We start from the raw sequence: 72,089 nt of genomic DNA, 5'->3' as shown, positions 1-72,089 counted from the left end.
TGGCAGGATAGCGGCACTCAACAGATTCATATCCAAATCCTTAGAAAAGTGTAAAGAATTTTACGATATCATGAGGAAAAACAAAAGGTTCGAGTGGACCAGTAAGCACGAGGAAGCTTTAGCATTCTTAAAAGCTTATCTTTCTACTGCTCCTCTACTAGTAAAACCCGAGGAAGGTGAATCTCTATCTCTATATCTAGCTGTATCAAATAATGCTATAAGTGCAGTTTGGCTAACGATCTCAAAGGTCAACAACATCCCATATATTATGTAAGTAAAAGTCTTTTGGATGCTGAAACCAGGTATTCTTATCTTGAAAAATTAATTTTAGCACTTATTATGGCATCTACTAAACTTAGACACTATTTCGAAACTCACCCTATATGTGTTAAAACTAATTATCCTATTAAGTCTGTTTTGAGAAAACCAGAAATGTCAAGTAGAATGGCAAAATGGGCAGTAAAGCTAAGTGCATATGATATAACATATGAACCTAGGACTGCCATCAAATCCCAGGCATTAGCAGACTTTGTGGCTGATTTCACCAGTGAACTTAAAGAAAAAGCAGACTTGGAAGTCCAACAACATGAAGAAACCAAAGATAAATGGACTCTATACACTGATGGTGCTTCAAATGTTAGAGGAACAGGTCTCAGGATTCTGCTGAAATCGCTACAGGGGGACATTATACCTCAATCCATATCCTGCGGATTTCAAGCCACAAATAATGAGGCAGAATATGAAGCTTTGATAGCAGGATTACAACTAGCAATCGACATGAAAATCAGGTTTATTCAAGTACATGTTGATTCATTATTATTAACTAATCATTTTAATGGTTCATACACTGTTAGAGGAGAAAGACTAACGAAATATCTAGAGCTAGTAAAAAAACTAGCAAAGTGTTTCGAAATGTTGATATTTCACAGGTACCTAGAGAAGAGAATGTTGAAGCAGATGCCCTAGCATATTTAGCTTCATCCTTCAGGATACCGGAAGGTGTCAAGATCCCTATCATACATATCCTGAGCCTAGCAATAGAAGAACAAGGTGTCAATGAAATATCGGAAGATGGTAGAGATATGGGAGTCACGAATCCTGAGGATAATGAAGATTCTTGGATTATCCCGATCAGGAGATATATTCAGGATGGAATTATCCCCAAGGATGAAAACCCAAGAGCTTTTCGCACAAAGGTAATCCCATATACTATAATGAATGATATATTATACAAAAAATCTCTTGCAGGACCATATCTTAGGTGCTTGGAGAAGGCAGAAGCTCAAGAAGTTTTTCAGGATATCCATGATGGAGATTGTGGGAATCACACTGGGGGCAGAGCACTATTCTCCAAGATTCTGAGGACGGGGTATTTCAGGCCAACGATGAAGAGGGATGCTATGGATTATTCTCAGAAATGTGATGCATGCCAGAGACACAACAACATTTTGCACCAGCCAGCAGAACCATTATATCCTATTATATCCCCTTGGCCTTTCATGAAGTGGGGAATGGATATTATGGGGAAACTACCAAGAGCCCCAGGAGGAAAAGTCTTTATGTTGGCTATGACGGATTATTTCTTGAAGTGAATCTAAGCGGAAGCCTTTGTTCAATTCAGAGAGAAAGAAGTTATCTCAATCATCAAGCGCAATATCCTGACAAGATTTGGGATTCCGGCAGAGATAGTGTGTGACAATGGCTCGCAATTCATCGGCAAGAGAACAACTAACCTCTGTGCCAGTTAGGGAATCAAGATAATCATATCAACACCTGTCCACCCTCAGGCTAATGGACAGGCTGAATCAAGCAACAAAATCATTATCAATAACCTGAAGAAAAAGTTGGGGTCTAAGAAAGGAAAGTGGGCCGAGGAACTACCTTTTGTTCTTTGGGCAGATAGGACCACTTCAAAGAATGCTACTGGTCAGACTCCTTTCTCATTAGTATTTGGAGCTGAAGTAGTTATCCCCACATAGATGGTTATCCCGACAGCCAGAGTCAGTCATCAAAATCCTGAAGATAATACTCGAAGTCTACTTGAAGATCTAGATGTGGTGAAGAACTCTAGGATTTGGCAAAGATCAGAATGGCTTCTTATCAACAGAAGATAGCAAAGTCCTACAACAAGAATATCAGAGTTCGAAGGTTTCAAGAAGGGGATTTGGTTCTCCGAAAAGCTTTTCAAAATACTACCAATCCTACAGATGGTAAGCTCGCACCAAAGTGGGAAGGTCCTTACTTGATCGATTCGGAAGCAGGAAAGGGGGCATACAAATTGTCTACTTTGGCTGGTGACTTACTACCAAGGGCTTGGAATGCTATACACCTCAAAAAATATTTCATGTAAGACTTCTATCCCGAGGATAACTGTTATACCAAACAGTCAAGGTATGTACTTGAACTTATACTTTTATTCATTTTTAATATTATTATTCTTCAAACAAGGAACTGACTTAAGCATCGGAGGGGTGTTAGCAAGGCTAACACCCACCCCTCACTTAGAGTTAACTGTTTTGTAGATATGAGAAAATGAAGTTAACTTGGGCCTTCGTCGCCAGTTTCTAAAGGCCTCGTTGCCAACTTATTCTTAAGGTATAAGGGGTTTTCATCTCTTCTAACGATTGAGGGATTTTCATCTCTTCTTAAGGCGCCCGTAGCGCACGTTTATTCAACCTTAGTTTGAGAGGCGGGGCCAGTACATGAAATATAGTGACTTGTTACCTCGTTATCCTCGGCTATTGGTTTGAATCTCGAGGTTTAAGGGATTTTCATCTCTTCTTAAAGTCGCCTGTAGCGCATGATTTATTCGGCCTTAGTTAGAGAGGCGGGGCCAGCACATGAAATATAGTGACTTGTTACCTCATTATCCTCGGCTATTGGTTTGAATCTCAAGTTTATGGTAGACATACCATAATCTAAGGTTTAGGAGATTTTCATCACTTCTAAAAGGCCTCGTCGCCAGTTCATTCCTAAGTTATAAGAGATTTTCATCTCTTATAAAAGGCATTGTCGCAAGTTTGTTTCTGATGGTTTAAGAGATTTTTCATCTCTTCTAAAGGGCCTTGTCGCCATAATTTCTAAAATTATTTTCAGGATAATGCTGATATTACAATTTCATCGCTATATCCCCAGGATTAGAGGAGCATCCTAAACAATGGTCTTGTTGCAAAAATAAGATGGTCTAGACATTATCCAGGTTAATTGATATGCGGTTCTGGTATGATTTACTATTTGTGAATATTCTATCTTTTGTATTAATTACAAGATAAAGTTTATGACTTGGTATTGGTTTATTGGCTAAAACTTTAGTTATTACTAAGAAATTTTTTAACAAACTTAAACCTTTCTCTAATAACGGAAACAGGGATTTCGAAGGACTAATCTATTCTCGTAATAATGTCAACTTTAGTCGGTGCTATATCATAAAATTTTAGTGGTACACGGAAAACAGTTTATCATTAGAAAATTTAACAGCTGAAATTGGTAAAAACAGCTGTCAAATTTTGGGGACAATTGTTAGGGCCCAAATTTTATAGTCGGATCTGTGGTCAGATCAGGATCCTAAATATGCTCAGGATCCCGAATATGTTCAGGATTCTCAGATAAGATTAATATCCTGAGTATTATTGCTAATAAATATATATTTCTCTCTTGGTGCTAATTTATAATTGCAGATATTAATTGTTGATTTACTCCATGCGAAATACACGGTTGGTGGTTACATAAAACGTGCGGAATGAGTTATAACCGCTAGCATTAAGGGCCAAGTAATGGTTAATGATTAACCATTGACTATTATCCTGAAATCTCGCACTTATAGTTAATATTAGCATGTGTGGGACCATGTTTGGTGAGTAACTCCCAAAAGAATCAGTCAAAGATGTGAGAGACCAAGTCCAACATATAACTTCGCATTTAAAGCCATTAAACCACGTAATTAAAGCATGAAACGTTTTTCATTAAAGACAAGGGCGGATTTCTCGGGATAACAGTTGTAATCTTTTCTTATAAGTACGAGCTGATAATATCATTAGAGCACACACATTCACTTACTTAGCTACTATCATATTCCGTAACACTTAGCATTCGATCACTTATCAGCTCCACCACTTGTAATCACCCATTTTCGTTATTAATAAAGTCGACGGTGATAGTTTTCACCGTCCGGGGGTTTTTTGTGCCGGAGATTACCATAATCATATACGAATCCGACCAAAAATTACGTTCTTAATCTTTGACCGAAGTAATTCGACCAAAGATTACGTTGTTAATTCTTGACCGACGTAAGATTATTGTGATCAAGGGTTTTTTCCCTCGTAATCATATCATTGTGTTCGATCTTATTATCAACAAGCACTTCACCTCACGCACTAATTTGATCAAAAGTTGCTTTGCCAATTTTTGACCGAAACAGCCCTAATCATGGAAATTATGCTAACTTGGCCAACGTCTTTGTCCCCTTCAATTCGAATCGTTCGTTTATCGGGGGCTTGAAGTTCAACTGTTTTGCTATTGCAGATGATACAAGCATAGTTATCGGATAACCAATCCATACCAAGTACAATATCAAAACCAACAAGTGCCATTGGTAAAAGTTGAATAGGCAGAATATAACCAGCTAAGTGAATTTTTCCATTTTCAAGGGTTTCGGAGATCTTAACGATTTCGCTACTAGCAGTCTCGACGCTTAAAGTTTTATTAAACTTTGTTAAAAGTTCGTTTAATAGACTACAAAAGCTATAATCTATAAAACTTAGATTGGCACCCGAATCGAATTAAACTCTAGCATAGGTGTCGTTGACTAGAAATGTACCGGTAATGGTTTCCGGCATGTCAGCGGCCTTCTTTGTGTCGAGTACGAAGACTCTCGCGTTTCCCTTCTTGTTTTGGCCACTTCCACCCGCACCACCAGTCGCGGGTTTGTTCTTTGGGCACTCGAAACTAAGATGACCCATCTCCTTGCAATTGTAGCATGTCATCTTTTTCTTCCAACAGTCAGATGCAGCATGGCCCGTACGATTGCATGACTCACACACTTTTGGAGGCGGGGCGAAGTTGCATCGACCCTTGTGATACCTTCTACATGTCTTGCATGGCGTAGCGTTTGAATTGAATCGATTTTGGTGTTGGTTTATGCCTTTGCCCTTGTAGTTGGCGTTTCCTCCAGTCCTCCCTTGTGCAGTTGTTTTTGTAGCCTTCTTATCTTCTTCCTTATTGCGGACCATGCTACCCATTAGATAACAGGCTAACTCCATTGCAGAGTCGGCGGTTTGTGGTAAGTGTGAGCTCACCATGTCGTGGATTTCCCGCAGTAGTCCCCAAATATATCGGGTAACTTTGCTGGATTCAGGACTCACCAGCTGAGGAACCAGACGAAAGTATTCGTGAAACTTGGTGTTGTATTCACGAAGATTTGTCCCTACGACCTTAAGATTGAGAAATTTCGTTTGGATTTGGTCAGTTTCATGCACGGGACAGAACTTTCCCATCAGTATCGCCTTGAACTCATCCCAAGTCAGGTTATACATCACTTCTCTCCCCTTACTCATGATCATTGTATTCCACCACTCGAGCGCTTCGCCTTTAAACATGAGTGCGGAATATTGGATTTTCTCCTCATCGGAACACTTACTTGTAATCACAATTGTCTCCATTTCCTCAAGCCATCTTACGGTTGTGATGACTCCTTTATCACCATGGAACTCCTTCGGTCCATAATATTTGAAATCCTTGAACGAACATCCACCGATCTTGATTTTCTTAAATTTTTGTCCAACACTTCCATCCGCATTAGATTCATGAACGCTTTCTTCGATACGAGATGGGTTCAGACGGGACTTAACAGACTTTCGAGATGGATTAACGGATTGAGAATGTTTGGATTGCCTACATTGAGATCTAGCTTCAGATTCTTCCCTAACCGCTTTCTTAATTATCATTTGAATTTGGCTCATATATTTATCAGGGATAGGTTCTTCTTGTTCTTTCTCGGGGCCTTTCCCCTTTTCTTTTATTTCCTTTTCTTTTCGTACATTTTTGTTGTTATTACTTTGTTCAGACATTTTTCTTTTCAATATGTCTTTAACTGAAATTTAAAAAAATTTCTTACATTAAACATATATCTTATTTCACACATATATATATATCACAAAAGGATATATATATATATATATATATATATATATATATATATATATATATATTTATGTTGCATTACATGCACACACACACACACATATATATATATATCGCTTGATATATATATATTGATCAGCCTATCCTTATTTCAAGAACGTCTTAACGTTCTTGTTACATATGTATTTCACATAACATACAAGACTACATTACACATAACTTCACATTACATTCTTCTCCACCATCTTCATTCTTTAAAGAACTTCCTCACTACTTTTGTTAACTTGTTGCATTTATGAAGGAGTGTCTTTCCTATTTTCTTCTTCTTTTCTCCTTCAATGCCCATCTTCTTCCTCCAATCACCTGTTTCGTGCAAAGCGCGGTCCAAGTGTTCTTCATACAACTGTGGAACTTTGTTGGGGTATCCATATTGTGGAGGTGGGTCGCGGTAACCCAATGTCATCATCTCATAGTGATTCCTTGGTTCTGGATACGGAACGTAAGTCATGTCGGATGAAAGGTAGAAGAAAGCTTTAGCAGTTTGGTTTTGTTCTCGGATCTCATCAGCTTTTTCTTATTCTGTTGGGATCACGCCTTGGAACAGTGGAAAACTTGATGAAGCTTGGTTCTTGAGTTTCTCGAGATATTGGACATATGGATCAACAGAACCGTAGCTTGGGTTTTGGGAAGTGAGTGATCCATCCATTGATGTTGATATCTCATTGGGATTATTGGGATGTTCTTCTTCCGGTTCAGACTCTTCCTCAGGATTTTTCTCTTCTTCGGGCTCTTCCTCTTCCTCCTCGGGTTCTTCTTCTTCCATATGCTGAGTGGTTTCATTGTTTATCGGGGGCATCTGAAAACTTTCATAGGGCATCATTACCCACATTCTAGGTTTGCGGGATGACCCTTCATCATTGTTGGGTTGAGAGTTGACTTCATTAAAAGTGGAGCTTCCGGTATGCCATCGTCGTTGATGTTGGACTCGGTCTGCCCAAGAGACATATTAAATTGATGTGGCTAGTACGTTATGAACCAAGTCGGGTCATACCCAATAACAAGCTAGACAAACACCGATAATATTCGTTCATATATGATGTGATCATAACAAATGAATATTAACACTTGAGTTATTTGGAAAGGGGTTTCTAAATAAAATGTACTTGTATAATAAACAAATCATATGGATGATTTATGTTTTATGAAAGAACATTACATAGTGTTATTTAAGTTGGTTAAATAACAATATGTGAATAATAATAACCAAGCATGTCTCTTAAGATATAATAGGTTTTATAAGTTATAAGTTATAAACTTATAAAAGTATATATGTATGGATATATATATATATATATATATATATATATATATATATGTTTAAAGTTTTATAAAAGAAAAAGATAATAACTCTTTCAAATGTAATATTATTATATGTTTGAGTGGAGACATGCAAGGTGAGTGGAGACATGGAATGGTTATTATTGGTGGAGAGAAAGATGCCTTTAAATAAAACCAAGTCTTTCTCTTTCATTCTTTCATAACACACATAATTTCCAAGTAAACTTTTCTCTCTTCCTCTCTTGGGTATTTTCATCCAACATAAGAAAAGAAGAAGAAAATTTCAAGTGCAAATCCTAGCTAGAAGTGGTGTGTTGTTGAAGCTTGGGGTATGCTAGCTTGAGGAGCTTCCATATTCAAGTTCTTACCTTTCAATCATCATCTCTTTCACCCGGTTTTGTCATATTGAAAGGTAGTAGTAACATGCATGGACTTATAGTGACATGCATGTATTTGATAGTGTGTAATACGTATTTGGATCCGGGTTTGGGTTTTGCATGTTTAAAATTGGTTTTATACATATCATATTAACAAGATTTAAAACTTTTATATCCGCTGCGTTTTTGGTAAAATAGGGATTTTATCACTTTGATAATCTTGTTAAAACCCAACAATGGCATCAAGAGCCGCTTATACGAATGCATGCTTCATTAGACCCAAAATTTTTCGGGTTTATGGTGGGTGTCACCATTTGGCCGAAACTTTTTGGGGTTTTGGTTACCCCATGGTTTTTCAAGGTTATACTTTACATGCATGTGGTAATCTTGAAAAACCAAGTCATTTGGATGATTGTTTAGTTTGTTTGGACAAAACCGGAAACTTTCGGTTTGCTTAAGCTTTGGCCGAAAGTTTTGAGGCAAAAAGGGGAACCATTTTGGTCTTGTATTATTGCATATTTGGATGTGTAATAGATGTTCATAACCTAGCCATGGCCTTGTGTTTGGTTGAATGATTGTGTTGGTTGTTTGTTCATTCGATTTGGTTGTAATATTTATTTGGGTTTGTAATCTATTTATTCATTCATATGGCTTGTAATAATAAGTAGATTAGATGTATTTCTTTTACTAGAAAAATGTATTAGGATATATTTTGTAAAAGAAGATGCATGGATGGAAGCCCAAATAAAATGATGAAGACCACAACACCGGGAGTAAACACTTGGAGCATATGGATGCGGAATCAAGTGGGAGTTCACCGACACAAGTGCATGTTCTTTTGGGTCCCTTAGGAGAGACTTTTTGACACACTTGTCTTCGGTCAACAAGTGTGGTCAATATTAAGAGGCTATGGTTATGAACTTGTGGTTGTGTATATTTTGTGCTTGCATGGTTGATTTACTTATTATTTGCAATATGGTTTGCTTAACAACTTAAAATCAACTAGCATAAAATTGGTTCCTTAGAAATCGTTAGGTAATAAAAATTGGTTTTATTAATAACTAATGATTTCATAATAAAAATGGATTTTATTAATTGGAACTTTGAAAATGGGTTTTTCAACTAAGTACCATACATTTGAATGCATGCAAATGAAAGGTACAATAAATAGTTTTCCAATCTAGAATTTAGAAAACTAAAATCCCTTTTTAAAAACAAGTTAATCACCATCCTTTTATACGACACTTAAGTCACTTGTAGACTTGAAAGTGAGTTAGGATCACCTAAGCACTTTTAAGAAAACTTGTGATCTTAAGGTGATTTTACAAGTACTTTTGGCATTAGGATCACCTAACCACTTGTATGAGTAAACTCACACGTGTGTATAAGTAGGACGACTTGATTTGAAACCATGACTATAGGATCACCTTAACATGGCGTTCAAAGGTGTTGATGGGATTTAACATACCAACTAAACATATGATGTTTAACCGATCCCATAAAACTAGAAGTTGCAAAGGGTTGCAATTGTCAAACGTTGACTACCTTGTTAATTCGAATAGTAGGATAAAGGTCACCTAACTATTATTTGAATGAAACGTTGGGTTCTAGATTTTTATCAATAATTGTCTTGGAGACATTTAAAAGGTATTAAAGATTAAAATTTTACTAATATCGAAAATACTAATTTGAACTTTGTTAAAATTCTTTTAGATGGCCGCAAACAACGCACCGAACGCAATTATCCCACACGTGCATAATCTATCACTAAGATCCATTCTGGATAAGGATCGTCTAAACTTTAACAACTTCATGGATTGGTATCGAAACTTGAGAATTGTTCTCAAGCAAGAAAAGAAGTCTTATATTTTAGACGATCCTATTCTCGATGAACCCGATGTCAATAACTTGGATGCCTATGCGGATTGGTTAAAATACACCGAGGATTCGGTGCAAGTTTCTTGCCTCATGTTGGGAACAATGATTCCCGAGATCCAAAAGGATTTCGAGAATCATGGGGCGTATGACATGATAACCAAACTTAAGGAAATGTTCCTTACTCAAGCTCGGGTTGAGCGATTCGAAACGGTTCGAGTGCTTCATGCATGTCGTATGGAAGAAACCCAATCTGTTTCATCTTATGTACTTAAGATGAAGAGCCACATTGATCGGCTTGAACGGCTTAAATGTCCCGTCTCAAAAGAGTTAGCCACGGATTTAATCCTAAATGGCTTAACTAAAAGGTTTGAGACATTCGTCATGAACTACAACATGAATGGATGGGACAAAAGTATTGGTGAGCTTCACGCAATGCTTAAGACAGCCGAGGCCGGCATGGGTAAAAAGGTTTTACCCGTTCTTGCGATCAATGAGGGTGGCTCAAAGAAAAGGCATCACCCGGAACCAAAAGCAAAGGTTGCCGTTGGTAAGGGGCAAGTCAAGAAGGGGTTCAAGGGAAAGGCAAAGGCGGAGCCAAAGCCAAAGAAGCTAAAGGTTAGCGCTGAGGATCCGTGCTTTGGTTGTGGTGAGATAGGTCATTGGATGAGAAACTGTCCGACCTATCTCAAGGAGTTGAAAGCTAAGAGGGATGCGGGGCAAACCTCAGGTACAACTTTCATGATTCACATTAATCTTAATATTATTTCTTCTAACACATGGGTATTGGATACCGGATGTGAAACTCACATATGCAATTCATTGCAGGGGTTCAAAAGAAGAAATGAGGTGAAGAAAGGAGATATAAGTCTCTTCATGGGCAATGGAGCAAAGGTTGACGTCCAAGCCCGAGGAGATTATGTTTTAAAGCTTCCAAATGGTTTGGAAATTGTTTTGAAAAACATTTTATATTCCCCTAGTTTGACTAGGAATATTATCTCTGTTTCTGTATTAAGACAATCTGGTTATGACTTTAAGTTTGTTGATAATGGTATTTATGTTTTCATGGATAATGTCTTTTATTTTAAAGCGATGCCGTTTTATGGCATTTATGAATTAATTCATGATGACTCATACATTGATAACTCGTTGTACCAAGCTAACACCAAAAGACTCAAAATGGATTTGAGTAATACTTTTCTTTGGCATTGTCGTCTTGGTCACATAAACAAGAATCGTATTCATACACTTCGAAAGAATGGTCTTTTGAAATCAAATGTTGATTCATTTGATGAATGTGAATCATGTTTATTGGGAAAAATGACCAAAGAACCCTTTAATGGAACAAATGAAAGGGCGAAAGACTTATTAGGTATCATACATTCGGATGTATGTGGACCTTTTAGGACAATGACAAGAAATGGTGAAAGATACTTCATTACCTTTACCGACGATTATAGTCGCTATGGGTATGTGTTCTTGTTAAAACACAAAAATGAGGCCTTTGAAATGTTCAAAGTCTTCCAAAATGAAGTACAAAATCAACTCAACAAAACAATCAAAGTACTACGTTCCGATAGAGGAGGTGAATACCTCAATGATACGTTCCGATAGAGTTGTGGGATTGTCTCACAACTTACTCCACCTGGAACACCACAACATAATGGTGTGTCCGAAAGGAGGAATCGAACTTTATTGGACATGGTTCGATCCATGATGGCTAGATGCTCATTACCTCTATCATTTTGGGGTTTCGCTGTGATCTCTGCTGCCCGTATTTTAAATATGGCACCAACCAAGAAAGTGGATAGGACACGTTTTGAAATATGGCATGGAAAGGCTCCAAAATTTTCATATTTAAAGGTATGGGGTTGTGAGGCTTATGTTAAGATCTACACCCCTGACAAACTTGAATGTCGATCCACTAAGTGTATATTTGTAGGATATCCCACGGATTCGATGGGATATTATTTCTACAATCCAAGCGAGCATAAAGTGTTTACAGCTCGAAAGGCTAAGTTCTTGGAAAGAAGATTCCTTATGGAAGGAACTGATAGAACTGTAGAACTCGAAGAGGATCGAGAACTACAAGCCGATACACGTTTGGTTGACAATAGCAATCAACAAGAGGTTGTTGAGGATGATCAAATGGTTGATCAAAACACACAAAACATTCACAAATCTGGTAGAGTTAGCACCCCACCTGAGAGATATGGATTTTTCATGGATGGATGCTACGTGGTTGATTCGGTTGAACCCACCACACAGCGAGATGCAATGTCGCAATCTGATTGTGACAAATGGCTAGAAGCCATGAATGTTGAGATGCAATCCATGCATGACAATCAAGTATGGGACTTGGTTGCTCCACCTCTAAATTCCAAGCTGGTTGGAAGTAAATGGGTTTTCAAGAAGAAAACTGATATGCATGGAAACTTGGATACTTATAAAGCTAGACTTGTAGCAAAGGGTTTCACTCAAACTCAAGGGGTTGATTATCATGAAACTTTCTCGCCCGTGGCGATGCTAAAGTCTATAAGGATATTGTTTGCCATAGCCGCATATTATGACTATGAGATATGGAAAATGGATGTCAAAACTGCTTTTCTAAATGGGCATCTTAATGAAGATGTTTATATGGTTCAGCCTGAAGGTTTTGTCGATCCACAACATCCTAACAAAGTATGCAAGTTGAAGAAATCAATCTATGGATGGAAACAAGCATCCAGAAGTTGGAATCACCGTTTTGATGATGAAGTTAAGAAATTTGGATTCATCAAAAACGCTGATGAAGCTTGTGTGTATAAGAAAGCTAGTGGGAGCATCATAACCTTTCTGGTATTGTATGTCGATGACATATTACTGTTTGGAAATGACATTCCAACCTTGGAAGGTGTGAAAGCCTGGCTTGGAAGCTGTTTTTCCATAAAGGATCTTGGTGAAGCCGCCTATATTCTGGGAATAAGAATCTATAGGGATAGATCAAGGCGGTTGATAGGTTTGAATCAAAGTGCATACATTGACAAGATCTTGAAAAGGTTCAAGATGGAAAACTCTAAGAAAGGTTTGGTACCTATTCAAAGAGGAACGATGTTGAGTGCTTCTCAATGTACAAGCTCAAAGGATGAGCAAGACAAAATGAGTGGTATCCCATATGCATCTGCTATAGGATCCATCATGTATGCCATGATTTGCACTAGACCGGATGTGTCATGCGCCTTGAGCATGACAAGTCGATACCAACAAAATCCGGGAACTAGCCATTGGATGGCTGTTAAGAGCATATTGAAATACCTTAGAAGGACTAAGGATATGTTTCTAATATATGGCTCTGGTGAGGAGGAACTCGTTGTAAAGGGTTACACTGATGCGAGTTTCCAAACTGATCGAGATGATTCTCGATCACAATCAGGATACGTTTTCGTTCTCAATGGTGGTGCTGTCTCATGGAAGAGTGCAAAACAAGACGTGGTAGCTTTATCCACCACTGAATCTGAATACATCGCCGCCTCCCTGGCAGCTCAAGAAGCTGCATGGATTAGAAAGTTCATTGCCGATCTAGGAGTGGTTCGTACCATTCAGGACCCTCTAGAGATCTTTTGTGACAACGAGGGTGCGATTGCTCAAATCAAGGAACCCGGCGCACATCAAAAAACTAGGCACATTGAGCGGAGATTCAACTACATAAGGGATGAAGTTGAAAAGGGAAAGATATGTATTCGTAAAGTTCACACTGATCAAAACATTGCGGACCCATTCACGTAACTCCTTGAAAGGCCGAAGCATGAGAGTCATACTTGCGCCTTAGGACTTCGATATTCTAGGGATTGGATTTGATCAAAATTTGTATTTGAATACTGGAACAATTTTATTTTAACTTAATCATATGGTTTTGGTTATGGTCATGTTCTTGAGTTATGTTCCATTTTAGTATGTTTAAATCCGTGAATAATTTGAATTATTCTAAACGTCCGTAGTCGTTCATATTTGTGGGAACAAATGTGAAAGTAAGACTATTATGAACTTGGATTGGTAGATATTCATGAGGTATGAATATAGCAAAGGGTTGCTGCCAAGGTTCATAGATATTTATGGGATAAATATTGGACTGACCCGCTCTCAATTTTACTGCATGGAATCCTTGGAATTTGTGATCATTAGTAAATTTGAGTAAAGGCGAACTTCATAGTATCCTCCGACCTGAGATACATATTGGGTCTTGATATTCATCGACTATTATGCTTTGACTTAGTTCTTCGCTGCTCTGAAATATGTCAGTACATAAGGCTAAGCTCAAGTATAGTACAAGGTGATAGTGAGAGACGTATGTAGTCAATATGGGATTTGTCCCTCTTATTCGTTGAGAGTTAAATGTCTAAGGCCTGACAAGTTAAATCAACAGAGAATGATCACTCTGTGTCTCTGGATTTAACATGACATTTGTGGCAAAAGGATAAATGATAGTTTCACCTAAATCATTTTCAAGTATGGGACTTGAAAGGGATGATGTTATTGAATAGCACTTCGTCATACGTATTAGGGGTAGTAAACCGTAGTTAGGCTGTATTTGCTACTTGCATCAATCTTCTATGTATCTTGTGCAAGTGGGAGATTGTTGGACTCGGTCTGCCCAAGAGACATATTAAATTGATGTGGCTAGTACGTTATGATCCAAGTCGGGTCATACCTAATAACAAGCTAGACAAACACCGATAATATTCGTTCATATATGATGTGATCATAACAAATGAATATTAACACTTGAGTTATTTGGAAAGGGGTTTCTAAATAAAATGTACTTGTGTAATAAAAAAATCATATGGATGATTTATGTTTTATGAAAGAACATTACATAGTGTTATTTAAGCTGGTTAAATAACAATATGTGAATAATAATAACCAAGCATGTCTCTTAACATATAATAGGTTTTATAAGTTATAAGTTATAAACTTATAAAAGTATATATGTATGGATATATATATATATATATGTTTAAAGTTTAATAAAAGAAAAAGATAATAACTCTTTCAAATGTAATATTATTATATGTTTGAGTGGAGACATGCAAGGTGAGTGGAGACATGCAATGGTTATTATTGGTGGAGAGAAAGATGCCTTTAAATAAAACCAAGTCTTTCTCTTTCATTCTTTCATAACACACATAATTTCCAAGTAAACTTTTCTCTCTTCCTCTCTTGGGTATTTTCATCCAACATAAGAAAAGAAGAAGAAAATTTCAAGTGCAAATCCTAGCTAGAAGTGGTGTGTTGTTGAAGCTTGGGGTATGCTAGCTTGAGGAGCTTCCATATTCAAGTTCTTACCTTTCAATCATCATCTCTTTCACCCGGTTTTGTCATATTGAAAGGTAGTAGTAACATGCATGGACTTATAGTGACATGCATGTATTTGATAGTGTGTAATACGTATTTGGATCCGGGTTTGGGTTTTGCATGTTTAAAATTGGTTTTATACATATCATATTAACAAGATTTAAAACTTTTATATCCGCTGCGTTTTTGGTAAAATAGGGATTTTATCACTTTGATAATCTTGTTAAAACCCAACAGTTGATCGGAGTGGCATTTCATCCAGTCGGAGGATGGGGATCTTGGTTCTTCTTTGATGGGTATGTTGGAAAGGAATGCATAGGATGGATGAGGATTAGCTGGTAGGTATCCAATTGGGTAGTGCTGCGGTATCTCCGAATTTTGGTATATGGGGATCTCCGTTGGGTGGTACGTTGGTACTTCAAAGGGTTGGTACATGGGTATTGTTGGTGGATCATAGCTTGAATGCCTTGGCGGCTCAATTCTTTGTTTCGGTGGACTATTAGGAACGTCTATTGGATAGTGTTTACTTCCGGGGTAGTATACGGGTTTGGTTAAGTCATGTTCTACATCTTGGTAAAAATACACTTCATAGTATCCTTCACTCATATTATCCTCGGGGTAAGGTTCGGTGATTCCGGCTTCTTTAGCCTTGCGCACATAATTCTCTATATAAGCTTTGAATGACATTTAACATTGTGGCTGGTTTAGAATGTGGAGAGGGAAAGAAAGGTTACCAGCCTATCTTTATCCCTAAAACAAATAAACAATTATTTCATATACTTGGATCGAAGCTTGGGTATTGTTTTATGATACCTAATTCGCTAAGAATGATGGCTATGATACCAACACTTGTCACACCCCAAACCACGGCCTAGGCGTGTGACACATATGTTGGTACCACATTTGTAAATAAATCAGAGTTGCATTCAATTAGCGGAAGTTTTATAAATATGTGGATTTAATTATAAATATTTACATACAAACGACGGGATATAAAAGTTTCCCGTTTTAATGTTTAGAAGATTACTTGTTTTATAGTTACAAAACCACCATTAATATTTTAAGTTTATACAAAACAAATTCGAGCTAAAAAAAATACGTCAGCAACGAATGTAAATAAAATACGTCAGCAACGAATGCCGGTGAATACGCTGACGCTAAATTATTTTCTTTTACTTTATTACCCCTCGAGATTACGCCTGCCTCGGCCCATCGTGGCTTAGGAATAATAAAATTAAATAACACAATTATAAATTCGAGCCTCTACACTAGGTCACCTCAGCAAACACCGCAACGTTCGTCTTAGTTAAGTACCCGTAAGTATACATATGGCCGTGCTTCCTATAGGAAAGCGTCCTACAATCTGGCGTGGTGCGATGTGCCCACCGCGTACTACCACATATGTAAGGATCCAGACAAACATATACTACAGCCAGAGGGCTAGGCTTATACCCTTATTTATAACGGTTTTAGGAACACGTAGTTCCTTGTAAATAATTTTCATATAACACTTTTGACTTGTTTAAAATAAGTTTGTAAAAGTTTGGGGGCGTATTCACCTTATCGCTTTGGGATCGGCTTCAAACACCATCCGAGGGTCTTTCCCTTGCTATCTCGCACCTATAGTATGAGTATAACCATTTGTTAGTCGGATATACAATCCGGCTTAGGACCTTTAGTCTTATTTTATAAACATTACCTCGATGAAACTTTAGTTCATAAATCTCTTTTACTTGAAAACCTTTAGTTTAAAAGTAATTATAAACTTTTATTTTATTTATAAAACCCGACGTTTCTTCTTCTCCAAGAAACGTATTCTTTTATTTTATTATTTAAGAATAACTATTATTGCTTAAATAATATTTTCATAACAAAGAATAATATATACTTACACACATATATATTATCAACTATTCATATTCTTATCTTTATGTTTCTTTCTTTGTTATGTTTTCTTTTCTTTTATCGAGGTATCGAGTATAACCTCGACCAAAGGCTTAAGCCTTTATAATAATATTTTATTATATTCATTCGTCGTTACGCCTACCTTGTTGGCATTTAGAAACCTTAGGAACTCGAGCAGCACTCCAATGCCGCTTGGTCTCCTTTGCCGTCTTGAATCCACTCTTAGTACGCCAATTGTTCAACACCAACTTCAACACCCGTCGGCACGCTTTTCGAGATTCATCGCCATGGTGTAGAAAATAACAAACACTTTCTTGGTATGTGGGTGGAGGGTGACACGAACTTCGAGGAAACGTTGACACGGAAATCGAGGAAATCGGGGCACGCTTATCGAGGTATTATGGCACGAACTTCGAGGTATGATAATATGGCTAGAGAGATGTTAGAGAGAGAGAGAGAGAGTTGTACTGAAATTGAGTGTGGGAAAGGAAGATCCCGGACCTGCTATTTATAGACAAAATCTTGGGTCCCATCGCGGTACGCGATGGCCTTCTGGGCACCCGTCGGGTACCGCGACGTAGCCCTGGCCAGTCACCCATGCGACACGTGGCAGACGGTGTGCCACGTGTGGCCACGTGTCGGGACACGTGGCAGACGGTGTGCCACGTGTGGACACGTGGCGGGACTGGTGCCAGACGTGTCAGGCCACGTCATCGCGGTACGCGATGACGTAGGATCAACTGGCGATCGCGTATCGCTGTTGACCCTTCCAGAAGCTTTGACCAAGCCCCTTCGCGATACGCGATGGGCTTGTCTTTTGTCCCGTTGCGTATCGCGATAGGACAAGAAAACAGATTTTCATTTTTAAACCTATAGTTTAAAATCTGACAGATTTGATCCCTTAACTTATCTTTTTGACATTTTGAACTAGAATTTTACACGTTGTTACAATTTATAGTAGTATGGAAATAATCTGTACTACAAACCGATTTAGAAGGTTATATGAATTTTGAAAGTTATAAAAGGAAAACTTTGAGTGGCTTTGAAATGATTATACATACTCCCTTTTTAGTTATGGTTTGGTTTAACTTTCTTTTAACGAAACTTATGGTTCAGCTTTTCTTTTGCATGTACGGATGAATGACCGAACCAACGTTTATAACCGAACCGAACTCGAAAAAGCAAACTTTTGTTATTAAATGTATGGATTATAATTTTTATTTTTGAATATTAAGTAACATAAAGATAACATCTAACCAAAAGGACGCATGCTAAAGTCATATTACCATGTATGACTTGGCAAAGAATGCTCTCCGGGATAGGCTGTACCTTGAAAATAACCACGGATTAAATTAATTTGCCACATATTAGTAAGAGCATATTAATCTTGCAACATCCTACCAGGGAAAGGGGTAAAAATGTGGACCAACCAAGCAAGTGGTTTTATAAAATGAGTATATTGTTTAAACTTAAAGTAGGCAGAAGCTAAACATAGATTAGCTTAAAGTATGTACACAATTGGTATGTATAAACTGAGCTAGCGAGCTGAGCATGATAACAGGTTGAAAGTTGGCTTCAATGAGTAACAGCTAACCGTTATTTCTAATATAAGAAATACTTATTCCCAGTAACAACTGTGTGTATTCATAAATTACTACGACTAATATTTTAATAAAGACAACAAAAAAAAAAACATGTTGAACTATATGTTTGTTACTTTATTTTTAATTCAATGTCAAATATTTGTTTGTATAAGTACTTATCAAGTTATCAACATTGTTTCCGGTATTGTATTGTTTATGTGGAGTATTATTGGCTGATTGGCTGGATGGATACTTATGGGCTTGGATACTAGCTTGGGCTCGAAACTAAAGATGAGAAGGCCCAGCCCATATGGGTTTGATTAAGAGTTTTGGTATAATAGAGCAGAGATCGCCTGATGCATGAGTAGGAGTGTTTTTTGGAAGATATTTTATATATGCTCTCATTTTCGTCTTCTTGATTCCAATTAGGGTTTCTATTGCTTATGTAATTGTTCGTATTAAATCGTTACAATGGAGGCCTGAGTTTGTTCTCTATTTGGCGTTTACTGATTGTAAGTTTTGAGAATAAAGATTCAGATTTAGAGTTTCTGACAAAACAATGTACCCTTAAGCACCATTACACAAATAACGTGCATAATGATTTCTAAAACAATTGCTGACATCCGAAAGAAGAATCCAGAAGGTGAATACCGTTGTGGGGCAGTTGAGCCAGCTATCACATAAACTGCAAACGGTTCATATGAATACAACAGTGCAACTGCCAGAAGCAGAACAACAACCGCATGTGTTCACGAAATAGTTTCATATTATCCATATCTTTTAGAAAACATAAATAATAATAATAATAATAACAACAATTTTAGAACAACTAACTTGAAATCTACCGGTGTTCCAGACTCCAAGTATCACAACTTATACCCATTACACTCGGTCCCTCTATGCTTTTCCATCTAAACTCAAATCAACCTAAAAACAATAAATCCTAGATTTAATGATATACTTAATAAATATATGAACAATATTTAAAATATACTAAAAGTTAAAATTTTGAAGGAAACTATTTTTATAAAAAGTTAACACGGCTAAATGGTAAAATTAACCTTATTGATCACCCAGTCACATTATACTATGGATCTTGATCAATCCAATTTCTAATATATTAACTATAATAAAGAATAAAGTATAAACTAATTTTGACTTTGGTTTGTTTGGTTGTTTAGATGTTGATTTGCTCCAACCTGGGATTGAGTATCTCTTCGGAGCACTGCACTTAGTTACAAACAAATTAATACAATTATTAATTGAGGTCTTCTACTAACAGTTTATTATAATTTTTTACCTCATAATAAGCAAATACAACAGCCAGTCCACTTCTATTGCACACCTTGAGTGTGTTAATTAATCACAGGTTTCTATAAGCAAACTTTGGAAAGTTTGTTGTATACAAAAAGACATGTTTGCCCATGCAACCATTTTTTTTGAACTTCTTTTATGACGTTAACTATATTTGTACTTCACTGAATTGGTTTCAAAAACACATATAATCATGAACATCAATGGATGATGTCTATCTGTAAGTAACTTGGTAACATTTGACTCAATATATCATCAATCTCTAAATTGTGAACAAAAAACTTGTTCTGCACATTAATAAATTCATATCATGTAAATCATAATAAACAAACGTAGAATTTTATTAATAGATATTTTGGAAGAATAATTCAAAGTCTGTTGCTTGAACTCTCTCTCCTCACTGTTGCTCAGTCATGCACATGCCCTATTTTCTAGTTTTCTCTTTTGAGTTTATTTGAATAAGTCTTTAATGACATTTGAGTAAGTCTACTTTCTGTTGAGTATTTCTAGGATTTCTTTAAGTATTTATAGGGCTTCCATGTACTTCATTTATCTATCATCAGTGAGTTTATCAATATAAAAAAACCTACGAGAGTTCTTTGTCATTGTTCTTTCTATAATTTGAAGCATTTATACCAACAAATTTGGTATCAGAGCTTTGCTCTATACTCGATCCATGGCTTTCAACTCAACCAATCCTTCTCTCGGTAACATCACAGCCCCTGTTGTACCCATCTTCAAAGGCGATGGGTACGAACACTGGAGTCTCAGGATGAAGACCATCCTTCGCTCATGCGAGTTATGGGATGTCGTCTATCTTGGGATCACTGCTACAGCCGATACACCAGACCAGCTTCGAGAAATAAAGAAGAAAGATGCTATGGCAATGTCCATTATCCAACGTGGGGTACATGATCAACTGTTTTCACGAATTGCTGCTGCCGACTCTGCAAAAGATACGTGGGATACTCTACGTATGGAATTTCAAGGTGATATACAAGTTCAGAGTGTCAAACTCCAGTCTCCGGCGAGAATTCGAGAATTTCATCATGAAGGAAGATGAAGCGGTTGGGGAGTACTTCTCTTGTGTGTCCTTTAATGTGAGCCAACAACGCTCATATGGAGAGGAAATCTCTGATCTAAAGGTAGTTGAAAAAATCCTTCGAAGCCTATCCACAAAATTTGACTACGTGATTCCCTCAATCGAAGTGGCGATGGACTTGTCTACAATCACTCCTGTGAAACTAATGGGGATGCTTCAATCCCAAGAAGAAAGGATGTGTGGAAGAATGATCACTAGTCCCACAAAACCAAATGAAAGGCAAGATGCAAAAGCTTTGCAAGTGTTCCAAGAAAACAACAAACTAACTCGTGGTCAGGTCGAGGCCGGCCAATGGCCAGAGGCAGAGGTCGTGGTAGAACCAGGTTAGACAGAAGCAAAGTCCCTCAGTGTTTTACCTGTAAAAAATTTGGCCACCTTCAAAAAGATTGTTGGTACAATGAGGATGCTCAAGTAAATGTTGCTGAAAATGAAGAACTCAATGACACAACCGCTGAAAGTGAACCGGAACACCTGCTAATGGCCACCATAACTGAACTAGAAGCATTGTCATTACTGGCTTCAGCCACTAATTCACGTAACTCTACCCATCTCTGGTTCATTGACTCAGGGTGTTCCAATCATATGACCGGCTCAAAAACCAGTTTTGTTACCCTTGATGAAACATTCACTTTGGATGTTATTCTTGGTGACAAAAAGAAATTAAATGTTTTGGGGAAAGGAACAGTTAAAATTTATATTAGTCCTACATCATTCAAACTCTTGGATGATGTATATTACGTCCCAAAACTGGAATACAACCTTTTGAGTGTTGGTCAAATGATGAAAAAAGGCTATGTTGTTATATTCGATAATGGGAAATGCATAATACAAAGTAAAGAAACAGGAAGGAAACTCACGGAGGTTAGGGTGGCAAGCAATAACATGTTTATTTTAAACACCACTACATGTTTAGCAACTATTGCAAAATCAACACTCACTAAACATGAGACTGAGTCATGAAATGGCATCTTAGATTTGGCCTCCTTCATTTTGATGGCCTTAAACAATTGCATGACTCTCAAATGGTGGTGGATTGCCAAAAATAAGCACTGCAGTCAAGTGTGAAGCATGTATTGTGGGTAAACAAGCAAAGACCCCATTGTTAGTTAATCATCGACCCTATTAAGTTTATTAGAAAATACCGTTAATATAGTTTAGTGCCATAAATGTAATTAGATGATAGTTTGTGTAAATATTGTAAATATCGGACCCTTGCCGGAGTAACCGTCGGAATAACCGTCTCCGGAAATAACCGTCACCGTAGGGTATAAATACCCCTCATTGGTTGATTGTAATCATTACAAACACATTCAGATTTAATAAAGAAATCGTTTTCAATATCTATTGTGTTCATATTATTGTTTATCGATCCAATTTGTTATCAAATTGGTATGAGAGCGCAGACAGAAACAAGAAGAAGATCGAGTGTTTCTTGATCAATTTTACTAACCCTAAAATTGATAATAGAGAAAAGCGCTTACTGGTTCCGAAATCGAAATCCCGAAGTGACTGTGGATTTCATAACCTTGCAGATTGCAAAACCCCAAATCGTTGAAGCCTGAGCATCAGATTAGGGCTACCAGTTTATATCCAAGTGGTGCGATTACGACGAGAGAAGATCAGTAGACGAGCGATTAAAGGAGACAAAGAGAACGACTCCATTTTGATTCAAGAAGAAACTTGAATCGCTGGTTGTGTGGCTTAAGGAACCAGAGAAGATCGGTCGTATATCGCCGGTGAAGAAAACGTAAAATCTGGAAGTGGTTTTGGAAACGTAGGGGAAAGGAAAAAGTCAAAAGGACTTCTAATTAACAAATTATTTTTGTTTAAAAAACTTTAAAAATAAAAATAAAATATCAACGTGATATTTTAAAGGAACTCAAAAAAAAGGAAAATCAAACGTAAGATTTTTAAGAAAAAAAAACAAATTTTAGTTTTCAAAATAATTTTTGGAAAATAAAATTACTTAAATCTTAGAAAAAGATTAAGTGTGATCGAAGGTTTATACCGATCAAGAAAACTAGTACCAGAAGGGGAAAACTTTATCTAGATTAAAATTTGCATCGAAGCAACGATAGCAAACCAACCCGTTTATAGCGACTAAAGAAAAGATCGCACGATGTCAAATGAACAAGAAACCTCGACAAGTCAAAATAGCCAACCCAACCACCCAAGGGATAACACATCGTTATCCTTTCAATGTCCCATATTAAATTCCACTAACTATACAATATGGGCAGTAAAACTTAAAGCAATTTTTAACGTTCATGGATTATGGGAAGCCATTGAACCAGAAGAAGGAAAAGTTGTTAACCAAAAAAAGAACAACATGGCAATAGCCTACCTTTATCAAGCACTGTCAGAAGACGTGGTACTACAATTAGCTCAATCTACGAAAGTTACAGAAATATGGGAAGAAATCAAAGTAAGGAATATGGGTGTCGAAAGAGTAAAAAAGGCACGACTCTCAACTCTAAGGGCTGAGTTTGAGTCATTAAAGATGAAAGATAGAGAAACCATCGATGATTTCTCGGGAAAATTAAACGGACTAGTCTCCAAAGTCGTAACGCTTGGCGCAATAATTGATGAATCTGACATGGTCAGGAAACTCCTTGACTCCATTCTTTATCGTTTTATTCATATCGTTGCAACATTCGAATAATGCTACGATGTTGACAACATGAAGTTGGAGGAAGCCATAGGGAGACTTAAAGCATATGAAGAACGAATCAAAGGAAAAGAAGATTCGAGTATGAAGGAAAGTAAACTATTGTTTACTCGCTCGCAAGGAAAGTATAAACAACAAGCTGTCATCGTCCTAAGCAAGGACAAAATCGTAATAATTACAACGGCCGTGGAAAGAGCCGTGGGCATGGAACGCCATTTAGACAAGACCGTGGAGGTCAAGGATCATCGTCAAATGATTGAAAGGACCAGTCAAAGTATAAAGACAAAAGTCAAATAAATTGTTACCAATGTAATGAGCTTGGTCATTACGCATCTGAGTGTCAAAGGTCCAAGAATAAAGAAGAAGCCAATATTGTTCAAACCGAACAAGTAATAAAAACTCTCTTGTTAGCTAGTTGTAGCTCCAAACCAAAAGATGCAATTTTCCTCAATGAAGAAAAGATAACACCAAGAAAATCTGAAGCCGAGCCATGTAATAAAGATATATGGTACTTAGACAACGGAGCCAACAACCATATAACAGGCATTAAATCTCATTTCTATGAATTAAATGAAGACATTAATGGAGAAGTAAAATTCGGAGACAGCTCACATGTGAAGATAAGAGGAAAAGGCTCAATACGAGTAAATTGCAATAACGGTGAAGAAAAGACGATCACCGACGTATATTACATACCCGATCTTCGGAATAACATTTTGAGCTTAGGACAAGCTACTGAAAATGGGTGTGATATACGAATAAAGAATGAGTTTTTATGGATATATGATGACTCTGGTGATCTCCTGATGAAGGTGGAAAGATCACAAAATCGTCTCTACAAAGTAAAGCTTGATACGGGAAAATCATTGTGTTTTCTTACAAAAGCAAACGAGATGTCAATGTTGTGGCATGCAAGACTCGGACACATTGGATTCGAGTTCGTTAAAATGATTGTTAAGAAAAATATGGCCAAGGGTGTGCCAGATTTTACCCATCAGCCACAAGTATGTGATATATGTCTAGCTGGAAAACAAACACGACACTCATTTCCAGCTCAAACACAATTTCGAGCAAAGCGACCGCTCGAATTAGTCTACGGCGACCTATGTGCCCAATCTCACCAACAACACAATCCGGTAACAAATATGTGTTTTTATTGGTGGATGATTACTCTTGATATATGTGGGCATATATCATAAAGTCTAAGGATGAAGCATTGAACTTTTTCGTTAAGTTCAAAGAAGTAGTTGAAGTTGAAATATGTTAAGTTCATAAAATTTAAGACTTTAAGAACCGATAGAGGAGGAGAGTTTATCTCGAAAGAGTTCAAAACAATTTGTGAAAGAAATGGTATACTACGACAACTCAGAGCCCATTACACTCCACAACAGAATGGAGTGGTAGAACGCAAGAACAGAACCGTGATCGGAACTACACGGTGCCTACTAAAAGGTATGAATGTCCCACAAAACTTTTGGGGTGAAGGAGTGAGACATGCGGTGTATGTGCTAAATCGCACACCAACAAAGGCCCTAGAAAACATAACACCATATGAAGCAATTTCAGGGCGAAAGCCGAATTTGAAACACTTGAGCTGTGTGGCTCACTCGAAGATTCCTGCAGTAAATTTAAGGAAACTTGATGATCGAAGTGAAAGCACCATTTATTTGGGTACCGAACCAGGAAGTAAAGCATATCGGTTATATAACCCAAATACAAATAAAGTAATGGTGAGCCGTGATATGGAATTTAAAGAAAACAAGGCATGGGATTGGAAGAATCATCTCACAAACGCCGATGAAGGACACGAATGGGTAGACTTTGTGGTTGAAAGAGAATTAACCACAACTGATAATAATCAAGATCAGACCTATGGGGAAGATCCCGATGAACCAGAAACCCCAAGTACCCCACCAAGCCAAAGATCACAGTCGATAGGGCAAAGTACACCCTCAACAGACTCTAACTCATTCAGTCCAGGTCAAGATAAATCTCATGTGTTTTCGCAAAATTAATCTGTAAATGAAAACACTGAAAGTGAAGAGATAGACCCTAATGTAGATGACACACCAATTCAAGGTCTACGTAATTTGGCCGAAATATATGAAAGAGCTCCGGCCATGGACGAGCATGGAGATTTTGTAATTCAAGGAGTTGACATGTATGGAAATGAACTCCTATTGATGCACGAAGAACCAATGAATTACAAAGAAGCAATGGAAATAATGCATGGGAAAAGGCAATGAAAGACGAGTTAGATTCGATAGAAAAGAATACAACATGGACACTGACCAACCTACCTACTGGACACAAGCCCATTGGTTTGAAATGGGTATTTAAGCTGAAGAAGGATGAGAAAGGTGAAGTAACAAAATATAAAGCACGCCTTGTCGCAAAAGGATACATATGTAAGGCCCCGTTACCGGTAGCCCTACTTTCGTGTTGGATTTACTCATAAACGCGGTTCTAAATATCAGAGTTAATTAAAACATTCGCGGAACATTAAAAACATTCAAACCATTACATTCCATAACCATAATTCTGGTCTTATCGAGCATTCATAGTCATTTAAAAACAAAACATAGTCTTTTAAAATAAAACATCATAGCAAAATCTTCAGATGCCAGCTTCGTCCAACTCTGCCATGTGTCCTCCTCAAGCTACCTGCCTCATTCTACTCACCCGCGTGCATACTAAAAGTCAGCTACGCTGAGTGAGTTCTAGTTAATCACATAATCATACAATACCTTCTTACATTTCATACTTAACCTCTTAACTTTCTTTCATACACACATAAGTGTATATACTTTCATTCTTACTTTCATACTTTCTATACATACATAATCATACGTTTTGAAGAGCCTTTCGCCCTATAACCTCACAGATATTATAAGGGTCTGGTCCCTAACATCACAGATATTATAAGGGTTTGGTCCCTAACATCACAGATATTATAAGGGTCTGGTCCCTAACATCACAGATATTATAAGGGTCTGGTCCCTAAAATCACAGATATTATAAGGGTCTGGTCCCTAACATCACAGATATTATAAGGGTCTGGTCCCTAACATCACAGATATTATAAGGGTCTGGTCCCTTTGTTTTGTGTAACTGCACCATACCTGTTCATACATGCTTTCCTTGACAATACGTGTAATCTCCGAAGAGCGTTCACGTACCATCATCATAACATACATACATTATGCATACATCATATATTCATACATACATCATATCTCTCATCATACTTATCAATCATGTCTTAACTACCACCTGACGGTTCATGCAATATCCGAAGATCGTTCACGCGCCGTCAAGCAATCATCATACGTAAATCATACAAGGCATACACTTATCACTTAAGATAAGTGTATTCACTATCACATCGAGTATGCACACAGCCCCGAAAACATAACAAGGAAGTGGGGCTAGAAACTCACCTCAAGGCGGTTGCGTTCACCGTTTACGGTTATCCCCTTTTTTAGCTGTGCGCTACTAACTTTATAATAATTATACATATCAATAACTATCACTACACATATCGTCTTTCTAGTTTAATTATTACCATCAACGAACGGGGTCCGGGGGCAGCACCCCTGGCAGCGGGGTTCTAGGGGCGGCAGCCTCTAGCGGGGTCCAAGGGGCAGAGCCCTTGACTGGGGTTAAGCTGCCAGGTCAGCTTGGAAAAAATTTATTTTCATTAACTGTCTTAACACATTTTCCATTAGCATTTTGAATCATTGAATAATATGCTACTTAAAAGTTCAAGGGCTTATTTGTAATTAAATCATTCTTTTCTAAGTCCAGAGACCTTCTGTCATTCTGTTAAACTTCTAGTTCGTTACTTATCCTTAACGAACTGACTTGCCATGACGAACTGGTTCTTGTAACGAATTGGAACCTTTAACGAACTGGTTACTTACACGAATTGGACTTTTAACGAACTGAACTCTTAGCGAATCAGTTCATGTAGCGAACCAGTCCAAGTAGCGAATTGGACCTTCTAATTCGTTATCTCCTTTAACGAACTGGTCATAACGAATCAAGGGTAATTCGTTACCCTTTTCCCTTAACGAATCAGAGACGAATCATAGGCGAACTAGGGCTAGTTCGCTGTGCCCCCTTATGCGAATCGACTAACGAATCACCCTCAGTTCGTTAAGTCCCCATAGCGAATCACCCTCAGTTCGTTAAGTCCCCATAGCGAACTAGGGTTAGGTCAGGAATGTCAAAACATTCCTTGACATTCCCCTTAACCTCGTACCACTTTTCCGGCGCCGCCTTTCCGGCGCCGCCTTTGCCGAAAAACCGCCGGAAAACCGCGAACATGTCGGAAAAACGAGTTTTAACTCGTTTTTTCACCGTTTTTCGTCCCGTTCGATACAAATCTGAGCTAGGGTGACCCCTAAGCTCATCATAGGTTCGGTTTATACCCGATTCCACCCGGATCTCGTGACTTAAACGGTTTAACAGTGTCGGCTCATCGTTTCATGATTATATCTAACGGATTTAAGCTCCTACAACAAAATACTATCATACCTTGGGTCGGGATCCGTTTCTTCTTCTATATTTCGGCTAGAGTGAGAGAGAAACTAGAAAGAGAATCTTAAGTGTGTGTTTTGGATGGTGTAAGGGATATGTGTAAATGAATTAAATGGAGGATTAAGGGTATATATATTTTTGATCATGGGCTTAAGCCCATGGTCTTTCCTTCATTCCTCCATAACCCAAGTCCATAACCCATATCCATTTACCCAACACAAGTCCATCTCGTATTCTAGTCAACTAAACCGATAACGACCCACTATAAAATAAACGAACTTTATTTTATTAATATAACCGAAAGTAGGATGTTACAACAGACAAAGACATGGTATTGACTATTATGAAGTATTCGCACCAGTAGCTAGAATCGAATTCGTTCGATTAATAGTCGCACTAGCTGCACATGAAGTATGAACTATTCATCACCTAGACGTCAAGAAAACATTCTTGCATGGTGAATTAAACGAAGAAGTATATGTAGAACAACCTGAAGGTTTCGTGAAACTAGGAGTTGAAAACAATGTCTACAAGCTAATAAAAGCATTATATGGACTACGTAAAGCACCACGAGCTTGGAAAATTAAATTAAATAATACTTTAAAGGACCTTGGTTTCAATAAATGTCCAAGAGAAGCAGCAGTGTATACCCGTGAAAAGGGAAAAAGAAAGTTAATAGTAGGCGTCTATGTTGATGACTTAATCGTAACAGGAAATGATAAAGATGATATCTTAAAATTCAAGCAGCAAATGAAGAAATCATTTGAAATGAGTGATCTTGGAGAACTAAAGTACTATCTAGAGATCGAAGTACTACAAAATGAAGAAGGGGTGACGTTAAAGCAATCGGCTTATGCAAAGAAGCTATTAAGGGACGCTGGGATGTTAGAATGTAATCCTACGCGATACCCGATGGAAGCAGGTCTAAAATTATAAAAGAATGAAGAAGGAGCTGAAGCAAATGCAACGGAATACCGAAATCTGATAGGATGTCTAAGGTATCTAACTCATACATGACCAGACATCAACTTTGCAGTAGGATATGCAAGTCGGTTTATGCACTCGCCAAAAGTATCTCACATGAAAGCCATGAAACACTTACTACGATATGTAAGAGGTACAATCGAGTATGGAATTCAGTACAATAAAGGAGGCAGAAAAATATTGAAGGGTTATAGTGATAGCAGCTATAACATGGACATTGATGATGGAAAGAGCACAACTGGAACTGTATTTTATTTCTGTGATGCTCCAATTGCATGGAATACTCAGAAACAATCTACAGTTGCTCTATCATCTTGTGAAGCTGAATTCATGGCAACTGTCTCAATTGCATGTCAAGCCTTATGGTTACAAGGACTGTTAGAAGACTTGACTAGTTGGAAGCAAGAGAAAGTGACACTGTTTGTGGATAACAGGTCAGCAATAGCATTGATGAAAAATCCAGTGTTTAACGGGCGAAGCAAACATATAAGTACAAAATACCACTTCATACGAGAATGAATGGAGAAGCAACAAATCAAAGTGGAGCACATTAGTGGCGAGGAACAGAAGGCAGATATACTAACGAAGGCATTACCAAGAATCAAGTTCATGGAGATGCGCGAACTACTAGGTTGCAAGGACCTCACAATACAAGATCGAGATTAAGGGGGTGATTGTTAGTTAATCATCGACCCTGTTAAGTTTATTAGAAAACACCGTTAGTATAGTTTAGTGCCATAAATGTAATTATATGATAGTTTGTGTAAAGATTGTAAATATCGGACACTTGCCGGAGTAACCGTCGGAATAACCGTCTTCGGCAATAACCGTCACCGGAGGGTATAAATACCCCTCCTTGGTTGATTGTAATCATTACGAACACATTCAGATTTAATAAAGAAATCGTTTCCAATATCTATTGTGTTCATATTATTGTTTATCGATCCAATTTGTTATCACCCATTCACCTCTACCTCATGGCGTGCCAAACAAAAGTTGGAGTTGGTCCATACCGACGTATGTGGTCCCATGCAAGTCTCAAGCTTAGGTAACAGCTGGTATTATCTACTCTTTGTTGATGATTATACACGTACGCGTTGGGTTTATTTTCTAACCAACAAATCCGAAGTGTTTTATAAGTTCAAGATTTTCAAAGCTATGGTTGAACGAGAAAGTGGGTATTATATCAAGACTCTTAGGTCTGACCGTGGGGGAGAATATTTCTCTCATGAATTTGATTCCTATTGTAGCTATGCAGGTATCAAACGAGAACTTACGGCACCTTATACCCCACAACACAATGGGGTTAGTGAACGTAAAAACCGAACCATAATGGGGTTGGTGCGAAGTATGCTGCATGAAAAAGAGTTTCCAAATTGGTTTTGGGCTGAGGCTGTTTCCAATGCTATTTATACAATGAACAGGTCACCAACGAAAGCTCTTTTCAAACAAACTCCCTTGCATACATGGGGTGGAAGAAAACCAACTGTTCATCACATGAGGACATTTGGTTGTGTATGTTATGGGTTAACTCCATCTCAACAAAGAAAGAAATTGGACTACAGATTTGAGAAATACATATTTATTGGGCACACACAACCAGGTGATGGATATAAACTTTATGATCCACTTTCCAACAAATTCTTTGTTAAAAGTAAACATGATCTTGAATTTCTTGAAGAAGTTAAATGGCCATGGACTAAAGTCACCCATGACAACTCACAAGGAGTAGGTGGTGACATTGACTACTCATTTGTTGATCCTTTTCCCTCCATAAATTCCTTGACTCAGTATACTACCTCCACTAGCTCCACATCTACACCTAATACCACTACAAGCCAAAACAATAATAACATTTCACCACCTTTACAAAATCTCAGCCCTACCACTACCTATTCCCAAGGCACCACAAACTCTTTACACACTAGTCAACCTACTAACCTTACCACTACTAATACAACCGATGTACCAGGGCCCTCCAAAAGAATTCCAAAAACACCAACTTGGTTGCAAGACTATTGTAGTGGTGAAGGACTATCTGATGAAGAAGCCCTATTCTCAACATGCCAATTTGCCCTCAACATCTCAGATCCTATCACGTACAACGAAGCTGTTCAAGATAAAAAATGGGTTCAAGCTATGGAGGAGGAGCTTGCGGCCATTCAACGAAATCAGACATGGGAGCTAGTTCAACACCCACTTGATAAAAATATTGTTGGTGTAAAATGGTTGTTCAAAATCAAACTTGGTCAACATGGAGAAATTCAGAGGTACAAAGCTCGCTTAGTAGCCAAGGGCTACTCTCAACAACACGGAGTTGATTATTAAAAAACATTTGCTCCTGTTGCCCGATTCGAGACTATTCAAATAATCCTCGCTGTTGCTGCTCATAAAGAATGGAGTGTACATCACCTTGATGTCAAGACTGCATTCCTCAATGGTGACTTAACCGAAGAAATTTTTGTTGAGCAACCTGAAGGGTTCTTGGTTCATGGAAAAGAAACAATGGTCTACAAACTGAAGAAAGCCCTACATGGCTTGAAACAGGCTCCCCGAGCCTGGTATGAGAAAATTGATACGTACTTCATGGACCATGGGTTTAAACGCAGCTGCAATGAGCCTACTTTGTATATCAAGCTGAATGAAAAAGGTATTCTTTATGTATGTCTTTATGTTGATGACATAATTTGCACTTCTTCCTGTGAAAAGATGATTTCAGATTTCAAATACCACATGATGCACACCTTTGAAATGACTGATATTGGGAGTCTCAATTTCTTCCTTGGTAAACAAACCAAGGAAGGGATCTTTGTGTGTCAAGAGAAGTATGCCAATAGCCTGTTGACCCGGTTTGGTATGAATACAAGCAAAGCTGAAGCAACTCCTATGAAATATAATGAAAAACTTCAACTTGAAGATGGAAGTGACCCAGCTGATGGTGAATTATACAGAAGCTTAGTGGGAGGTTTGATTTATCTCAGACATACACGCCCTGACTTGGCATATGCTGTGGGTATGGTGGCACGTTACATGCATAATCCCTCTAAGCTTCACTTTGTTGCTGCAAAACGAATCATGAAGTATGTTGCTGGTACAAAAGCCCTTGGTATTTGGTACAAAAAGGAGCAGGAGATTGTGCTCACTGGCTATAGTGACAGTGATTGGGCAAGTTGCCCAGATACTAGGAAGAGTTTATCAGCTTATGTTTTCTCATTAGGCAATGGCGCCATTGCATGGTGCTCAAAAAAACAACACACGGTGGCTCTATCCTCTACAGAAGCTGAGTATATCTCAGCCACTGGTGCTACTTGCCAAGCCATCTGGATAAGAAGAATCTTGGAAGACCTTGGGTTCCAACAAACACAACCTACTGTGATAACAAGTCAGCTATCAATCTCTCCAAGAATCCAGTTCTGCATAAAAGGTCTAAACATATTGAACTCAAATATCACTTTATTAGAGAAATGGTCATGAAGAAAACTGTGTGCTTGGAGTACTGTAGCACTCATAACCAAATGGCCGATGTGTTCACCAAGTCATTAGCCAAAGAAAAGTTTGTCAAGTTCATATCATTGTTAAATGTCAAAGACTTTGAATCAAGGGAGGATGTGGAAGAATAATTCAAAGTCTGTTGCATGAACTCTATCTCCTCACTGTTGCTCAGTCATGCACATGCCCTATTATCTAGTTTTCTCTTTGAGTTTATTTGAATAAGTCTTTAACGGCATTTGAGTCAGTCTACTTTCTGTTGAGTATTTCTAGGATTTCTTTAAGTATTTATAGGGCTTCCATGTACTTCATTTATCATCAGTGAGTTTATCAATATAAAAAAACCTACGAGAGTTCTTTGTCATTGTTCTTTGTTCTTTTTATAATTTGAAGCATTTATACCAACAGATATAAGACTCATACCTTATCGAGTTTCTTAGCCTCGAATGTCAAGCACGAATCTCTGTTGCTGTGAATAGATCTGGATTAAATTGAAAGAACACGATTTAGGGTTCAACGATTTTGAGAGCATCAACCGATTCAGGGCTGGTCGTCATTACCACTTCTTCATCACGACCAATAATAAACCCCGGCGGTCGAATTTTATATCGCCAAGGAAAAACACCCTTATCTCCTGTCAGAAAATTCCCAATTCTCCCTTTGGTGCTTCGACTCTCGCATAAAGTTCTTGCTTCGACAATTCAAAAGTCGGAGAAGGTTTTTTACTAATGAATCGATAGTCAAACTCATTCCATACAGTATCTTTTACTCTATCAAAGCGGCGGATTTCTAAATTTTCATAAGGCCCTCCCGGAATTCCTTCTAGGGCCTGTTGAATAATTTTGATGGATTCTGTCATTTCACTGATTCGTACTAATGAATGTAAGTCGAAATCCTAAGTCGTTCGGATTATGTATTCGAATACTAAAAGACCTACGTTCCACTGCCAAATGGTTGCATAAAAGGTCAATTCAGTTGCCCAGCATAAAAGTTCAAATTTCAATTGCCAAATGCATATGGGTCAAAATGCATATTAGTGTTCTAACTATATTAAATAAATATGCAGATGAAAGGTGAGTTGCAGTCTGTACATAAAAGAAAGTGAAAAGAATACAACTGATACATTGTCGTAACATCAAAACTAATCAAACCAAACCACTAAACTATAAAAAGTTAAATGAAATGTAAGCGTTTCACTCACAACAATCAAAAAATATGCATTAATGATTACAGTTCTCAAAATTATAACATAACCACGGTTATTTCTAATTCTAACTAAGTAATTGCAAAAGATGACACTATCTTGGAAGCTCATGGATGCATGGTTTCAACTAAAATCATGGAATTGGTTTCTTTGTAAAACATATCTTTATTGTAGTTAATATTGGTTTGGTTTGTCTTTCAGCTTTGACCTCACATGTGAAACACGTATAAAGGAAAAAAAAACATACCTTTCACTTGTTGCTCATAAGAAGCTTTATCACGTGTCAAAAGAGCCGCAACCTCACCATTCATTGGATCCGAAGCGTTTGGATACAACAAAATCTAAATCACATGTACTAAAAATATTACTTGTAATATATCTCAATTTATGAACGAAAGATTGTTAACCTATAAAATTTTAACCTCATTTAAACCACAATTTGAAATATGAAATTTATCAACTAAACATGAAATAATTCAGAACTTAAATTAATACTCAAATGAGTAACCACGAATACATAAGCTTCAAAATTTTGAATTGGGTGTAAAATCAATCGAATCAGCCGACTTAAAAGAGTCAAAACCCATAAAAATTATAGCTTAGATGAAATCGAAGTCAATGTTTTAGGTTCGTGACCTGCTTACCAAATTGCAATTGATTGAAATTAGGGTTTTCTCTGTATGAATTCTTTCAGATTAGGACCTGTAAATTCAGAGATTAGAAGGGCTAGAGATCAGTTTTTAATCATCGATTGGCAGCCAAAAACGAATCAATAGGATTGTACTAACCTTTAATCGAAGTATGAAAGCCTGGGTTTACATTGATTGGAGAAAATTGAAAGGGGGTAAGATATAGAGTTGTGATGGTTGATTTAGGTTTGGGGAGTGATGGTAGTCAACGTTTTATTAGATTTGTTAGGGTTTTAAGATTGAAGGAAGGAGATGAAAGGGGGCGATGGTTTATCCAATGGTATCTGTATTTGAGATGTTATGACCCGTGTAAAGTATAAACGGGTCAAATCGGTTAAATCAATGAGAGAGCTTTATTCATAAATCAAGGAATCTGGTGGTTTAGATGGGTGGGGAGCGATGTGAAAGTGACACCAAATGCTTTTCAGATCGTATTATGATAAAACCAAATGCTCCATGTATGTATATAAAGTTGATAACGAACTAAGAGTATAGAGCAGTTAACTTTGATTTAAGAAACTCAGTTACAGTTCATGGATATAGTCCCAATATATGGGGGGTTACATATAAATTATCTAGCTAACTACATTTAACAACTGGGTTGGTAGAAACAAATAACCCTCTGGCATGGTTACAGTAAGAAAAAACGCCAGGAGGACCAGTTATTCCAACTTGGTCTGTAAAGATTCCAGTACACCCAAAATTTTCACTGCAGTCGAACGTAATCGCTTGATTTGTCGCCAGGACCCATGTATATTCAGATACTTCACATCGCTCACATGTACAACATTTTTGTTTTTTGTAGTGATGTCGTAATGCTGATCAATTATGATTGGATTTTGTACGTTTACTAACCGAATATCCTGAAATACGATCCCCCTAGCATACCCAGTTCCACCCTGCGGTACAAGAACACGACAAAGATCAAATGATATCTTAAAAGGATAGAACATTTCTATAAGGTTATACTAAATATTACCGCTACTGTCTTGATTCGTAATCCGTTTGTGGTTCCAGTGAGGTTACAGTATCGTACGTGCACTTTTTCAACTGTGTCATGACTTCCGTTTTCCCCAAGGCTTCCAATACTACATAAACACATAAATGGCTATGTGAGGGGAAGTTTGTATAAATGTGACAATCAACATAAGAAAAAAGCATTAATCATATGATACCTTATGCCATGGCCAGGTCCGCAGAGCACCCTGGTTACATTGATATCGTATATGCCACCGTTAATAGCCACACAATCATCACCTATTTTTATCGTATCGAAATGGTTGAAACATTGCAATATAGAAGAAAACTGACTATTGTATAAGAAGCAAGAAGCTGGTATAAGTCAAATACCAGTTTGAATATTAGAGTCATGGATATTTATGTGTGATGAATAAGCAATATCAATCCCATCAGTATTGGGGCTGTTTCCAGGCGCTAAAATTCGAAGGTTTCCAAGATCGACGTTTTGGCTATTAATAATGCTAATATGGAGGCTTGGGCTGTCAATATGAGCTGTCCCACTCAGTCGAAGACCATTGCATTGATTGAAATGTAAAGCCTAAAACAATTCACATGTTAGCCTTTTCAAACTTGACATCGATGCATAAAGAGCACACATCTTACCGTTGGGCGCTGGCATTTTCTGGCTGCAGCCTGCAGAGGCAAACAAATCTCAGGTTAGTAAGCTCTTTATGTTGTTTGATATAGATTAACTCAAGCAATCTTCAGTAAACCAACCGTGTTTCCCCACCACATCCGGACCCGACCATTGATTTGGCCACCCCCGCTAATTGTGAGTCCAGGCACCCAAGAGAAAGATATCCAAATGGGACTCTTTTCACAACCTCTCCATCCACTCAGTGTATTAGGTGCAATGATGTTACCCAGAAGCTATTCATCAAAACAAAATAAAAATATTAGAGAAACTTAGCCCAATAAGTTTTCACATGAAGTTTTCTTTTAGGTTTCGTATTTACATCACTAGAAAAGTGAATTTTTAGCCCAAAAAATCAACATTTACACATGAATCTTGTACGAAAAATAAATTAAAAGGCATACTCTTATAATAATCGTAAAAGTTAGAGTCTTTAGCTTTTTAGCAAGCAATATATGTTTATTTTGAATTGAAAATGTGGATAGCGTAGAGAGACACTATTTTGTAACAAAAATTATGAACATTAATCAAAGTACTCATAAGGAAAAGAAAACAATATGTAACTATAAAAAAAAAACAAAATCGATTGTTTTGTGTTCTTGATATCGGTTCAATCTTTGATATATCTCAGTTATTGACTCATTTTACCTTAACATTCACCGCTGGGAATTTGCATGGACCATTGACCATAATCTGGCCAATTAGAAATGTCTTCCCTGGCGGTATGACCAACGTCCGGTCTCGTGACCTGTCATTGCATAAACTGCCCCATGCTTGACGAAAAGCCTACAAACATGAACCAATAAATTAGTAAACAGTCAATTTTATATGATATGTAACCACATTCTCTTTAATTTATAGAATTGGTTTACATTGGTGTCATCTGTGTACCCGTCTCCTTTTGCACCATAAGCTGTGACATCAAAAATCGCCGCGCTTACAGTGTGTGGGATAAATAAAATGTAGCAAAAGCTCAACACAAAAACCATAAGTAAACCCTGCGAAGAGGAGAAGAAACATTACTTAATTTAAGTATAATGAACAAAAACCATGACTCCAATACGTTGCTCATATTTCTTACCATTTTCTAGAACCAACTGAAGGTGGTAATGCTGTTGTTGCTTGATGATCTAGTGCATCAATTTATATTGTGAGAAATACAAGTAGATTAAGTGCATGCCAAGATTCTAATTATTTTCATACCAAAAATAAATTAAATGTGTTCTTTGACTAGTACATAAACACTTTTAAAAATTTTTCATACAAAGACACAGATTATCAGTGATAATCTGTGTCTTTGTATGAAAAATTTTTTAAATGTGTTCATGTACTAGTCAAAAAGTCTTTGACCAAGTGATTTAATTTTGACAATCATTATCACCATGCATGAACGATAGAGATTTTCATTAAAATATTGTAAATTATAAACTATTTATTACAACCATATGTTTTTATTTTTTTTATAATTGTGTTTTCTCGTTTGCTAAACCTGATTTTAAATTCCAATTGACATTTCCTTTGGATGCGTTAATTTTTTTAACCATTTCAAATATTCCATAACATGATTACTAAACAAATATATATAATGTCCACAGATATAACATGTATACGTCTAATTAATTTGGATAAAGCATGTAATTACTATATTTTAGTGCTTTTACTATGAGTTTCTTTTTCCTAAAATGGTGTTGGTGAAATAAATGGGAGATTTGAAAATTATTTATCAAAATGAGTGTTTTCTTGAAAACTTCATTTTTCTTCTTCCTAATTGTCACGCCCTCAATTTTTAACTAACGAGGTTTTACCGTGAGGCGTATGACATATCATGATCAAGAAATGTGTTATACCGAACAACCATTTAATAACGATAATTATCATTTACTATTGCTCGTCATTAATTAGAAAATATAGTTACAGTATAAATTGTGTTTTGCGGAAGCATAAACAAGTATAACATTTTAACCCAGAGTGTGCACGTAGGGACCCAAACATATCATTTCTTGAGAAACCTTAAGTACGCTTCGATACATGACGAAATCCGTGCATCCATGAATCAACCTAATTTCTGGTGTGCACCTTGAGGGACCTAGGAAAGACATGCTAAAAACAACTTATTTAAATATGCAGATAATATAAACAAAGTTTTTAGCACTAGTTAATTACTCTAGTATTCATGATACAATAGCGTGGGTCATTGCGACTGAAGCTAATACGTTAGTTTGTGCCTCCCACCAAGTCTTTACCCTAAGTTGGCAATGCTTAGGTCAATTTTACACCCGGTCAACCTCGATTCAAGTAAGAGCGGCTTACACGGGTGGGTTTGTCAAGCTCGGTAGTGCTACTCAATATTACCTCACCAATTAACCTTAGTTAACAGTACAAAGTGTCTGAGGACTTTCGGTGGTTAAATTCACTATGTATATGTGCGATAAAAACAATCTTACAAGATCAAAAAAGGTTTGTGCATGTTTTATTCCCCAAAAGGAGTAAGTACAAGAGAGGGGAAATGAAAAATCACATCGAGTGTGTGCTAATAAACAAAGTCATCAACTAAAGCAAAAGATCTCATACAATTATCCTAAAGTATACAAGTGCGTATGTAAATGTAAGAGGGTTCCTTGAACCCATAGTATCCAAACAAACTCATTGTTTATTTGTGTTTGACCAAAGTTTGACTCTTGTTGACTTTGAAAAAAGTTTGGCCGAGTTGACCCGACTACACGTTGATGATTTAAAATTAAGTACTTTAGCTTGTAATTAATTGTTACACCGGCCCTAACCTACGTTGGAATATGACAGGGAGTGGACTGTTGGTTCATAGCTCACAAAACACTATCATACAATTTAAATGACAATATCTAAATGTAGGGTCCCGTTATATTTAATAGTCTTTTATATTTGTTTAATTATACAATTTACGATGTATCTTGTTAACTTATTGGTTGCTTCTTTTTTATGTTTGGGCCAAGGCCATGTATATTGAGCCCATTGGGCCGTTATAATACAAGTGGGCATGGAATTGCTTCACCTATATAAGGTGAAGCATTCCCATGCAACAAACAACCTTTTGCAAAGTATCTTATTCTTTCACCAACTTTCTCTACTCTCTCCCTTTCTTTTATTTTAAGGTAATAACAACACCAACAAGATCCGGGATCTCGGTTGGCTACAAATGATTTCCACTAGCTTGTAGTTAGTGATTAATTCAAGAACTAGTTGTTTGATCTGTTCATAGAACCTACGACTGGTATAAAAGCTTTCGACTTTACTAGTTGTGGTTACTGGGTCACAACCTTGGATTTTGGTCTTGTTTGATTGTTTGAGACTTGTTTTCAAGTGTTTAAAGTGGTTTCGGGCTTAATAGTTGTTGTGCAAGCTTGAAATTGGTACAAAAGTGTGTTAAAATGTTATTAAAGGGGTTCGAGTTTAAGTAAGAACTTTGTTTAAGCTTGAAATTTGTGTTTGAAGTTGTTAAGAGGTGCTTCGGCTTTAAGAATGTGTTGAATTAAGTTTCCAAAAATGGCAAAAAGTGTACTTGCTTGAAGATCCTTGCAAAAAGTAAAGTTGTATTATCTGAGTATTTAAATCGAATCTAGTTTGAAATCAATCGAATCGAGATTTCAAACCAATCACATCGAGATTAGAAACCAATCAAATCTAAATTTCAAACCAATCAAATCGAAATCAAAACCAATCAAATCGAGTCTCTATTCGATTCGATTAATTTCAAATTCAATTCGATTCATTTTGCTATTCGATTCGATCCATTTACCATTTGGTTCGATCTAATTAAAACTCGATTCGTTTAAACTTGAACTTGATTTATTTGTACTTAGAACTTCTGGACTGAGTCTGTTTCATTCCTATCTTGATTTAGAATATGACAAACGATCCCCAGATGTTAAAAAGTTGTCTAATGTTGGAAAATGAGGCTGGAACCCCAACAAACCTTCAAAGTTAATGTCTTTTGTAAGTAACTTTGATGATTTCAAATGGAGGTTCAAGAACTACATAAGATCTCCAAAACGTCCTGATATGGTTTAAAGCCACTTGGACGCCCCAATATTATATATACATATATATATGTATGTGTATGTGAGAGGGAGGGAGGGAGAGAAGCTGCCCCTTCCGCGCCCATCGTTGTGAAGCTGCCCCTCCTTCCACGCCCCCCATTTCCACAGTCCACTGCGGTATTCAGCGCCCCAAAGATGCCCCTAAATGCGCCCATAGTGCCCAGTCTTATAGCTTCTCCTATTTATTATTTCTATGACCCTTTATAGGATAAGTCAACTCTATTAATATCACATAAATTAATTTTATTATAATAAGAATAAATATGTTAAAGAGATAGTAAAAATGCGCCTCTTATAAGTATATCAACCTCTCATAACTATATCTCATATTATTTCTAAGTCAGTTCATACTTGATCATGTCTATCGCAACATCTAAAGACTAAAAAAATGTGAATATCCACTTAAAAACATATTTAAAGACTAAATAAATGTTGTTTGCTGGAATTAATGGTATCCAAGAACAGTTTAAATGCTTGAATGAATTGTACACTTAGATTTATATTAATTATCAGAAATTAAATGAAAAATTAATAAAGAAAACAACAATTGGAATTTACAATCGTGTTTACCAGAACGTGGAAACACTATTTTTAAACAAACAATTAAAACCATGGTTTTAACAAACAGTTTATAATGTTGGAAATAATTCACATGAGTAATTGGCACGTGCATGGGTTTCTCTCAAGTATCCGTTATGAAGTTTAATAAGTCAAGGTTGGATTAGTTGAAGACCTAGTATTTCTGCGTATTATTAGTTCTAGTTTGTTTCCTATTTTCTTGTTAGTTTACGTTATGTATTTGGCTATATAAGCCTTTGCTATTTTCAGTTTTTATGTACACTGCAAATTTGATTTTAATTGAAAGAGAGAAAACCCTATTTGATTCAATACTTGTTATCTTGTTTGCTCTTGATATCCAACATTGTGGTATCAGAGCACCAGGCTGTGTGATCATATCCCTACCCGTGAGCTTCCTTTCTTTTGTTCAAATCCTAATCATGAGTGAGCCTACTGCCTACTGCAAATACCTCCATACCGGTCTTCAAGGGAGATGGATACGAACACTGGAACATCCGTATGAAAACAATTCTCATGTCAAATGATTTGTGGGAATTGGTTGAGACGGGTGTCCCCGAAGGAAACGCTAATCAATTGAGAGAGGCCAAGAAGAAGATGCTAAAGACATGGCACTGATCCAACAAGGGGTTGCCGATCAATTGTTTTCAAGAATTGCTGGTACGTCAACTGCTAAAGAAACTTGGGATACCTTGAGAATTGAGTTTCAAGGTGATTCACAAGTAAAATCCGTGAAACTACAAGGTCTGAGAAGGGACTTTGAGAATATCCAGATGAAGAATGGAGAGATGATTGGTGACTATTTTTCAAGAGTCATGAGTATTGTAAGCCAGCAACAGGCTTATGGAGAAGCTGTAACAGATAAGAAAATAGTAGAAAAGGTTTTGAGAAGTCTGTCCCCGAAGTTTGATTACGTGGTACCTTCAATTGAGGTATCATTAGACCTGTCGACTCTAACTCCGGTAAAGTTGATGGGATCTCTTCAGTCCCAAGAAGAGAGGATGTTGGGGATAAATGAAGAAGATAAGGCTGATCTGAAGAATGATGAACAAGCCCTTCAGGCTATGCAAAATGCTAGAAGAAGCCCGGCAGATTGGGGCAGAGGTGGTGGTCAATTTAGAGGCAGAGGTAGAGGAAGATTTGGTGAAAGAGGTCGAGGACCTCAATGCCATCTATATAAAAGATTTGGCCACTACAAGAAAGATTGTTGGTTTAATAAGGAAGAACAACATGCTAACTTGGCTGATCAAGAAGATGAACAGCCTAGGAATGAAGATAAAATGTTGTTTGTGGCTTGTATTGATGGGGGAGATCGGTGCTCTCAAGACTTCATGTTGGTGGCAAACACGGAGTCTCACACAACTAATGCCCCATAGTTCATTGATTCTGGATGTTCGAAACACATGACAAGAGTTAAAGAAGGGTTTGTGAGGTTGGATGAAACAGTTAAACTCCAAATAAATCTGGGTGATAAGAAGCAAGTAAAGGTTGAAGGAAAGGGGGACATACGAATCAACACTAGCAGTGGAGATTCAAAAATTTTGTGTGATGTGTACTATGCTCCCAGATTAGAGTATAACCTCTTGAGTATAGGACAACTTATGAGAAGGGGATTTGTACTACACTTTGAGGATGATGAGTGCATCATCACTCACAAGGAAACTCGGACTGAGATGATCAGAGTCAAATTGGCCCCAAACAACATGTTCCTGCTTGATGCGGCTAAAACCAGAGATTATACAAAGCAGTCCAAAGGTGATGAGGTGTCAAGACTATGGCATGCCAGGTATGGACACTTAAATGTTGAAGGACTGAAGTTACTTCATGATAAAGGAATGGTACATGGCCTGCCTCCTATCAGGGGCATACATTATTGTGAAGGGTGCATACTCGGCAAGCAAACAAGGTTGTCATTCCATGTGAACTCTTGGCGAGCTGCTCATAAGTTGGAACTTGTACATTCGGATGTGTGCGGTCCAATGCAGATTCCAAGCCTTGGTGGAAGTAAGTATTTCATACTATTTGTTGATGACTTCTCTCGTATGTGTTGGATATACTTTCTTGAAAGAAAGGCCGAAGCTTTCTCAAAATTTAAAGTTTTTAAAGCCATGATTGAAAAGCAAAGTGGTAATCAAATTAAGGTGCTAAGAACTGATAGGGGTGGGGAGTATTGTTCAAATGAGTTCAACTCATTTTGTGAACTCAATGGGATAAAAAGGGAATTAATGGCTCCTTACACTTCTGAACAAAATGGCATCTCTGAAAGGAGGAATATGACCGTTCTAAATCTGACAAGGAGCATGTTAAGGGCAAAACATTTGCCCAATTATTTTTTGGCAGAGGCTGCAGCCACTGCAGTCCTCATTCTTAACATGTCTCCGACTAAATCCCTTGATGATAAAACACCCTTTGAAGTGTGGATGAATAGAAAGCCAATTGTCCACAACATGAGGGTGTTCGGCTGTATTGCATACGATCTACTTCCTGCTCAGATGAGAAGAAAGTTGGATCAAAGGTCTGAGAAAAATATTTTTATCGGGTATTCAAGTCAGTCTAAGGCTTTCAGGTTGTATAATCCCATTACCAAAAAGATAAGTACCAGAAGAGATGTAGAATTTGTTGGAGAAGAACAATGGGATTGGAAGGGTAAAACTGATAATGAGTCATATCAGTTGGTTGAGGATGACTCAGAAGATTTATCGGATGAGGAGTATGTTGAGCAACCTGCTCATAACTCTGACGCTGGGCCATCTTCTTTTCAAGGTGAGAATCCTTCACCTTCTTTTGTTACACCGTTGATGCAGGGTCCCGAATTGCACCAACAGATACAAGCACTTCACCTTTAAGGGTACGAAACTTAGAAGAGGTTCTGCAATCCTGCCAATTTGCCTTGTCTACCACCGATCCTCAATGTTACAAAGATGCTAGTCAAATGAAAGAGTGGCAGAAGGCAATGAAAGAAGAACTTGATTCGATAAATCACAACAATACTTGGAAGTTAGTTAAACCTCCAAGTCACAGAAACATTATTGGGTGAAGTGGCTCTACAAAACTAAGTTGAATCCTCAAGGGGAAGTGATCAAGTATAAAGCCAAACTTGTGGCTAAAGGCTACACTCAAAAGGAAGGTGTTAACTTTCAAGAGACATTTGCTCCGGTTGCCAGGTTTGAAACTATCCGAATTGTTATTTCTATTGTTGCATGTTTGGGCTGGTCTCTATTTCAGCTTGACGTGAAGTCAGCTTTCCTAAATGGAGAGCTTAAAGAAGAGATCTTTGTGGAACAGCCGGAAGGTTATGAGATAGAAGGGAAAGAAAATCATGTATATGTCTTGCTTAAAGCCTTGTACGGCTTAAAGCAGGCCCTGGGCCTGGTATGCAAAGATTGATACCTATTTTGTGTCTCATGGGTATCAAAGAAGTGAGAATGAGCCGACTCTATACACCAAAAGAACTAGTGCAGGTAATGTTATCTATGTGTGTATCTATGTAGATGACATTATTTACACTAGTTCTTGTTCCATGTTGGCTAATGATTTCAAACAAGGCATGATGACTACTTTCGAGATGACCGATTTGGGGTTGCTTAATTACTTCCTGGGCCTAGAAGTGAAGCAAACAAGACGAGGGGTATTTGTGTCTCAAGAAAAGTATACTGCAGAATTTCTAAAGAAGTATGGGCTTGAATCAGCTAATGTAGAAAGTACTCCTATGAATTCTCAAGAAAAGCTGCAACTTGATGATGGGGCAGATAAGGTTAATTCTACTATGTATCGAAGCATGGTTGGTGGTCTAATGTACTTGACTCACACTAGACCTGACATTACGTTTGCTGTAAGTTATGTCTCAAGATTTATGCAGTCTTCATCCAAATTGCATATGGGTGTTGTCAAGGTAATTATGAGGTATTTGGTAGGAACAAAGAAGTTTGGTATATGGTACTGAAGGGCATAAGATAAAAGGGAGATTAAGTTGATTGGAGTACTCCGATAGTGATTGGGTTGGCTGCGTAGATGATAGAAAGAGTGTTTCAGCTCAAGTGTTCTCAATTAGTAATGGTGTGGTAACTTGGAATACAAAGATACAGCCCACAGTTGCATTGTCTAGCACTGAGGCGGAGTATGTAGCAGCCACTAGTGCTACATGTCAAGCTATTTGGATAAGAAGGGTTCTACAAGATCTGGGCTGGGAACAAACAGAGGCTACGGTTGTGTTTTGTGACAAAAAATCCACCATTTGTTTAACTAAAAATCCTGTCTTCCATAGTAGATCAAAACATATTGAGCTGAAATATCATTTCATTCGTGATATGGTGGAACAGGAAGTAGTAAAGTTGGAGCATTGCACCACCAATGATCAATTAGCCAATATCCTAACCAAGGCCTTTCCTCAAGAGAAGTTTGTATTCTTCAAGTATCAACTCGGAGTTATGGAATGTGAATTATGGGGGAGTGTTGGAAATAATTCACATGAGTAATTGGCACGTGCATGGGTTTCTCTCAAGTATATGTTATGAAGTTTAATAAGTCAAGGTTGGATTAGTTGAAGACCTAGTATTTCTGCGTATTATCAGTTCTATTTTGTTTCCTATTTTCTTGTTAGTTTACGTTATGTATTTGGCTGTTTAAGCCTTTGCTATTTTCAGTTTTTATGTACACTGCAAATTTGATTTCAATTGAAAGAGAGAAAACCTTATTTGATTCAATACTTGTTATCTTGTTTGCTCTTGATATCCAACATATAATATACAGCATTATAACGAAATTATGTGGTTCATGCATGATGATAATGAACGTAGAAACTAAATCACTATGTCAATGCTTTTTTTCTTGTTTTTTTATTTTTTTTGTTTTGGACTAGTACTTAATTCTTTTTTTTTAAAGTTCTATACTAAAAGAGTGTTAGAGTAAGCTTTTGAAAATATTTTATTTGTTTTTAAAAAAGAAATAAGTTAGTGAGCCATTTAAAAACGATTCATTTTGAAGCTTTTATAAATAACTTATTAAACTTATTAGCTTTTTATAAATTAATATAAATCCAAGTGTACAATTCATTCAAGCAACATAAAAATACATGGCAAAAGAAATACATGAACACATAAAATAGTCAAACAATGCATTTAATTTATTATTGATATGGAAATATTTTGAATCTTGTACTAATAAATAAGAAATAATCACATTTGATTCAAAATATTTGAATTAATTGTGATTATGTCTTATTAATTTAGCACATATACATACACATACACTTAATCAAGTTACATTTCTCACAATATTACTCACAATATAAATAGTGGCATTGCGGATCATCAAGCAACAGCAGAATAACCATCTTTAATTGGTACTAAAAATGGTAAGATATATGAACAACACACAAATGAGTAAGTCATATTGTCCTTGATTTACACTTAAACTAAGTAGCCTTTCATCTCCTCTTTGCAGGGTTTACTGATGGCTTTCGTGTTGAGCTTTTGTTACATTATATTTATCCCACAAACTGTAAGCGCGGCGATTTTTGATGTCACAGCTTATGGTGCAAAAGGAGATGGGTACACGGATGACACCAACGTAAACCAATTCTGTAAATTAAAGAGAATGTGGTTACGTACATATCATGCAAAATTGAATGTTTTCTAATTTATTGGTTCATGTTTGTAGGCTTTTGTTCGAGCATGGGCTGGTTTATGTAGTGACACGTCACGATACCCAACGTTGGTCATACCACCGGGGAAGACATTTTTAATAGGCCTGATTACGTTCAATGGTTCATGCAGATTCCCAGCGGTGAATGTTGAGGTAAAATGAGCCAATAACTAACATATGTTAAAGGTTGAATCGATATAAAAAGTTAAAAACACAAAACAAATGGTTATGGATCTCCTACGGGTTTAAAGCAATTTTTAAATATTAATTTGCCGCCCCTCAAACATCAAATGGTATTTATTATTCTTAGTTTACATATTGTGCTCTTTTCAGTATGATTTAAAGAATAATGCTTATAATTTTCAATTCAAACTAACACATATTGCTTATTAAAAAGGTAAAGACGATTATGTTTATGATTATTATAAAAGTATGCCTTTTTATTTGTTTTTCGTACATATGCATTTGTAAATGTGGATTTTTATCACTAAAATTCCCTTTCCTAAAGGTATGATTAGGAAACCTAAAAGAAAACTTCATGTGAAAACTTCTTTTAGGGTAATTTTATCTAATAATATACATATTTTTTGGATGAATAGCTTTGGGGTAACATCATTGCACCGAATACACTGAATGGATGGAGAGGTTGTGAAAACAAACCTATTTGGTTGTCTTTCTCTTATGTGCATGGACTCTCAATTTAAGGGCATGGCCAGATCAATGGACGGGGTTCGTTATGGTGGGGAAACAAGGTTAGTTTTTGAATCTTGCTTGAGTGCTATATCAAACAACTTAAAGAGCTTACTAACAGGATTTGTTTACCACTGCAGGATGCTGCCAAAATATGCAAACGCCCAACGGTAAGATGTGTACGTACTTATTATGCATATGTCGAGTTTGAAAACGCTGACATGTAAATGTAAATTGCTTTAGGCTTTACATTTCAATCAATGCAATTGTCTTCGACTGGTTGGGACAACTCATATTGACAGCCCAAGCCTTCATATTAGCATTATTAATAGCCAAAACGTAAATCTTGGATATCTTCAAATTTTAGCGCCCGCGAACAGCCCTAATACTGATGGGATCGATATTTCTTATTCATCAAGCGTACATATCCATGACTCTAACATACAAACCGGTATTTGACTTATACTAACTTCTTAGTTCTTTTAAAATAGTTTTCTTCTATATTGCAATGTTCCAACCATTTCGATACAAATAGGTGATGATTGTGTGGCTATCAACAGTGGGATATATGATCTCAATGTAACGGGGGTGTTCTGCGGACCTGGCCATGGCCTAAGGTATCAGATGATTAATGCTTTTTTCTTATATTGATTGTCACATTTACACAAAGTTCCCGTCTCATAGCCATTTATGTGTTTATGTAGTATTGGAAGCCTTGGGGAAAACGGAGATTATGACACAGTCGAAAAAGTAAACATACGAAACTGTAAACTCACTGGAACCACAAATGGGTTAAGAATCAAGACTGTGGAGGTAAAATTTAATAAATTTTCTATCGTTTTGAACTAACATTTGATCTTTATCGTGTTCTTGCACCGTAGGGTGGAAGTGGCTATGCTAGGGGGATAGTATATGAGGATATTACTATGGTAAACGTACAAAATCCAATCATAATTACTCAGCATTACCACGTTAATACTAAACGTGCTTTTTACCAACCACGAGTAAGTGTCTATGTTTCATCGAGCTATTTTATTATATAGTCCTTTATATATCCTGTTGCCTAATGTATCGCTTGGTTTTCTAAATAGTCAGCACGCTCACGCTCATCTGTGCATGTGTATGATGTGAAATATCTGAATATACATGGGTCCTCGGCGAGAAATCAAGCGATTACGTTCGACTGCAGCGAAAGATTTAAGTGTTATGGAATCTATACAAATCAAGTTGGAATCACTGGTCCGGCGTTTTTTTCTTACTGTAACAATGCTAAAGGGGAATTTGTTTCTACCTACCCAAGTGTTAGATGTACGTACTTAGATAATTAATTATATGCAACCCTAAATATATTGGGACAAGATGTAAACTGTTTTGTTTATCTATAAACACACCTTTTTTATATAATAACTAGGTTATACAGCCCGGGTGTTGCGCTAGGTTTGAGCCTACTGATGAGTAAGAATAGACAAAGCTACAGCCATAAGATTAAGTTTAGCTACAAAAGCATATAATAAGTGTTAACTTCTAGGTACATGATATTGTTGACCTAACACGCTTTTTATCCGAAAGTTGAGTAGATTTGCCAAAGAGTGACTAACTATGTGATTTAAAAATTGGAGCTTTGATTTGGCAGATCATTAGCTTAGGTCATTAGCAATTTGTAGTCTTCTGTTAGTCGGTTGGTGGCGTTGGCCGTTTGTTCTTTTGTCCCCGGTGTTTGAATATGTTCAAGAAAATGCAGCATTATTTATTGTATTAGAAGTCACACAATACTTAATTCGAACATACAAAGTATGAAAATCACATTCAATTATAGTTGTCGCTTTAACCAAAAAAAACACATAATAAGCATTTAGGCATGGCCAGTAAATGGTCAGTTTAGTGTCTCTTATATGCCATGTTCAATGTCAATTCTTATCTGTGGATGGCAGATTGTCCCCAATTAATCCGACATGTAAAAAACTCCATCATACCTCAGGCATAGTTTGCGTTCATTAGCGTCACCCTGAATTGACTCCGACCCCCTAATGATTGATCAAAACATTTTTGAGCTTATTTAAACTTTTTACAAATTTTTTTTCAAACAATTTAAAGATTGAACCATGGACTCACATGCCATACGAACATACAAGCCTTCATATAAAGTGTTTAAGACTTACTTTTTGGCCCCATGTTACGTAGTTCTAATATACCCCTTTTTGTTTGTTAATTATCAAGAATTTTATTGTTGATTTGAATCTTTTAAGCACTTTGCAGTTTTTCTGCTTTAACATTAGCATTTTGATTTTCAATATTTGTATTTTGAAGCAAGAATAATTTTTATGGTGATCAATCATTAACGGACTCGTGTACGACTGACTAATAACATTTTTGCCTTCATTGATATGACTTATTTTGGAGTCGGCAACCGCTTCATAAGAGTATAACCACTAGCATAGGCAGAAATTTAAGTTTAAATCACTATGACACTTATTTATTTGTCAAGCCTATCTACACATCAATCAATGATCTTGATGATTTTTTATCTACTCTTTCCATGTGTTAGGATCATTAAAGACAATTTCTTATCATTTTTCAAAAGTCGGATCAATTTCTCAAAATTTTAGAATTTTTAATTATCCGACTCTCTTTAAACAGGAGCTCCCTTAAACAAGAGAATATCTTTTTAATTTTTTTTTCTTATTTTCTTAAAGAGAATATAAAATATTTTGACTAGTCAAATGACTCATTTTAGTCTTTCTTAAAAAAACTGAAAATATTTTTGATGAGTTATACTTAACTCATTTTCTCCTGCTAAAGATGTGACATATTCAAAAAATATTTACAAATAAGTTAAAAATAAAGATAGAAAAATAAGTTAAAAATAAAGAAAAATAATAAGATAAAATAAAAGGAAATAAAAATAAAGTAAAATAAAATTAAAATAAAATAAAAATAAATAAAGGAAAGCAAACACTACAACAACAAGGCATTTTTAGTACGCACAAAAGCGTCCTAAAATGCTATTTTATAGGACATTTCATTTAATAGGACCAACAAGAAAAGCGTTTCATGTAAAGGGGTCGTAATAAGTCTCGGAACTCAAAAAGCGTCCTGATCTCAAATAAGATTATGAAACCAATTTTATAGTCGTATAATATATCCATTAACAACCCAATTAACACGAAAACCATTCGAGTTGAACAAAAGAAAGACAAGTGGAAGAAAGGGGCAAAGTGGTAGATCTAGGGTTAGGAGGGAGCAGGAACTGGACTGATTTGGGGGGAAGAGAAATGTTGAAATTAAGGAGGGACTGTGTGGGAAAATTTTTAACGAGAAGGTGGGAGAATTTTTAACTTTCACAAAAACAAAATTATGAATTTTTTTTTCATATTATTATTATTATTATTATTATTATTATTATTATTATTATTATTATTATTATTTTTATTATGTTTTTTAGTTTTGGCATGAATTCAACGTAACAAAAACTAACCGAATGTTAATTTTGTTTTTGTTCCTTTATTTATTTATTTTATTTTATTTTTTTATAGTTACGGTACCATGACGGATTATCCACCGAATTTTTCTAGAATTTCCGCATTTTGTTTAACTTTCCATTACCATAACGAAAACCGACCAAATGCTATTTTTTTAGTTCTGGTAATGATGTGCTCAAAACAGTCAATTAAATATTAACTAAATTAAACAAGTAATAAAAATTAGACCTAAGACTCAACTAAACAAAACACCGGCAAGTGAACCGGTCAATTGTACTAAGCTAAGTAAGTCCGGAATATCGAACACACATAACTCTATAAATTACGTTAATTAACTAATTAGACTCGACTTACGACACGACTATTTATTATTAATGTGTTAAGGGGGATTTTAAAACTAATATTAAACTAAGAAAACAAATAAGCAAGTAAACGAGAAACAAGCAGCCAAACACAAGATTAAAACCAAATAGAGAAGGAATCTACCTGGTAAGAATCTCATGCATCAACAATTATCAAGCAATGAACAAATAACATGATTATGGAAACTGATTTCTGAACGTATTCATCTAATAAACCCTAAAGGACCTTGACGGAATCAAACGAAATCCCAAAGAAAAGTTATTAGATTATTAAGCAATCAGTATTATTGATTTCCGCAAAGTCATCAATTAGGGTTAATTAATAGTATCTAAAGCAAGCAATCTCACGAAACGCTAAACCCTATATAACTTGATAAATTAAACATGACATCATGAACAAGGATCGACACAATAAGCAAGAATATTGTCACTAACTATCCTAGCATGCAATTGACCATGAGCAACTCCTCACCTTACAGCTATCAGAATTTAGCAAAACATTCAAAATCCTAATCAACAATTAACAAGCTTCTATGATCTAATAGGCCTATTCAACCATAATAATTAAAACACCAAGTAAAGATTAAACATGAACCTTAATATCTAAAGAACACAATCAATAGAAAACAAGATCCATGTGAAGCAATAGTTAAATAATCAACCAAGATAATAAATAACGCATCATGAAAACAAAACCAAGTCTTTTACTATTAATAAAACGAAACCATAATCAAACAATTGTTTAAAGAAAGAATTAAGCGTCAAACATGTTCATCAAACCTAGGTAGACATGAAGTCTAGCCTAGAATCATTATTAAAAACAATCCCAAACAAAGAAAACAAAAGAGATTCATGATAAATAAGAAGAACGAAGAAAGTAGAGCGATATAACCCGTAAGACTCCTTTCTTGATCGATTAAATGGAAGCTCCCTGATCCCTTAATGATTCCTATCTTCAAAACAACTACCTTGAAAACCTTCTCAAAATCGGCTGCCACAATGCTTAGATTCAGCTAGGAATGCAACCCCCTTTATATAAAACGAGAAACGGGCTTGGGCTTTGCAAAAACGAGTGATCAGGAAGGCCTAGGCGCCGCGCGACGGGAATGGCCTCTAGCCTTCGCGCGTGGCGGCGCCCTCCAAAGGGAATTTTCGTTTTTTGCTTTTTATTTATTATTTAATCATGTTAGATCCCTTTCTTAAACTCCAAATAACGATGAGAAACTTCTAGAACTTCTTTTCCTTGACTCCAAAGCCACCATCTACATGAAAACAAATTGAAACTCGAAGTGAACTAATCATGTAGTCACTGACGAGTAAAACGAACATAAACTTCGCATGAAATGATAGAAAGAATTAAGTAAAACATGCAAGACATCAAAAGAGTTAAAACACGATAAATATATAAAACTTGACTCAAAACCTAAATTAATAAAAGATAAACAAAACACGAATCAAACCGAACTCAAAACATTAAAGAAACAACTTTACACGGGATTCAAGATGTATAAATAGATGTATATCAAATATCCCCACACTTACTCTTTTTTCGTCCCTGAAAAAGTCTTATGCAGTTGGATCTCGGAAAATTTCAGGCTAACAAACATATAGGTTAATTTTAAAACTTAGAAGAACGCAAAAACCGCGATCACCGATATTGTTGTCCACTTAAACCCATGCCTTCATCTTTACCGGGACAAATAAGATCCGACAATAATATTGCTCAGTGGTTTACACAATTAAGACCCGCTTATTTTCAGCTTTTACCGGACCAGACCACCCCAACTTGACTTATACCTCAAAATTAGCAGATTTAAAACTTTTGTTGCTCTATTTTTTCATGAATAGTTAAGACAATCAAGGGTATTGTTTATCCACCTAAGGTTAAGCATCAAAGTCTACCAAGCAACCATTAGATATTATTAAGGTTAATTAATTTATAGCTAGTGTTCCCTACAACATGACATACCCCCGTTATTAAGCAATACACCGAATCATTACCATAGGTGAGTATGCAAAATTTCATCTGTAGGGCTTACATGTGGCGTGTCCCTTGTGGCCTGTTTCTTAATGGTAATGAGACGCGAGCAAGGGGACCCCACATGGCTAACAGCGTGGATGATCAAGTTTGTAATGCATTTGTACTTTTGTACTTTTGTGATCATGTTTAAAGACTTATGTGGCAGAAATCTGCGGGTTTGCTCTTTTTTAGCTTAATTTTAAATATTCACAACCCCATTTGAAATTGTGAATACCCAGATGAAGGCATACAGACCCATGGTCTCCGGACCCGGGGCATCCCATCAATACATGATTTAAGGTTATAAAACCATACGCCAATGATGTGTAAAACACTAAAGCTAGCAGTTTAAGATTTATCACAGGCTACACGGCATACTCTAACGTTAAACCTACCTAAGCATCATATGATAACGTATTCAAATTTTTAAACTTTATAATATTTCCACTTTTCATACAAAAAATTGAGGCTTGAGTATGGCCCGACCTTTCATTACTTATCTTACACGGACAAAACGCTTTACCCACAAGAGTTTTGCGACCCATTTTATCAAATTGCCCTTTCATTTTCAAGGCTGAGCCTACCGACACATCCCGAGTTAAGTGCGCTTTCTTATATTTATCTCATATTATTAGTAGTTTGAAAAACCAATTTTCGATAAATATCATCATCTCCCACTTTAACGCAAAAAACTAATTTCAAGGGACATTTTTAAACATTTTTCAATTTTTTTTAAATTTCTTTATTTTTTTCATTTTTTTTTATTTTTCTTAATTTAAAGCAAAATTAAACTAAAGCAAAATTAAACTACGACTCAAATATCTTATCCCCACACTTAAATTATACATTGTTCTCAATGCAAGGATAATGATGACTTAAAATAAAAATAAAGTCGGACTACAAAAAAAAACTAAAATCCTAAACACTAAAAACATAATAACAAATTAAAAAGTTAACAAGCTAGATAATGAAAAAGACTTAGCTGGTAATATGCGAATGAAACATGATGCCAAAGTCTTCTTTCCATGAATGCCCTGTAACTACGAACGTGCTCAACAAATGGTAACTCCTTCTCTCACGAACGTAAGCGGCAAAACAAAACAAACATATCTAAAAGTGTATCTTATCAAACGTGATAGATATTATGCATTCAAAGTGCTTCACCAATTCACAAATAAAACATGAATAATCAGGAGCAAATAATAATAAACATAAAGTATACGGCTCCACTGCTACTCCATCCCCACACTTGTCTTTTACATTAGATTCTTCATTGGGGATCGTCTCTCTAGCTCGTTCAATCTCCAAACTAGCAAAACTCAAAAACACAAAACAGAGTCGAACTACAAAAAACTACGTTAGTGACTCAAAGAAAGAGAAAATAGAAATCAAAATAAAATAAAGTATACAAACTCTACACTTTAGTTTTCACTCAAGAACCCATGTTATACGAATCACGTGGCGGACCGAGTGGAGCTTCCTCCACCTCGGTCTCCACCTCGGTAGAACTCCGATGCCCTCAAAGATACCGAATCACGATCCAACCATTCATCAATCTTGGTCTTCTTCTTTTTAACTCCACGAACCTTTTCAATCTTTCGCTTACCACCACTTCTCTCTCCAATAAATTTTACCATTACCCAAAAACTAGAAACCTTTCGCTCCTTTTTCACACTAAAACTGACCGAACGGGAATCGTCAAGACTAGGACCCATACCCGAGATAAATGATTCTATCGAGTAAACTGGATGACATGGATCAATAAGACCGTCTTGACCACTCGGATGTGTCATGGACTTAGCCAAATAAATGGCACTATCATCACCGGCTCTAAGAGTTATCTTACCTTCAAACATATCAATGACCGCCCTAGCGGTACGTAAGAATTGACGACCCAAAATGATAGGAACTCTCTCGTCGGCCTCCATATCTAAAACGACAAAATCTGTGGGAAAAACAAAATTATCTACTTTAACGAGCAATTTTCCACGACACCCCTCGGATACTTAACGGAACGATCGGCTAAAGACAACGCCATACGAGTAGGAGTGAGCTCTCCTAGGCCTAGCTTTTCATACAAAGAATATGACATGAGGTTTATACTAGCTCCAAGATCGGCCAATGCTTGACATGTCGTATCACTTCCGAAAAGGCATGGAATGGTAAAAACGCCGGGGTCGGGTAATTTCTCCGGTACTTTATTAAGAACTACCGCAGAACACTCTCCATTTAGCGGTACAGTCGACAGCTCCTCCAACTTATCCTTTCTTTTAAGAAGGTCTTTCAAAAATTTGGCGTATTTAGGCATATGTTGGAGGACTTCGACGAACGGGAGGTTAACACTTAATTGGCTAAATAAGAAAATTCCCGTAATCTTTAGTATACTGTTGATGCTGTAGACGAGCGGGATACGGGACATAAGCAGGGTTAATGATGTGTGGTGGTGGCCGGACTCCAACCGGCTTCTTTTCAACTAGTGGCTCAATAATCGGTGTTGTAACTTGTGACTTACCCGAAGCCTCTACCTCTATCTCCTCATCTACCAATTCATCATCCCCATCTTTCCCAATTACTCTACTAACTACCTCCGGACCAAAAACCCTACCATTACGAGTGGAGATGGCTTTCAATTGAGCAGCCGGATTAGGTTGAGGAATACCCGAAAACTAACCTGGAGGCCTTTCTTCTAAACGACGAGCAATATCAACAACAGTTCTTTGAATATCGAGAATAGAAGATTGTTGATTCTTGAAAAGCAAATCGTGTTCGGCAAACTTTTTTTGTGTAACTTGATCTCTCTCCAGGATTTGCTTCATCATCTCTTCCAAACGCCCAATTCCACTGTTCGAATCCTGCGCATTATTTTGAACATTAGTATTATTGGTATTATCATCATTAATATACTGACCTTGTCCTGAAGCATAAGAATTTTGAAATCCGGGTGGTGCGCCTGACGGACGCCAATTAGAATTATTCTGATTCGGGTTCTTGTAGGTGTTCCAACTCTGATTGTTGCTATTGTTGTAATTGTTGGAAAACCTATTCTGACCAGCAACAAAATCGACCTGTTGTTTCATCATCGGGCAGTCCAAAGTACCATGTCCACCTCTACAAAACTCGCACCTGTCCACCTTGGCCTTCAGCTCCTTAACCTCTCAAGTTAGTGATTCCAAAGCAGGTGCCACACTAGTATCCAGATTAACCTGGTGTACACCTCGAGCGGATGAGGATGTACTGCTAACGGGAGTGGAATTCCCGCGATGTGGCACTTTGGCAAGGTCCGATTGAGCGAAGCTCTCAAACATCTCGTTACACTCGGTGACATTTTTCCTTGCCTGTAAACTTCCTCCCGTGGCCGCGTCGAATCAAACTTGGGTTTCGTAGTTCAGTCCGTTGTAAAATTTCTCCACGAGAGCCCATGGTGTGAGACCATTCTGTGAGCAACGAGCTAGCATGTTCTGAAAACGTTCCCAAGCATGAAAATATTGCTCCCCCGGTTCCATGTGAAAAGAATGAATTTGATCACGAAGAGCAGCCGCTTTAGCAGAGGAGAAAACTTATTGATAAAAGCTGAGCGTAACGCCTCCCAAGTAGTGAACGTGCCAGGTGGCTGCGTGTCAAGCCAAGTAGCTGCTTTACCTGCAAGTGAAAACGGGAAAAAAATGTAAGAAAATAGCATCTTCGGTAGCACCTTGTAAATTAAAAGTTTTAAGAACGCAGTAAAGTCGGTTAATATGAGTCGGTGCATCCTCGTCATCACGCCCATTAAACTGATTGGTTTGAACGATGTTGTTCATGACGTATGACGGAATTTGCCACGAGTTGGGGTTTTCGATCTGGGGAACGACGATGCATGACTGTTTCCGGTTAAGCCATCGAAGGCTTGAGCAGCAATTGTCCTATTGTCGGCCATTTGATCTTGACGTCTTGGACTTTCGGGTGGTGAACTGTGCGGAGATGACTTTTGTGACGAACTAGCCTCAGACTTCAACGGAGAAGATCCAAGATTATCTAGCGGTGGTCCTTGCGAACGAAGATGTGGCATAAACCTGAAAAACGCAAAAGACTAAGTGAGTAGACTCGAATACCTAAAAATAAACTAAAACTTAAATTAGACTCCTACGACTCAAACAAAAATAAAACAAATAGTACGTATGTAGCAGATAAGTCCAAGTAAAGCTAATAACACAATTGCTAAGAGTCCCAGCAACGGCGCCAAAAACTTGATGTGCTCAAAACAGTCAATTAAATATTAACTAAATTAAACAAGTAATAAAAACTACACCTAAGACTCAACTAAACAAAACACCGGCAAGTGAACCGGTCAATTGTACTAAGCTAAGTAAGTCCGGAATATCGAACCCAGAGGACTCTATAAATTACGTTAATTAACTAATTAGACTCGACTTACGACACGACTATTTATTATTAATGTTTTAAGGGGGATTTTAAAACTAATATTAAACTAAGAAAACAAATAAGCAAGTAAACGTAAAACAAGCAACCAAACACAAGATCAAAACCAAATAGAGAAGGAATCTACCTAGGTAAGAATCCCATGCATCAACAATCATCAAGCAATGGACAAATAACATGATTATGGAAACTGATTTCTGAACGTATTCATCTAATAAACCCTAAAGGACCCTTGACCGAATCAAACGAAATCCCAAAGAAAAGTTATTAGATTATTAAGCAATCAGTATTATTGATTTCCGCAAAGTCATCAATTAGGGTTAATTAATAGTATCTAAAGCAAGCAATCTCACGAAATACTAAACCCTAGATAACTTGATAAATTAAACATGACATCATGAATAAGGATCGACACAATAAGCAAGAATATTGTCACTAACTATCCTAGCATGCAATTGACCATGAGCAACTCCTCACCTTACAGCTATCAGAATTTAGCAAAACATTCAAAATCCTAATCAACAATTAACAAGCTTCTATGATCTAATAGGCCTATTCAACCATAATAATCAAAACACCAAGTAAAGATTAAACATGAACCCTAATATCTAAAGAACACAATCAATATAAAACAAGATACATGTGAAGCAATAGTTAAATAATCAACCAAGATAACAAATACTTATACGCATCATGAAAACAAAACCAAGTCTTTTACTATTAATAAAACGAAACCATAATCAAACAATTGTCCAAAGAAAGAATTAGGCGTCAAACATGTTCATCAAACCTAGGTAGACATGAAGTCTAGCCTAGAATCATTATTAAAAATAATCCTAAACAAAGAAAACAAAAGAGATTCATGATAAATAAGAAGAACGAAGAAAGTAGAGCGATATAACCCGTAAGACTCCTTTCTTGATCGATTAAATGGAAGCTCCCTGATCCCTTAATGATTCCTATCTTCAAAACAACTATCTTGAAAACCTTCTCAAAATCGGCTGCCACAATGCTTAGATTCAGCTAGGAATGCAACCCCCTTTATATAAAACGAGAAACGGGCTTGGGCTTTGCAAAAACGAGTGATCAGGAAGGCCTAGGCGCCGCGCGACGGGAATGGCCTCTAGCCTTCGCGCGTGGCGGCGCCCTCCAAAGGGAATTTTCGTTTTTTGCTTTTTATTTATTTTTTAATCATGTTAGATCCCTTTCTTGAACTCCAAATAACGATGAGAAACTTCTAGAACTTCTTTTCCTTGACTCCAAAGCCACCATCTACGTGAAAACAAATCGAAACTCTAAGTGAACTAATCATGTAGTCATTGACGAGTAAAACGAACATAAACTTCGCATGAAACGATAGAAAGAATTAAGTAAAACATGCAAGACAACAAAAGAGTTAAAACATGATAAATATATAAAAGTTGACTCAAAACCTAAATTAATAAAAGATAAACAAAACACGAATCAAACCGAACTCAAAACATTAAAGAAACACAACTTTACATGGGATTCAAGATGTATAAATAGATGTATATCAGGTACTATAAGGAACATGACGAAAACCGACTGAATTCTCCTAGACTCACCGCGTTTTATTTTAGTTCCAATACCGTAACGAAAACCGAATGACTGCTGATGTTGTTTTTTTGGTTCCAGTACAGTAAAAAACATGGCGAAAACCGACCGAGTTCGCGTAAACTCAACATCCGGGATCGATAACGAGGATTTATCACTGACCGTGTTATACCTACCGACGCCACACCATTGGTCCACCCTAACTTTATAATTTTTTTTGCTTTATTTCTTGTCTTAGTTTTGGTATAATAACACACGTCACCAAAAACTGCTGAATTCGTGTCGACTTACCCCATCGACCAGGTTTTACCATTGCTTGGGTTTTACCAACCTGCCTGGCGCTATGCGCCGGGAAGAACACTAGTTATATAATATAACCAGTTTTTATCCCCACTGAACGAGATTGTTTTACATTATTCGTTTATAATATTTATATTTTTTTTGTATTTTAATTTTATTTATTGTAAGAAAATTGATACTATACTTAAGAATTCGTCGATGAAAGAGTATCACAAATAATTGAGATATTATAACTCGATTTAAAAGTTATTTTGGTTGGGTGAGACCTATGACCTGTTATTTTTTTTTACTATAAAATTGTTTCTTAATTATAAATAATATATTGTTTTCAAAAAAATGGAAACTATATTTATTATATCCCTATCTTATAGGATTTTCTTATCTAATATTTTGTGATACTAATTTTTAATTTAATGAGATGTTATAACTCGTTTAAGGGTTATTTGGGTTTGGTGAGACTCATACCTGTGAACTCTGGTCAAATGCATGAGAATGCCTCTATTTACAAATAACGCAATATGGTAGCTTCGAAAAAAATTGTAAGGATGTTTCGTTTATATATATTTAAGATAATGTTTATTATAATTGTTATCAGTTTAACTGTAATTTTTATTTTTACATCTACTTATTTAATCTACAAAGTTTTTTGGAGACTGAATATTAGTTTTGAATTCGGTCCCTTACAAGATTTTAGAGACTGAATTTAAGTCTTTAAAACTTTCCTTAAAATGGTAGAAATTACACTAAATAATTAAAGACTTAAAACTAGTCCTTGATCCTTTAATATACAAATTGCGTGAAAGACTGATATCAGTCCCTAATTTAATCCATTGGAAATATTTATGACTAACTTTCATTCTCTGATACATTTCTTCCATGTCAGAAACTGAAGATCAATCTCCATACATTTGTGTTATTTTTCATTACGTATTTAAAACTGAAATTCAGTCGCCGTTAAGTTTCCCTCCAAAAACTTATATTGGCTAGACGTACTTGTGACTGAATTTTAGTATCAAATACGGTGCCATAGTATTAGCGACTAATCATCTTTCGCTAATATCAGTCACATAAAAATCAGTCTTTAATATTTATAGCAACTGAAAAATCGGTCCCAAATATCATGCATTTGGGACTGATCTCCTAGTCTATGATACTTTAGTCTCTAATGGTCACTTTTTTTTTGTAGTGGACGACGGTTTTCTTCCGACCGAAGCATTGAACGGAGTTTGGAACAGCTGCCGCCATGGAACTACGGTTATTGAATTAAAAATAAATACTCGGTAAGTAAATCTTTTGGTCCCTGACGCAGTGTTGTAAAAATCATTAGTCAGTCGCTAGTCGGACGATGGGGTGGGAACTAAAACCAGATGTTTTATGACTAAAATATCAAATGTCCTATTACGGTGTATTATAATAACATCACAATGATTATGCGTCTTATAAAGGTTAAAGTTATATGACCATGGTGTAAAATGTCCTATTAAGTTATGTTCTTATATGACTTCGACTGGAAAGGGTCTTATAACACCAAACATTTATGACTTAACTATAAAGTGTCTTATTAAGTTATGTTATAATAAGACCTCCAGTGATAAAGTGTCCTATTAGATTACCACATAATGGGACACCAACAACTACATGTCTTATAGATTACTTTATTAAGATTTACATTTTAAGTTTCTTATTAAGTTATATGATAATACGACCCCAAAGAATCATCCATCCTATTAAATAACTTTTAGGACACCAGTTCTGTAGCGTATATTGTAAAAGAACCCAAAATGTTCATTTGTCCTATTAAATAGATTTAGGACCCTATTTTACAAGCATCCCATACAAAAGGTCCTAAAAAGCCCTTTTTATTGTAGTGAAAATTAAGTAAAATAAAACAAAAATACATAATTTTGAACAAACGAGATCATGCCCAATGACTCAGCAAGATACAAAAATCGAGCACGATCAAAAGCTTCTATAAACAGGTATGCAAAGTTGTAATTAGTGTGGACCCTTTCAATAGTGACAAGTTTTCGGTCATAACAATCACGAATTAAGTACATTCAGATGTCAATGTGTTTTGTCTTTGAATGTTTGACCGGGTTTTTAACAATACAAACTGCTGCTTCATTAACATACTTAATCGGGGTGATAAAGAAATTCAAACCATAATCCAGCAGCTGATGCTGGATCCAGATTACTTGAGAGCAGCAAGCAGAGGCGGAAATGTATTCTGCTTCAGCAGTGGAGGTGGACACGGTGACTTGCTTCTTGCATTGCCAAGAGATCAACCTATCACCTAGGAACTGACATCCTCCTGATGTTGATTTTCGATCAAAATTGCGTCCCTCGGTGTAAGCATGCAGCACCATTGGGGAATCTTTGTGATACCAAAGACCTAAGCAAGGCTTTCCCTTTAGGTACCGGAAGATACGCTTTACAGCAGTCAAGTGGGATTCTTTTGGATTGCATTGATATCTGGCACACTGACAGACAGGGAACATGATGTCTAGTCTGCTGGCAGTGAGATACATCAGGGAACCGATCATGAATTGATAAAGATGTTGATCAACTAGAGTTCCTGATGGATCTGTAGCAAGCATAGGTCTGGTAGCAATCGGAGTGTGAAAAGGAGAAGAGTCTTTGAACCCAAACTTCTGGACGATATATTGAACATACTTTTCTTGATGAATTAAAATTCTGTCCTCCTTTTGTTCAACTTGAGGACCCAAAAAGAAAGTTATCTCTCCTAACAAGCTCATCTCAAACCGGCTTTGCATGAACTCGGTAAACTGTCTACACAGTTTATCAGATGCAGATCCAAAGATAATATCATCAACATACACTTGGACCAGAATCTGATCACTTTTCACCTTCTTGATAAAGAGCGTTTGATTGATAACTCTTCTTCTATAGCTATTCTTTAGCAAGTGTTCTGCTAGGGTGGCATACCAAACATGAGGTGCCTGGTGAAGGCCATAAAGAGCTTTATCAAGACGGTACACGTAGTTCGGGCGATTAGGATCCTCAAAACCTGGTGGCTGCTTCACATAGATCTTTTCCTTTACTTTCGCATACAAGAAAGCGGTCTTCACATCCATTTGATACACTTTGAAATTCATGTACGAGGCATAGGCTAGAAAAAGACGAGTTGCTTCAACTTTGGCCACAGTTGCATAAGTTTCATCATAATCAAGACCTTCACGTTGAGAGAAACCTTGCACAACCAATCTTTCTTTGTTTCTTATAATTACCCCCTTATAAGAATACCCATCTCGTCCCAATTGTCTCTTGTTCTCTGGCATCTTAACTAGCCTCCAAATATGAAGCTTCTTGAACTGCAATTAATCTTCTTGCATAGCTTCAACCCACGGGTTTTCCTTTAGGGCCTTTTTGTAGTCCTTTGGTTCTACCTGTGAAATAAAACAAGCAAAAAAAACATTTGTTAATGTTACCACATTTACTCCTTGTTTGGATGGTAGCAGATGGAGAACCAATGATGTTCTTAGTAGGATGACATCGATGTATGGGTAGTTGAGGAATGTCGTCGACAATGGTGACAGGTTCTGCTTGGAGGTTAACAGACAAGTTCTCCATCGGATGAAAGATGAGAGGAGCATTGACAAAAACACCATTGGCAGATTGAATGGAGTCTGGTTGTTCAACTCAATGTTCTTGGGCAATTTGTTCATCCCAGAGATCTTCACCATATGGAACAGCAACCGCATTGATAGGAGTGGATTCAGTGTTGTCAGAATCACCAGCATCAGGTTCTTCGAGAGGAGCAGCAACTTGAACAATTTCTTCTTGAGAGGGAGGTGTGGCGACATATTCTACCATGCTTGGAGCTAGCTACTTGAAGATCTGGCACAGGTTCAGTCTGATGTTGTTCCACATTATCAGCAGACTGAAAGGAATCATCTGAATCTATATTGGATACATATTCGACTTCAACTAGTTTAGTTGAATCGGCAGCTTGATGAGCAAGAATGTTAACAACTTGATTATTTATTGGCAATGGATCAACTGGTGGTTCAATGCGTGGTAATATTCTGTTGGAAGGCTGAGTAGGAAGACTCACTTCAGAAAAACTATTGATAATGTATTTTATCAACAGTGGCTCAGTTAAAGAAGATGGGACTTGAGTGTTTGAAGGTGGTGGAGTGTACATGCCACGAAACTGTTTGAACAGGTAGTCATAATCAAACAACCAATCTGGTCCCGTGCGTGCATCAGTGGTATTAAGCTCTTGCCTGTCAACATTGAATGATTCCATTATCAGCTTGGTCTTCTTATTATAGACACGATAAACAGTTTTGTTAGCAGCATAACCAACAAACAAACACTCATCTGCCTTTTCAGCAAATTTATGTTGTCTCAGGCTGAGCACCAGTATGGAGCAGCAGGGTGCAGGCACATCCAAATGCCTTTAAGTAGTTGACTTGCGGCTTTGTCTTGTATTAGACCTCATAAGGAGTCTTCCTCATGCGCTTGTTGATGATTACAGGGTTCTGAATGAAACAAGCATGGTTAATTGCTTCACCATAGAAGAACAAAGGAAGTTTGGAGTCTGACAGCATTGTTTTGGCAGCTTCAATCAATGTCCTGTTACAACATGAACTACACCATTTTCTTGTGGAGTGTAAGGTGTACTGAAGTGGCGTTCAATTCCATTTGAACTGCAAAATTCATTCACAGCTCTGTTGAAAAATTCGGTTTCATTATCGCTTCTTATACATTTAACCTTCATATTTGTCTGCCTCTCCACTAGCGTAATGAACTTGATCAGAAACTGGGCGGTTTCATCATTGTGCCCTAAAAGGAATGTCTAGTTGAAACGAGAAAAGTCATCATTAATCACAAGACAATGGGTTTTTTGGCCAATTGCCAATGGATGGATAGGACCAAACAAATCTATATGCAACAGCTGAAGGATGGAATCTATGGAATTAATCGTCTTACGCTTGTGAGGGAGCTTGTGTTGCTTGCATTTAGAGCATGAACTACATTTTTCAATGCAAGAGAAAGATTTAATAGGTAATCCCCTCACATGCACACCTTTGACCAATTTGTTTAAGTTTTTGAAATCTACATGGCCAAGACGTTTATGCCATAGAGATGAGTCGTTCTCTGAAGCCTTAGATATTAAACATGAAGCGGTCCTACGTGAGTAAGATCTATTCATATCTAATATATAAGCATCATTATGTCTCGGATACACATCAATATCCATTCTTCTCGGACTTTGAAACCTGGTTTGAGAATCAAGCATTCATTCTCAGTGAATAGTGTGGAGTACTTTCGATCACAGATTTGTGAGACACTCAGCAGATTTTGGTTAAGTTGTTTCACCATATTGACGTCATCGAATGTCAGGATCCCATTCGACACTCTTCCATATTTTGCGATATTACCACCCACGTCTTTAGCAAAAGAAACGTGTCCACCATTGAACATTTTAATGTTGAATAGTAAGGACTCATCTCTCGTCTTGTGTCGGGTTCAACTACTGTCTAGGTACCAAATACTGTTGACAGACTTTCTCGACTTACCCTACACAGATTAATAATTTAATTAGACATGGGTTCCCGAGACTTAGTTGTCTTGGGAACGTTTACCACATAGTTACCATCTAATATTCCCGTGTCATCAATTATGAAGTTTTGGACGTGTCAAAATCAGAAGAACAATCCTTAAGAATCGATGCACGCGCAGGTTTCCTGGTTTTGGATAATTTTCTTGGTTTCAAAACAAAATTCTCAGATTTCTCAATCTTTGGATTCCTTTTCTAATTCCTTTTTGTTGAATTCCTTGACTTTTCAGTCTTAGAATTCCTTTTTGCTCTCTCCTTTTTGGTTATCCTGAAAGGAGATTTACTGTTTTTTCTTATTTATGGATCTCACATCCATTTCACTGGCAGAACTATCAGATCGATCATTTCTTGTTCTTGAGATTGGACTAGCTCTGAAACAGAAGTGATTAAACTAACTGTTTAGTTCTTTTTGCCTTATATGCCAGTTCTTGCAATGCCTTGCAAGGTGAGATGGGTTACCACACACGTAACAAAGTCTTTTTCTGTTATCCTTATAGAACTCGTCAAAACTATGATACATGGGTTGTGGTGAATAAGGTTATGCTTGGAAAGGAACAAACAACTTATCTAATCTATAACCATGGTCATCAAAAACATTTGAATATAATGAATTGATATAATCTTGTTGATGACTCCCATAGTAGCTGTTATCAAATTGATTATACATTTGAGGATGATAAGCTTGATTAGTTATTTGATAAAAATTGTTTCTATGTGGTGGAACATTTTTACTTGAGGTACTTGGTTTTCATTATCAAAACAATTTTCTCTAATGTTATCTCCCTCCACTTTACAATCATTTGGTGAACAACTAGGTTTGCTTGTCTCAACAGACACCTTTCCATGCACATTTCTATTATAAACAATCTCATCAAAAACAGTTTCACAATCACTATCAAAAGTAGAAACCTCGTTTTTATTCACATCATCAAGAGAAGTGCCAACATAAACACTCTCAGAAATTACATGATTGTTCAAAATATTCTTCAATGTATTATTATTACAGACTGGGTTAACAATAGATGATTTTAGATTCACACATGAACCAAAAAGTGAATTTAAAATCCGTTTGTCTCCAAAAGCCTTGTTTGTTTCCACACAATCACTTTCTTCTACACAACCTTCCGAAGAAGATGAATTACCATTAGGACTAATTGATAGAATAATTAGATCAACGGTCTTGGGAACAGTAGGAGTAAATGTCTTTGGTTTTGGCACATGACCAATACCATAGACCATCTCATTCTCAAGTGGGGTATTGAAACTAAAGTGAGGAAAGCTAGTATAATTCTTGTTAAACAGAGGTGGCACAGCAGTATTACGATACCCTATTCCAGTGTTTTTTTCTCACCCCAATCTATGCCCCAATTATCCCATTAAGCTTATTAGAAGCTAACTCAAATTTGTCAACGACTATTTCCTTTGGCCAAATCTAGCTCTAATTTGCCAATTTTAGCATTTAATTCCACAACACATCTTTCATGGTGTTCAGCTAGTTTTTCAGCTTGGAAAATTTTTTCATTAAGTTTTGCCATATCATTATTATGAGTTTTAATTCTAGTGGCATAAATCTTTTCAGCTTACCTAAGATCATCATTCTAACATCTAAGGCTAAGATTTTCATCAATAATGGCAGTATTATCAGTTCTATTGTGCATAACTTTTTCAATACAAGCTTGTGAGAAAAGTTTGTGTACCCCGAGAATGACAGCGGTAGGTGCAGGTGTTTCAGCAGTAGGGCTTGATGAGGTGCTTTCTTGATCAATGAAGGCCATTCCAGCAAAGGTCAGAGGATTCTTCAGCTCCTCAAATTGGTCATCCTCCCAATCTGGTTGAGTATATTCAGCTGTTATTGTAATCATGGCCTTTGAGCTCGACTCGAAGTTTCCCTTGGATCCACTTACTTTCGAGGAGTAATTTAGAACAGCCCTTTTAGCATGTCTGTTAGCACCCTGATTGTCAGACATCTCGGTGATCTTGATGCCATTAACAGCCATAGGAGGATTGGTGCATTCTCTTGCAAAGTGACATGTTTCATTGCAGTTGTAGCAACATAGGTTGTCTTACTCAAACTAAATATTCTTTCCATCAGCATCTTTGAAGCTGCTCTTCCCATACTTTTTCATAAAATTTGTAGCTCGGTGAACAGCCATGGTCATCTGGTACTTGATGTCCTTTTTCTTGAGATCCTTCTTGTTGATCTCAGGAAGATCTTCTTGCTCAAATGAAGGAGGAATCAGATTTCCTTGCAAAAACTCCTCATGGCTTGCCATAAAGGCATAAAACAGTGTCACATTTGAGTCATCAGGTGAAATGGTTTGATGAGCAGAGTGAGCTTGATTGCTTTCAGGTTTCTTGATCCCATGAGCTCTTAGGGCTTGTGAAACGGCCTTATCAACTGCATCTTGGAATGAACTTGAGCTTGATGATGCTTGAGATCCAACAGAGGTCTTGAATGTAGATTTTGCAGTTTGAAAAGCAGGGTGTGCTTGACTCAGAAATGATGTAATTATACCTGATCCAGTGGATATCCCAGCTTTATTGAGAGAACTAATATGACTTCCCATCCTCAGTTTGTCATCCATCTCAAATGACTTGATAATGGAAGTCAGGTCAACAAGGGTGGTGTTTTGAAGATTAGTGGTTCTCTTGATTGTGATCACACTACTGTTCTAGGCATATGGAAGGGAGTTGAGCAGCTTGTCATTGATTTCAATATGATCATATTCAATACCAGCACTTTTGATCTTGGTAATCAAGGTCTTAAATCTTTGAATAAGATTAGCAATTGATTCTCCTTGTACATAATTGAGCATGTTGGATTCTCCCTTCAACATTCCCTTGTCGTTTCACATCTCAATGTTTCCTTCAAACTTGATCATTAAAGCATCCCAAAGACCTTTAGCCGTGGCGTGATCCGTCAAGGTTAGTTCAATTTCACGTGAGAGGAAAACACTAAGAACACCGAAGGCCTTTTGATCATCACTAAAACATTTTATATCATTGTCATCGTAGGCAGTATCAGGCTTAGGAACTTCACCATCAGCAATAGTAGTTGTGGGATTATATGTACCTTGATCAAGGGATCTAAGAAGGTTATAATCAAGAATTATAATGTAGTTCTTAAATCACCACTTGAATTCCTCAAAATCATTATCCCAATTCATCAACTTTGGAGGCTTATTTGTAGTTTCGGTCTCGTTCTCAAAGATCATGTAACCTTTTACAACATCATTTTTAACTTATTCCATTGGATTGTCCATTACTTATATAGCTTCAAGATCGAACACAAACAACAACAGATCCTACTTGAAAATCACAAGTATGGAGTATTCAAATGAAAAGTAATCAAATGAAGAGAAATCAAATGGATAGGCAGCTTCTGAGAAAATGTTTAAGTATAAAGTAATCGAATGAATAGAAAATCTAATCGAATTGATGAAACTAATTGAATTAGATTATAATCTAATCGAATGGCAATTCGATTCAATTAGGTTATGATTCAATTAGAATGTAACTTGGATTCGATTCGATTACAAATTTGGTTTGATTAGAATACTTTGAGATTCGATTAGATTAAGCAACTTGATTCGATTCGATTACACTTGAACTCGATTAGACTTCAACTTGGGTTTGATTCAGATACGCACTGATTCAAATAAAACTGTACTTGTGGAAAGTACAATGTGTACTTTCTGCCACCTTTTTCCAAGATTGCATTTCCTATGAACGTCACTTTAATCAAATTTTAACACTTTATGGATCTTAACAAGCACCCATATTTCAACACATTTCAACACCAAATTTTTTAATCTTTGAGACTTTAAACTTTGAATCTTCACAAATTAACACACAAACTTTAACACCCAAAGCTTGAACACACTATATTATCAACTTTTGAACACTTTTGTGGCTTGAACAACCCGTAACCCACAAGAACTTCTTGAAAATCCGTCTTCAACACAAACAAGACCAAAATCCAAGGTTGTGACCCGAGATCTACAACTAGTAGAGTACAAAAGCTCTAATACCAATTATAGGTCTCGTGACCGGATCAAACAACACTATTTCTAGTTATCTTAGATCAACCTCTACACTAGCTAGCGGAAATCACTAATGAGGACCGAGATCTCGGATCTTGTTTGGTATAAGTTTATTGCCGAGAGAAAGGGAGAGAAGAGAGAGTTTGAGAGTTTTTAAGATAAGATTTTGACAAAAGGTTATGTATGTATAAGGTACACACTCTATATATAGTGTGTAATCTCATACACTATCTATTCATTATGAACGGCCCAATGGGATCAAGTACAAATGGCCTTGGGCCCAAATATACAAAAGATAAGTATAACAAGCTTACAAATGCATAAGCAATATATTGAGTACAAATATGAAAGACTATCACAAAATGTCCCCAACATCCTGAATCCTATCAAGGATAGGATCCGTGTACACATGAGGCTTACCACTTGACAGGGGGACGGCTGAAATGACTAGTGATTTGGTGATTGTGGGAGGTGTAATGGAAAAGGTGGATTTAGGTGTGGCATGGGTAGCATGTTTATGGTTTGGTTGGCTAGGGATGTGGTTAAGGCTAGGGGTAGGATTGAGGGTTCAATGGATGTTTGGGTAGTGCTAGGTGAGGTTATGAGTAAGGTAATAGGTGAGGATGTTAAAGTAGATGGCCAGAAGGTTGTGCCCATAAGAAGTGAGGTCAAAGTAGAGCTAAAAGGATTGGTGAGGTAGTCCTAGGTGGTGAGAGAGGTGTTTGTTGGATCATCATGGTATGGGTTGGTTCAGTTTCGGGTTCGGTTATTTGAAGTAAGGGAAGGCCTTGTATAGGTAGGTCTTGGTGAGAGGGAGAGAGTTCGAGAGAGGTTATGGGTGAGTCATGAAGTTTCCTAGGGGCGTGTGAAGGTTTGATTTTCGATTTGGATTTGAGTCTTGGCATGTGAACTTGTTTGCCCTTTAAGGCTTCTAAGGTGCGGGACAAGGTGGTGGGTAAGGTTTGATGTGGGTCAGCATGGATGGTTTGTGGTGGTGTTTGTGTCATAGTGGAAGCAAAAAGAAAGATTACCTTCACTGATGTTAGAATCTTTGAAGTAGCGAGCTTCTTGGAGTCCCCTACTTTCTTCATACATTTTAAGGGTCTCTCGGGTTCCTCCTCTTCCTCAGATTGATGAGAAGGACCACCAATAGAAGGCTTACTGTTAGCCTTCCTCTTCTTGTTGTGTATCTTATTGGTTCGGTGCTCACCCTTAACCACTGAGTCACTATCGATAGCCTCACAATCAGGCTCTTCTTCATTCTCGCCTTCACTATCATCATCACCATCGTCTCCACTATCATCATCATCTTTCTCACTTGTTTCTTCACTGTCAGGTTCGATTTCAGCAAACAAACCGAACTTCATATTAGGGAATTCTCCTTGATACTTGTAACCACTATGACCAATATGCCCCAACATAGCCTTAAAGACAGTTTACTTCACCATCTTAGCATGGTGAGGCTCAGTAGGTGGTATCTCATTTCCGTTTTTATCAAATATTTCTGGGTAGACCAGCCTTGAAACATCTGGCATCAAGTCATCCAGAATAAGTTGCATAAACCCTGGATACATCATCCAAGTGTTCTTTGAAAGCATGTTTGATTTCCTTCCTTTAAATAACCACTTGGAGTAGTTGATATCAAATTTGAATGTCAAACACTCCATCACTCCAACCCATTCCGTCTTAAGTTTGTCAAATCCCCCTTTTTGCTTGGACAAACACTTGGTCGTGATGTGAAACAAGAATTTCTATTATGGTGGCAAGTGTCTCTTCTCACGCGTCGTCCGGGAAATATCATACCCGATGTTGGTGACAGATTCCTCCAAGTCCCTCTTTCGTATAAGTTCATATAAGTGATGAGGGGCATCCTTGATGTTTAGGGCTCGTTTGATATCATTTTTTGTGATACTTAGCTGTCCAACATGTATTAATCTCCGGGTTGGCGGAGATAGCAGGCATCAAGGGGCATTCACAAAGCCCTTTAATCATTGAAATATAGATTATGTTTATAATAACCACACACGCCTCTTTGAAGTAAGCAGCGTATTCCAGAATATATGCTATACTTAACGTATATTTTTTTGGTTATAAATCTTTAAAAATACTATCATCTGGATAGGGAAGAAAAAGTTTGATGCCTTCACTTTAGTTGGCTTGAATATGTTGAAACTTTAACAAGGATCAATCAACTGTGGTGTGCAAAAAAAAAAAGAAAAAGAAAGAAAGATTGATTATTTGGCAAAATTCACACAGGACTTTAAACGAACATGTTGTGTGCAAACATAGTGACCTTGATACACAGAAAACATATAATACGAATTGAATAATTGTACTGCATTCATGAAATGATTTGATGAATTTCACAAAAACGAACCTGGATTTTGCAATCGTGGGAGGGGGGAGGGGCTAAGCAAGCACAATCAACCATCTGCCATAGTTATACAAGTTAATATAACAACCAAGCATTTATTGACCACTGATTACAGGTGACGGTTTCATTGAAGGATGGTTAATCGCAATTAAAGGTCGCTGGTTTCATTGAAGAGAATTAGGGGTTACAAGAATGGGTAATTGCAACATCGTATGATGATTGGGAAGGTGTAATTGCAACTAAAAAAGGGAGTCGGAGAACTATGGAACGATGCCTGAGGAGGTTAGGTTATTCAATTTTACCGGCTTCTCATGTATTAACTATAACGATGTCTTAAAGTTGTAAAATTACAATTGTGTCCATTTAAAATGTTTTATATGTAATATAGATATAGATATTTCAGACGGTGTGTACTTGATTTGAATTTAATTAAGTAATTTAGAGAATGTCATTTAAATTGTATGATAGTGTCTTGTGAGCTGTGAACCAACAGTTCATGCCCAAACATATTCCATTGTAGTTTGGGGTGCGACAATTCTATGCTAATGTACTCGATTATAAATCAACAACATGTAATCGCTTTAACTCGGTCAAACTTTGGTCAAAGTTAACAAGAGTCAAACTTTGGTCAAAGTCAACAAGAGTCAAACTTTGGTCAAACACAAATAAATAATTGGATTGTTCGGATACTATGGGTTCTAGGAACACTTACACATTTACTTACGCACTTGTATACTTTAGGATTGTAGTACGAGATA

The 72,089-nt window shown here is 36.9% G+C and overlaps 1 protein-coding gene, 1 long non-coding RNA gene and 2 pseudogenes across 2 annotated transcripts; 2 read left to right on the top strand and 2 right to left on the bottom strand.

Annotated features, from left to right (window-relative positions):
• Window positions 1-19,449: 19,449 nt before the first annotated feature.
• On the bottom strand, window positions 19,450-34,805 carry LOC143626954 (uncharacterized). The gene is made up of 4 exons (XR_013152516.1): window positions 34,639-34,805; window positions 34,495-34,552; window positions 34,098-34,191; window positions 19,450-19,474 (listed from the first exon to the last, which is right to left on the bottom strand). It is a non-coding gene; the product is annotated as an uncharacterized LOC143626954 (long non-coding RNA).
• Window positions 34,806-35,118: 313 nt separating this feature from the next.
• LOC143626984 (putative polygalacturonase At3g15720) lies at window positions 35,119-41,300 on the bottom strand (annotated as a pseudogene).
• A 150-nt stretch (window positions 41,301-41,450) lies between these two features.
• LOC143626983 (uncharacterized) lies at window positions 41,451-42,218 on the top strand. The gene has a single exon (XM_077096893.1). It carries the CDS (start codon window positions 41,451-41,453, stop codon window positions 42,216-42,218), a length of 768 nt encoding a protein of 255 aa, XP_076953008.1.
• Window positions 42,219-46,270: 4,052 nt separating this feature from the next.
• LOC143626982 (putative polygalacturonase At3g15720) lies at window positions 46,271-48,634 on the top strand (annotated as a pseudogene).
• Window positions 48,635-72,089: the final 23,455 nt, after the last annotated feature.

This window comes from Bidens hawaiensis, unplaced genomic scaffold (assembly GCF_021521415.1).
Source record: "Bidens hawaiensis isolate Kalapana, Puna unplaced genomic scaffold, B.hawaiensis_p1.1 tig00004551_1, whole genome shotgun sequence".
NCBI lineage: Eukaryota > Viridiplantae > Streptophyta > Magnoliopsida > Asterales > Asteraceae > Bidens > Bidens hawaiensis.
The sequence above is the reverse complement of the archived record's forward strand: the minus strand, read 5'-3'. Positions and strand labels throughout refer to the sequence as shown.

Bases quoted from the DNA above. Each gene is read 5' to 3' on its own strand.
- LOC143626983 (XM_077096893.1), top strand. From the start codon at position 41,451: ATGGCACTGATCCAACAAGGGGTTGCCGATCAATTGTTTTCAAGAATT.